Raw genomic sequence first — 70,940 nt, 5'->3', positions numbered from 1 at the left:
CTTAGCGGAGCACTTGCTCCACTAACCTCGTCTAAGGGGAGGGCTCCTTCAGCGGGTTACCCGCTTTGAGGACACTGGGCTCGCCTGGTGGTTCTCACGCTCGCCAAAAGTTGGGCTAGGCTCCCTTAGCCCACTTTTTTTGCAATCGTAAGAATCGCCTCATTGTCTTAGAAGTAGAGGGTTAATCACTGGAGGTTGTGTGTTAGGTTCCCAAACACCAAAAAAGACTAATAATGGGGGGGGGGGGGCATAAATAAGAGAAATAAAGTACTCTACCTTGCTCTCCAGGTCTCCAGCAATGCCCACCCAAACCCCCCATTTCCACACACAAAATAGCTCTGCCCTGTAAAATAGTGGCCCGAAATGCCATCGGAAGTAATTTCCAGAGGCGTAACTATAGGGGGGGCAGGGGGGGCACGTGCCCCGGGCGCCATCTTTTCTGGTCACGTGGGGGGCGCCGCAATGACCAATTTTTATTTATTTTTTTAATTTTTTTTGTTAATACAAATGTTTCCTGCTCAGTGCAGCAGCGCTGCAGCAGTCAAGGGAGCGCGTCGGTGCCCCCTTCCCCACGAGCGGTCCCTTCCCCGCCACCTGCGCCCCCCCCCCCATTGCTTTGCTGGCGCCTGGCGGCCAGTCAGTAGCCTGGCTTGGCGGCGGCAGCAGGCGCTTGTGAGGAAAAACCTAAGTATAATGTAGTATGTTGGGGGAGCAGGGGGGGGCGCGGTGGGGGGGGCGCCATTTCAGTGCTTGCCCCGGGCGCCATTTTCCCTAGTTACGCCTCTGGTAATTTCTGGGTCATTTCTTGCCCCTCAAAATGACGAATTGGTGGATTTTAGTCTATTTTTGTACTACAGTTAAAGAAACCTTTTCTCTAAGACCCGTTCACAGATATGTGGATCCGGGGTTGTTGAAACCGCGGATCATGAGGACCATCTTGGAACTCTTTTTTTTAGTCCTATGTGAAACTGTGCTGAGTTCTTAGGTCTTATCATTGTGAGGTATTCTGCAGCTGCAGTTCACAAAATGAGAGTGTAAAAGATTTTGAAGTTATTTGGGGGTACTGAAACTAGTGGTTGACTTTCTTTTGCTATCCATGCCCCACGTACTTCCTCAGTACTTCCTCAGCAGGGACACAAGCTACTTTGTGTTGGTGTTTTGGGTGAAAATCAGGGATTGGGTGGTTGAGCACCTTCCTTTAGGTTTAGATCACCAGCTTTATTCCTCACCTACAGTCAACCCCACAGAGGTCTGCAGACCTTATCTTGCATCATGGATGAAGATAGGACCTGCTGTTGCCACAGGTCTTTAGGTGTTAACATGAGCCAAGGTTGGTTTGCAAGTTTGATTGCAACAATTATTGGGGTTAGAAGGTGCCTATTCTGGAAGGACGGGGGAAATTCCCCTTCAGATTCAAATGCCTGCCTCAGATTCAAATGATTGATGTGAGCATTAGGAGCTCCCAGGGCCCATATTTCTGAAGGAAATATGAACTGCAGCAACACCTCTAGATGAAAAGCATCTTTTGGTTGTGACAACTCTGCTTTGACTGAACTCCCATATTTTGTTTGCATCTTGATGACAGTTTGAAGCAGCAGACAATCTGAATGGAATCTGTTAAATCTTTCAGACGCACAGATAATCCAGGTACTTGCTTAATTTTTATTCAATGCACAGCTTTTATTTTTATAGACAAAATCCACATACTTTTCTCCAGCAAACATCGATTGAGAAAATCTCTCTCTCTCTCTCTCTCTCTCTCGGATAGGTATGTTGCTTTTAATTGTAATCGAATGTACAAACTAACAACATTTTTTAACGGACATTTTCTTCAACCTATAAAAGAATGGATTTATCGTATAAGTTGAAATTAGGTCATATGGTACATCACAAGTGTTGTTTTCCTGGTTTTCTTGCTTTTAAAATTTTATTGGTTTTTGCAATATCTTAAATATTGACTTCCCACTCACCAGTCTGTGTGATTCATTCAGTAGACAAGTCAACCATTGCTATAATAATTGAAAACATATATCCTAAACATTACAAACTCAATTTTACTCTACCCGACCTGCTATTATTACTACATTTCAAACCCTGCTGAAAAATCAATATTAGAGAAATAGTTCTTTAAGTATAGTAAGAATGGTTTCCAATCTTCTTTAAAACATTCCAGGTTTTCATCCCTTATCAGTACTGTAAGTTTTGCCATCTCAGCATATTCCAAAATTTTTATCAGCCAATCTTCTTTGGAGGGCATTTCATTGTTCTTCCATTTCTGTGCATATACTATTCTAGCCGCCGTGGTTGCATACATAAAAATTGTTAAATTTCTTCTGGAAAACTCTCCTTGCGTTATTCCCAGCAGGAAGGATTTTGGTTTCTTAGGAAATGTCATTTAAAAAATTTCCTTCAACTCATTATATATCATATCCCAGAAAGCCTTTGCCTTCCCACAAGACCACCACATATGAAAAAAGGTTCTTTCACAGTGTCCACATTTCCAGCATTTGTTTGGAACATTTTTATACATTAATGCTAATTTTGGGGGTGTTAAATACCACCTGTACATCATCTTATAATAATTTTCTTTTGAAGTATAACATGCGGTAAACTTTAAATCCATTTTCCATAATTTCCCCCAAGCTGCCATATCTATATTATGACCCGCATCTTGAGCCCATTTTATCATAGTCGTTTTAACCACTTCATCTCTTGTCTCCTCCAGAAGCAGCAGCTTGTACATCTTAGAAACTAATTTTTCATCATTTTCACACAGGTCCTTCTCAAATCTTGACATTTGATCCTCAAATCCAACTTTAAGATCCTTCTTATAGATTTCATTTAACTGATGATACTGAAACCAGATTTTGTACTTCAGTTAGGGTTTTTTTTACTTACAGCCCTTTTCTTGGAAACATAACAAATCCCTATAGGTACCCCATTCAGGTTGCATATTGATCTCTTTACGTGCTAAAGCTTCAATTGGAGATAGCCATCATGGAGTTTTACATTCCAACCATTTTTTATATTTTACCCACACTCTCATTAGACTCCTTCTCACATAGTGATTAAGAAAATCTTTATGCACTTTACTTTTATCATACCACAGATATGAATGCCATCCAAACCTTCTATCAAATCCTTTGATTGAGAAAATCTCATTCATATAGCAGTCATTTGGAACACAGTCTTGAACACAGACATGGATAACATGGAATAAATAGTTAGCAGCTCAAGTTTCTCTTCTTTGGAGTAAAGACTTGGCAAACCTCTCCAAAAACATGCTAGTTATACTTTTGTTTATGCTCATGTTCCACTACATCTGTGCTTTGCTTCCTGTTTTTAAAAAGAAAAAAATCTCATTTTCTCAAAGAAAATGTTTAATTTTTCCTTCTTTATTTCTCATACTGATAGCCTGCTCTTCCTCTAAGGACTTCAGTGCAGAATACAGGGTTATTCAACTTTATCCTCACAACAATGCTGCAAGAGAAATTAGACTGCAAGGAAGAGAAATTGACCAGGGTGCTTTCCAGATGACACACTACAACAGTGTCACTACTGTCTGTTAAGTGTGCTTCCGTACTGCCTGTGTTTCAACACTGCAAACCCTGTGCTGTCAGAAAGGTGCCATTCACATTTCCCATGACATCTTTAGGATTTTATCCTTCTGTTTTAGTCCTACAATGTTGCATGCGCATCACAAATAAATAGCTGTATTTTCCCGTTGTAGGAGGGTTGCACAAGCTATTTTCATTTTTAAAATGATCCTGAAGCCGAAGCATTTTACTGCTGAACAGAGTGTCATCTGGAAAGCTCCCAGGGCATTTTCCAGATTACCCACTGAACAGCGGTAGTTGACTTCAGCTTAGCAAAATCATTTTGAACTCGTAAATAGAGGTTGTTGTGCAAACTCAACACCAGGGGGAGCAGTCTTTTCTAGCTTGCATGAAACTTTTGCATCGGGAAAATACAGCTATCTATTTACAAGGTTGTAGCGCTGTATTGCAAAGAGAAAACCTGAAAGAAAGCATTGGAAATGTGGACAGCACCTTGCTGACAGCGCAGGGACTGCGATGCAGAAACCCAGACAGTGCGGAAGGACAATTAATGGCCATGTGGTGACACTGTTGTAGTGTCCAGTCTGGAAAGCATCCGGGAGGCTTTTTAGACAGCAGGCCTTACCACGAGGCTTTACTGCAAGTTTGGGGCATAACGGATATGCCGGTGCAAGAAGAGGAGTTTTTAACCCTGGACATAAACCGGGCTAGGTTGCAATATGGAGGAAAACCCCTGAATGGTGTGTGAAGTGCTCTCTGAAAATTTTCAGGCACTTTGGGTTAATCGGGCCGATATGTGGCCGCACACTAACCCTCCCAAAGTGAAGATGCTCCCTGAAAAAGCTCTTGCTGAAGGTGACTCAGCAAGCAACTTGATAGAGCAGCAACTTAAACCAGGTCAATTTGATCCAGGCTAATCACTCTTGCCACTATACCTGACACCAACCCAATGGCATACATTCCATTAATATATATTTTAGGGGCATAATTGGATTGTCTGTCTGTGGATTGTAGCTTCATTTTCTGAATCTAGCTAACTCCATTTGTGCTGTTTGTAAATATATGGCAGTGCCAGGAGTATTTCCTGCATTCCCAAGAGTAGAATGCAGTCGTTCAGGAATGTCGGCCCAGTAATGCGATGAAATGAAGATGCAGAGACAGTCACAAGCTTTGCAGGCTCGCACGCATAGCTGGCTCAAAATTCACCAAATACTTTAAAATTGCTTCCCTTGTAAACACAAAACATTCTTATGTAGATTTAACTAAGTCTTTATTCAGAAACAACTCAATTTTCTCCTTCTCCTTTCCCTCCTTTTTGTTCCTGAGGGCCCCCCCCTCAACACTCCCGCAGGATCCCCACTTGGACAAACGTCTAGTTAACAAAACATAACCATGACTAGATAGAATCCAAAAGATAGTGAGCGTTCTTATTCCACTAGATTCTAAACATCAAGTATTGGGCCATTAGGATTAGCTGGGAAGAAAACAAGAGGTACAGATTATTTTTCTTTTGCTTGTGACAGCTAGGAGTTTAGGAGCTCAATGCTGGAAACAAAAAGCAACTCCAATTATTAATAATGGAAAAAATAATGGCTAGGGTATTATTAACTTCTTGAAATTTACCTCTTATGTAGAAGGGTGGATAAGAAGGAATAACAATAATCTCAATGTGTTGAATAGATTTCTCTTGAACTGTAATATAAGCAGAAATATGATGAATTATAGATAGAAAGAAAGACTGACATATTAAGTGGGGTAGTCATATATTTCTGGTAGTAGAATATTGAGACCTATATTGTTTCAATTTTGTAATGTTTTCTATTCTTTTCTATTTCACAATAATGTAACACATGAAATTAATCAAGCTGACATACACAGCAAGGAATCAGCAGTGCTGTTGGGAATTCCCTCTGGTAGGAGAAACCCTTATTCACGATAGCAGAGTGCACAGAGGCACAACACAGCGGAATTTGCTTAGGCATGCATGTATGCTGAGAGTAAAATAACATGGAGCTAGTTCATAGTTTCAGATCAATATATGGAGTATTTATTAGTGAACTCCATTCTAGATAGTAAAGTGAAGAGATAGGATCTCTATCTCTCTAGCTGGATGCAGATGGATTCTGCATCTCTGCACACATGGTGCAGGGAGAGAGGAGTTTGCATGTTGCAAGGGAGAAGGAAGGGCGAGAAGAAGTGACAAGGCAGGCAGGTAGGAAGTGTCCCTGAGAGTAGCAATCTCCATTCCAAAGGGATAGTGTCAGAGCAGTAGAATAGAACAATATCTGACCTCTGAAAAGTATACAGTGTACTGTGCTTGATTGGCCAGCAAACTCACCTGACCTGACCCCATGGAGAATCTATGGGGCATTGCCAAGAGAAGGATGAGAGACATGAGACCAAAGAATGCAGAAGAGCTGAAGGCCACTAATGAAGCATCCTGGTCTTCCATAACACCTCATCAGTGCCACAGGCTGATAGCATCCATGCCACGCCGCATTGAGGCAGTAATTGCTGCAAAAGGGGCCCAAACCAAGTACTGAATACATATGCATGCTTATACTTTTCAGAGGTCCGATATTGTTCTGTTCTACAATCCTTGTCTTGTTGGTTCCATGTAATATTCTAATTTTCTGGGATTGTGGATTTGGGGTTTTCATGAGCTGTACGCCATGATCATCACAATTATAACAAATTAAGGCTTGACTTATCTCGCTTTGCATGTAATGCACCTGTCTCATATATCAGTTTCACCTTTTAATTTGCATTACTGAAATTAATGGACTTTTGCACGATATTCTAATTTTCCGAGTTTCACCTGTATACATGTATGTACAGTGAAATTCCATAGATCTGAGGAGTCCCATGAATTATGAAATGGAACACACACCCCTCCTGCTATCATATGCTGGGCAGTGTATGGGTGACATTGTGTGCTCTTGACCCTTGTCCTTCATGGCTAATAAAGCTGCCAGGGAGGGGGCAGGTAGATGGTAGGAGGTGATTATCAATGCCTCATTAAGGGAGGGCAAGATGCCATCATGCCTCAAGGAGACGATGGTGAGACCATTATTAAAAAAGCCCTCCCTTGATTCCTCCAACCTGAACAACTATAGACTGGTCTCTAATCTGCCCTTTTTGGGCAAGGTGATAGAGCGTGTGGTGGTGTCCCAGCTGCAGAGGTTCTTAGATGATACGGATTATCTGGACCCTTTTCAATCTGGCTTTCGCACCGGATATGGGACTGAGACTGCCTTGGTTGCTCTAGTGGATGACCTACGCCGGGAACTAGACAGGGGGAGTGCGTCCCTGTTGGTTCTGCTGGACCTCTCGGCGGCGTTCGATACCATCTACCATGGTATCCTTCTGGGCTGCCTCTCGAGTATGGGAATCAGAGGTACTGTGTTGCAGTGGTTCCGGGCCTTTCTTGGGGGGAGGGTCCAGAAGGTGGTGATGGGGGACTACTGCTCGGCCCCGTGGCCGTTGGCCTGTGGGGTCCCGCAGGGTTCAGTTTTATCCCCCATGCTGTTTAACATCTACATGAAACTGCTGGGAGAGGTCATCCGGGGACTTGGACGGAGTTGTCAGCAATATGCGGATGACACTCAGCTCTATCTCTCCTTGTCACCTGATCCTAGGGAGGCGGTGGATGTCCTGAATCAGGGTCTGGAGGCCATGATGGGTTGGATGTGGGCTAATAAACTGAAATTGAATCCAGACAAGACGGAGGTAATGTTGGTCAGTAGGAGAGCCAATCGGGATGAGGAGATTTTACCGGTTCTGGATGGATTTGTCCTCCCCTTGAATGGAACAAGTACGCAGCTTGGGGATATTACTGGATCTGGCTCTGCTTTTGGAAGCTCAAGTGGAGGCGGTGGCCAGGGGTGCCTTTGCACGGCTTCGGCTAGTGCACTAGCTGCGTCCCTTTCTCGAGAAGGCAGATCTGGCCACAGTTACGCATGCCTTAGTCACGTCAAGGCTGGATTACTGTAACGTGCTCTACGTGGGGCTGCCTTGAAGAACATCCGGAAACTGCAGCTAGTGCAAAATGCGGCAGCTAGGGTTTTATCCGGAGCTGCCCGGTGGGAGCACATCACACCCATTTTGAAAGAGCTGCCCTGGCAACCAGTTTGTTTCCGGGTCCAATTCAAGGTGCTGGTTTTGACCTTTAAAGCCCTAAATGGTTTGGGCCCGGGATACCTGAGGGACCGCCTGCTCCCAAGGGTTGCTGCCCGCTTGACGAGATCATCTGAGGGGGTTCTGCTCTGGGTGCCGACAATGAGGGAGACACTCTTGCCCTGCACGCTGGACAGGGCCTTCTCCGTTGCTGCCCCCAGACTCTGGAATGCTCTCCCGGTGGCTATTCGCTCCTCAGTTTCCATCACAGCTTTTAGGAAAAAAAGTCAAATCTTGCCTTTTTGCCCAGGCATTTATTTGATTCTCTGCTGCTGCTCCTTATAATCCTTATTGCTTTTATGCTTTTTGTTTAAATTTTTTAATTGGATTTAATATCCCCCCCCACTTAATATTTTAATTGTGTCTTTTTTACCATCTTGTGTTAAAATAATTTTTGCTGTAAACTGCCTTGGGATTGCTTTAATGAAAGGCAGTATATAAATTTAACAATAACATAAAATAAATAAATATGCACATGTATTTATGCTGCATAATGCAGCACCTGTTGGAGCAGGCCTTCTTACAAATCGGGTATAATCTTTGGAGTGATAAGGTTTTCAGTACTCAGTTTTTGAGGCCTGGAGTCTGAAGAGTGAATTTGGGACACAGACATTGTCTTCCTGAGAAGGCTTAGTTGGGTACAAGAGTCCTTCCATGTTGGATCATGGACACTTACTTTAGCTGTAATAAGGTAGACAGAAAAAGCCCTCCCCTCTTGGAGATTACACTAGACAGCACTGCAGCAGAGAAGCCAGAAAGTGACCTCTCAGTTACCAGCAGCCTCCGTAAAGAATCCAGACTTGTCAACGTGTGTGGCGGGAGTAAAAAAAAACTCAGGTGACCAGCTGAGGAAGCTATACATGAATCATTTTTAAAATTTATTTTAAGCCCAAAATAGATTCATTATTTATTCATTATTATTTATTTATTTGATTTCTATACCGCCCTTCCAAAAATGGCTCAGGGCGGTTTACACAGAGAAATAACAACCTGTCCTCAAAGGGCTCACAATCTAAAAAGAAACATAAGAGAGACAGCAGCAACAGTCACTGGAAGTACTGTGCTGGAGGGTGGATAGGGCCAGTTACTCTCCCCCTGCTAAATAAAGAGAATCACCATGTTAAAAGGTGCCTCTTTGCCAAGTAAGCAGGGGTAACAAGTGGGGCAAGTGGTTTCTGTAGAGATCTGTGTGGGCTTTTTAGCCAGGCTGAAAGAATCCCCTTCCACGGGGTTTTTCCTACAAGGAAAATGACGTTGCTCAGAGGCTCCCCAGAATGCTCATCCCATTGGAGGGAACACCCTTTGGTGCTGGAGGAGGAGGAGGAGGAAGAGACTGTGGGTAGAAAGTAAGGAAGAACAACAACATGGCACTTACTATGAATGCAGCTGGGAGACCAATTCACACACTCACTCTGGGCTGATACACAAGTCAGCAATAAACACTCAGGTCATTTGGACTGTTTGCAGGGATGCACCAATGCCATCACATGGCAAGTTTGGTCACCAGGGCCAAACTAGACGTGATTTTAAGCATCTTGTTTGCGTGGTGGTTTGTTTACTGAATAGCAGTTGCGCAAGCCTGCAACTTGGATTTGGGATCATGATCAAAGATAAAATCCCCCTCCCTACATGCCACAGCCCCATTCTGGACACCGGCCCCTGTGACTGCTATTTACCAAATGTTATGCAGAGCCAAGCAGCATGTTAGCTGCATGTGGGCATATGAATCAATTGCTTGATATTCAGAGGGTAGAAAGATGGTGGAAGGATTTCAGAATCAACACTGTGGGTTCAATTGGGGCTGATCCTGCAAAGCAGAAAGCACTGCCTGTTAGGGCACAAGCAGCTAAGTGATGAGGTAAGTGATGGACTAAGTGATGGACCCTAAGTGACGAGGGTCCGGTGGGCTGGGTTTCCTGTATCGTCCTGATCTATGGAGCCCACACAATAGCCTGGCATCCATTGTGCTGCAAGACGCTCTGCTTGTCTCTTGCAAAGCCAGACCGAAAAATCAATATTGTGCCAGATCAGGAAGTATTCAGGGGTCAAAGAGCACATTGCCTGGAAAACGAGTTACAGATCAAAGAAGCTGCAGAGGCCATTCGAAAGCCTCCCTAGCCTTGGCTGCCCCTCTCCTGACCTCAACACCTTACACTTCCCTAAACACACTGGGAAACTGACAAAAGGGTGCAACCAACCTTAATGACAGGAGACAGAAAGCAGCAAACGCAGACACACACAAAACTAGCCAGTGAGCAGAGAGATGATTCAGAAAAGCAGCAAGCCACAGCAACACAGAGAGACGGAGCGGGGAAGGGCATCGTAAGGAACAGAGATTTGGGGGAGAATTTAGCCAAGAGGTTCACCGAGCTTGTTAGAAGCATGCAGGAGACACCGTGAGAGAATGGTGCTGGGTAGGGAACAGAGCATATTCATCTTCTCGAGATATGGCCCACATAGTGTGGCAAGAGGGTCAAGGAAAGGGGATGGGGAAGTGCTGTGGGCAAAGGAGAACACAGACCCAAAGATGTTTTACTTTCGATTCCAGCCCACATTTTCCTACCAGGTTGTGTAGGAATGGCAGAGCCCCTTTCCCTTCCGTCATCTTTTCCCCACATGCCCTTATTCCCTTACCCTAGGGCACCAAGGCCCCCTAGGGTGTGGATTATCTGTGCGTTACCCAGCATGCACTGAGACACCCCTCCAGCGATGATATCACACACAGCACAAAATGGAGGCCTGTGGAACAAGGAAGTGGCAGTTTCTTAAAAATTCTTCCCCTTGCCCCTGGTTTCCTAGATATGAAGAACCCACGAATCACCTCCCTGCCTCCTGAATGTCATGGAAAAAACGGAAACATACTGGGCTGTAACGCTGAGCATCCACTTTGCCACCTTTCCCCTTCTCCATGGAGCCTGCACCGCTGCCGGAAGGGAGCAGACGAGTTACTGAAAAAGAACCAAGGGTTTTAAAAAAGCAGGTTTTTAAATCAACCTATTTTGGGAGCTTTAGATTCATCCTTTTCCCAACTGTGACACTGAATCATAATCACCTGCTAACTAAATTTGCCCAAGACAGTCCCAATCTTCTGGTACTAGTCCCTGGAAAATTGCTGACCCTATTTATCTTTTATGGGGTAATTCAAGAAGTGTTGCTATTTTAAGGTTTCAGTCGCCTCCCTAAATGTCGGAGGTTGAAGGGAGAATTGGGAATACACCATGCCAATAAGCCAGGACACCCATGGGTCTTTCCCATGCTGGTATCCTCCTTCCATCAGGGCAGCAAGGTTCCCATATGATTCAAATCTTCTTGTGCAATATAAAGATTCCTGTCATCATTGTAGTGTCATGAGGCCTGCCATGACTTTGCACATCAACAACACTGCCAGAGTAATGTATGAGTTGACCTGAACAATCTGTTGAAGTTTGTTTAAATTGAAATATCAAAATTATTCAATTAACAAATCATAGCATTGATAACCATTCATAAGCATGTACAGAATCTTGGACTTTCCCATTCCAATGCTGGACAAACAATGTCCATTTAGACACAAAGTTATCCATTGTATCTGGATGGCTTTAAGAGGGGTTTGGATAACTTCATGGAGGAGAGGTCTATCAATGGCTACTAGTCAGAGGGCTATGGGCCACCTCCAGCCTCAAAGGCAGGATGCCTCTGAGTACCAGTTGCATGGGAGTAACAGCAAGAGAGAGGGCATGCCCTCAACTCCTGCCTCTGGCTTCCAGCGGCATCTGGTGGGCCACTGTGTGAAACAGGATCCTGGACTAGATGGGCCTTGGGCCTGATCCAGCAGGGCTGTTCTTATGTTCTTATCCTTGCCCCTGGAATGTACAGTCTGACCAAGAACACACAAGAATTCCTGCTGTCTTTACCTGGTGAGCTGGTACTGCTGGGTGTACAGACATTATCGGCCAACCATGCACTCTGAGCCAGCGTGTCCTGCTTCTGGGGACCTTCAAGGGAACACATCAACTCTTGCACAAAAGAAACGGGAAAGAGGCCCCCATCACTAGATGTTAAGAGGGAGCTTTTAGGGTTGCTGTATCTACTCAGTTGAGACAGGGGAATTACTAGAGTGAAAGGGGCTCAGAAGACCCCACACTGACCGCCTCAATCTCCTCCTCCTCAGACGTTCCATTTTCACTCACTCTTCTGCAACAGCTCCTCACATTGGATGAGGAGTGGGACAGGGGCTGCATCACACAATATTCGGATGTCTGGCTGGAGGGGATTCTGCGGAAAGAACAGAAGCCCCAGTCACCCCCCTTGTAATAACACAGGATCAAAAAATGTTACATTCCCTTACAACAACGTAGGGATATGCAGAATGGATCATGGTCGGAACATTCTGACTGGGAACCAGCCATTTCAAGTGTTCCGAGCTCAGAGCAGAGTGCCTTCAAATGAGCTCAGAACAGAAGAACTCGAGCTCAAAACATTCAAGCAAAATGGCACTCTTCTGGCCTCTGCACACACATGGCAGCCATTTTTGTGGTCAGCACCACCATTTTGGAGTTGAAAATGGTGCTCGGAGCGTTCTGAATCAAAACAGGGTCATTCTGTCGGAACAACTGACACGACTGGTTGTTCTGACAGAACTTTCCAGGAATTTTGCATTCCATTCCGAGCTTGGGACAGAATGCAAAATCCGTTTCACGCACATCTCTACAACAAAGCTTTCCTGTTGTATATAGAACTTAAAGTCTATTCTGTGAGAACAGAACTGCTCAAGCCTCTAGCTACTATGCTCAATGGCTGACATGGTGCGCAGCTTACCACCTCCATAAGGAGGATCCACTGTGGGGCTCTGCAGCCTTGAGAGGAAGTGCCAACTGGGGAAACCTGTGGAAACATAGCTTCCGCAGTTGCTGCCTCAGGGCAACCTTGGAGCTTCCTTTGAAGTCTGCGACTGCAAGAGCCCACAACGCATCCTTACAGAGGTTGGTGGGCTGCACATCATGTCAGCCAATGTCTTCTGTATTGGTAGGTAGCAACACGGTAGGGATGACCAATTTTTCTATGCTCTACTGAAACCTTTTCCAGCCTCTCCCTTCACAGCAATATTTTGTTGGAACTCACTTGCACTTCCTGTTAAGGAATTCTGGGGAACTGGGACTGGAGGAACCATCTGACTTGAGGTCAAAGAAGGGTCCTGGACTCTCCAGTACCTCCTGTATTCTTTCAGCAACGTCTTTGCTAAGGAGAAATGAGAAACAGTTTACTACACAGAGCCAGGAGTCCTTCCAAAAGAGCTAACAATTTCTATAAGGCTCATCAGCAGACGCTCCTCCAGCCCAGGCTGTGTAGGGACCATTTAGATTCTCCAGAAGCTCAAGGCCAGAGAAATGACTCCCCTTTTCACTAGTTTGACTAGTGATCTCAAGGATTCTTGACCCTTTTCTGTAGCAAACAGCACAATTTTCTATCATTATTCCTTGCACTACAAACATCGCAGCACTTTCCAGTTCTCTGCTTGTGAGACACCACAATTTTGATACGGGCTAATCTGTCAGAAGAGCCACATAGTCAGACTTCCGGTTGGATAGCTAACGAGGCTACACGCTTCCCGACAGGGAAGACCGAGGAGGAGCAATTTAAGGGGGTTTTGAGGCTTCATAACCACCACCCCCATGCCACCCTGGATTAAAGGGTTTGGATCAAGATCTCCCACAGATTCCCCCTGAGCCGGCTCCTTAATTTAGAGCTGTGTTGAAGAGCGCAGTTCTGTTTTAAGTAGAGCGGTGGGGGCTGGGAGACATCAAGCTCACTCCTCCTACATCGGAAATCCTTTCGACTGAAGCTGGTTGGCATCTAATCTCTATGGTTTGGATTTAATTAATTACTAAAAGTTCAAGAAGCTCACCTCTCAGCGTGATTAAGGATAACTTGCTGGAATCGCACCTGCTTTTGTTGGAAGGACTTCACAGAACTCAAGCCGTTGCTGTAGGTTTTCTGACTATAAATCAAGGAGGGAAATTCAATCTTCTTACTAAATGCTGGGATTCAAGAACTGAACTGATGTCTAAAAGCTTTAAAGCTTTAAAAAAACCTATATTAGTGGGAATTACTATTGCTTTTTCCCCCCACTGCTGTTTGAGAAAGTCTATGAAAGAAGCGTTTTGCTGTTTGCTATTGAATATGTCTATCATCAAGTCAGCCAATTAAAGGAAGAAGGCGTTCCACTCTACCGTGAGAAAATTAAACTGGCAGTGATAAGATATATGAGTTGTGGTGTGGAGCTTACAAGGCCCGAAAATTGGGAAACAAGAATATAAACTAAGAGCCTTTGCAGGTGATGTTGTGTTCTTTTTAGAAAATCCATTGGACAAGATTGGAAGACTCTTGGAAAAAATACAACAATTTGGCCAATTGGCTGGGTTTTATATAAATAAGACTAAAACGAAGGTCTTGACTAAAAATATGGATCAGAAATCTAAGGATAGATTCTCTGAAATAAGTGAGTTGAAATTGGAGAAGAAAATTAAATATCTGGGGGTTTGGCTGACAAATAATAATTCTTTGTTGTTCTCAAATAATTATATTAAAATATGGAATACAGTGAAAACTGATTTACAAAGATGGTCTAATATGAATTTGTCTTTAATGGGAAGAATTGCAGTGGTGAAAATGAATGTCTTGCCTAAAATGTTATTTCTTTTTCAGACTATTCCTATAATCAATACTTTAACTTGTTTTAAGCAATGGCAGAAGGACATAACTAAATTTGTTTGGCAAGGGAAAAGACCAAGAAGTAATTTTAAGAATTTAACAGATGCAAAGGAAAGAGGTGGTCTTACCCTACCAGACATAAGGTTGTATTTTGATGCTGTTTGTTTGACCTGGTTGAAAAAATGGATAACATTAAGAAATCCTAGAATACTTGATTTGGAAGGATTTGATAGAAGGTTTGGATGGCATTCATATTTGTGGTATGAAAAAAGTAAAATACATAAAGACTTTCTGAATCACTATGTAAGAAGGAGTCTAATGAGGGTATGGGTAAAATATAAAAAATGGCTGGAACCTAAAACTCCGCTATGGGTATCTCCGATTGAAGCTTTAGCACGTAAAGAGGTAAATATCCAATCGCAATGGGGTACTTATAGGGATCTGTTATATTTTCAAGGAAAGGGCTGTAAGTTAAAAAGTATAACTGAAGTACAAAATCTGGTTAGTGATTGGTTTCAGTACCATCAGCTAAACGAAGTTTATAAGAAGGATCTTAAAGTTGGATTTGAGGATCAGATGTCGAGATTTGAGAAGGAGCTGTGTGAAAATGATGAAAAATTAGTTTCTAAAATGTATAAGCTCTTGCTTTTGGAGGAGACAAGAGATGAAGTGGTTAAAATGACTATGGTAAAATGGGCCCAAGATGTGGGGTGCAATATAGAAATGGGAGCCTGGGAAAAATTATGGAAAACTGATTTAAAGTTCACTGCATGTTATGTTTTAAAAGAAAATTATTATAAAATGATGTATAGGTGGTATTTGACACCTAAAAAAATGGCATTAATGTATAAAAATGTTTCAAACAAATGTTGGAAATGTGGACACTCTGAAGGAACCTTTTTTCATATGTGGTGGACTTGTAGAAAGGCTAAAGCATTTTGGGACATGATATATAATGAGTTAAAGAAAATATTTAAAATGACATTTCCTAAGAAGCCAGAATCCTTCCTGCTGGGAATAACACGAGGAGTGTTTTCTACAACTAACTTAACATTCTTTATGTACGCTACCACGGCGGCCAGAATAATATATGCACAGAAATGGAAGAGCAATGAACTGCCTTCAAAAGAAGATTGGCTGATAAAAATTTTAGAATATGCGGAGATGGCAAAACTTACAGTATTGGTAAGAGACCAAATTTTAGAATGTTTTAAAGAAGATTGGAAACCATTTTTATTGTATTTAAAGAACTATTTTGTAAAATATTGATTTTACAACAGGGTTTGAAATTTAGTAATAATATCAGGTTGAGCAGATCAAAATTGTGTTTGTAAAGTTTAAATCTATGTTTTGAATTATTATTATAGCAAGGGTTAACTCTATAGTTGGTGATTCACGAGGAGGTGTGAGAGGGAAGTCCATATTTGTTTAATGTGTTGTGATTGATTATTGTTAAAATTAATAAAAATTTAATTTTTTAAAAAAAGAAGAAGAAGAGCCACATAGTCACATTTCCTCTCTGCAATTATGTGTTTAGTGGTACCATAGAGAGAGGAAACCTGACTGGTAGGGAAGAGGGTTGTTGTTGTTTTGTTTAAAGGTCATTTAAAACTCTCTTGGCTTTGTCCGTTTGTTCTTTCCAATTAAGCTGAAGAAGGGCAAATGCACTCTACTCGTTAGGAGTACGCCAGAAATTGTTACATGTAGCCAGAAATTTGGCTTTGTACTGCTCCCCATTCTCATGGACAGTCAGACAAGACACAAGTTTGACATAATACAAGGTGGATCCGATTTAGATATTCCAGCCCTCATGACTCTAAGGAGAAGGGATGGACACACACACACACACACACACACACACACACACACGTACTTTCTTTGCAGCTAAAACTGAGCATTACTCTTGGAGAGCAAGGCAGGCCAGCTGCAACTTTGGTTTGTAAACTCCACTGTCACAGTGGAGGGTCAAATTAGAAGTGATGCAAGAGAAATCTCTGTTACTTTAATGCTGCCAAGGGGGGAAGGCTGGTCTTGTGTTGGCAAGCAAGACTTGTCCCCTTAGCCAAGCAGGGTCTGCCCTGGTTGCATCTGAATGGGAGACTTGATGTGTGAGCACTGTAAGATATTCCCCTCCGGGGATGGAGCCACTCTGGGAAGAGGAGAAGGTTTCAAGCTCCCTCCCTGGCTTCTCCAAGACAGGGCTGAGAGAGATTCCTGCCTGCAACCTTGGAGGAGCCACTGCCAGTCTGTGAAGACACTACTGAGTGCGCTAGATAGACCAATGGTCTGACTCAGTATATGGCAGCTTCCTATGTTCCTAATTTAAATTTGATCAGAGCAGTAGCAATGAGGGAGGGGGTGATTAACGCCTTCCCTACAGGCCCTTTGCTTGATCAAAAACATTCTATCCAGTTGCTTTTTTTCTGGCTGGGCAAGATACAGTGGCCGACATCCCCACTAATGAAGTACGCACACTTCAAGAGACTGTGGGGCCATGACGGGAGCCCTTACACAAGTCCCAGCCAGCAATGCGTTTCCAATCTTGCAGAGCCCTTCTGGAGTGTGGGGAGTGCTCTGGATTCTAAGGGCTCTGGATCAACAGGGTGCGTGCAGGAGGAAAGGGGGGAACTCTTCAAGGGCTCCCAACCTGCCCTTCAGTCCCTTGAAGCACACACACACTTCGTTAGTCAGGATGTCCGCTGGTGATCTGAGATGCTGGGAGAAAGTAAGCAGGGGCAGAATTGAGAATGGGGAAACCGCCCACAGGGAAAGGGCTAAACACCCCTTCTTCCCCCTGCTGCTGCTCTCATCAAACTTGGGAGTTTACACTTAGTTCAAAATAAAAAACTGAAACAGATGCTGCATGTGTCTTCAATCTCTTATCTAGTTTGCTCCACAGACTCTAGCTATTCTTATGTGTTGTTCACACTATGTGTTGTTCACATAATGAAAATAAATATGTGGTGGTGGTGGGACTTGGAAGGCCATATAATGCCTGAATTTTGCTATTTTGTTACTGCCCATGTAACAGGAATCTTAATTTACTTCTGTCGCTCTTGGAGCAAATGAAAAAACCTCCATTTTTGCCCATAGGTGGGGCAAAGGGATGACAACACACTTTTGGGAAGGGACTGTGAGTAAAATAAGGGTCATTCTGCCCCTGCTTACTATTACTGAGTATACTCTTAAACCCTAATCCATGAGATGACAGACGTATGACAGAGAAAGGGGGCAAGTTTCAGGAGCACAGTGTGGTGTTGAACTGCTGTACAAGTTCTTTCTAAAAACTCCTGAGACCCTTCCAAAGCTGTTTGCAGTGCAGCAAATGGGGCTATTATTAAGTCAGAATATCACTTTTCCCTGGCACACACACAAAAGACTCTTACAATCGCAGCTGCAAACTTTGGAAAAGCCTCTTTACTTAGCATAGCGTGCTTCAATCTCACCAGAAACTTTTGTTATTGTATAATTTGAAAGTAACAATCCCATTCTGGTCAGCTGCAAAAAGGAAAGGTCAAACTTTGCCACAAATTATAATACAGATTATCTATGTCCTTCCCGTCATAAAACTCAAAATCCCTTCACCATTTGAGAAAATTTGATTCTTTGGACTTATCTTCCACTTTTGCATCATTTTCCATCTCCTAGGATGAAAACATGTAATAGGCGGTTGTTTTTCATCCAAAAAGAAGGTGGTACAATCGTTATGATTGCCCATGACATGCACTGTCATTTTGCCACTGTTTGACCAGAGAAGACAGTGGGATAAAAGAGAAGAGCATGGAAGATTATGGGGAATGATCTTCTATTGGTACCACCTTCACCTCTCTTACGAACTATTCAGTGTTCCCTCTAACAGGGATTCCCAGAGGTTGTTGACTACAACTCCCATAATCCCCAAGCAGAAACTGTCACAGCTGGGGATTCTGGGAGTTGTACTCAACAACCGCTGGGAATCCCTGTTAGAAGGAACACTGGAACCATTGCCTTCTCTTCAGCCCCAGCCATTTGTTCCCCTCTCTCTCCCCCAAATCCAGACTCTCAGTTCCACCTGGTGCCATCTTATCCTATTTTATCTAGAACTGGTTTTCTAGGGGTTTTTTTTTCATGTCATCAATTTGGAAACAAGATCACACAATACTAACAACTCTCTCCGGTTATTGCTCTATTCCCCCCCCCCCCCATTTTAATATACAGAAAAGCTAGCCAAGTCAGAGAACTCCTAAACATGTAAATAGCAAAAACCTGCACAAAAGTGCCACATGCAAGTTTTAAATAATTGACTACAGAAATTAAAACTGGACACATCACCTCCCCCAAATGCCCAGTGATTAAGATGCATACAAAGGGGGAGAGACCCGTTTCCCAGGGGTGACGTGTCGCCAGCGAGTGGCAATCGGGAGCTGGTGCCTCTTCTGGTTGGCCTGAAGCTCTTGGGGGAAAGAGGGGGCCGACAGAGCCCACAGCTCACAGCAGTGAGTGAAGGTTATGACTAAAAAGGATGAAGCCCCTCAGTTTAAAAAATGTCACCTCACTTCGGGCTCTGCAATGGCAAGCGCCGATGACCACTCATTCTAGTAACAGCTCTCACAGAAATAGGTTCGCACAACCCAGAGAGCTGCCATCATCACCCCCCGCCCAGGAGCCCCCGTTCTAGCCTTCCCTTTCCCTCGCACAGCCATACCTCTTCTCCTCTTGGATGTTCTCAATGCCAATGGCACTACTGCGTCTCCCATTGAAGCGGCTGCCCCGGTTGCGCGACGGGTTTCTCCCAGGCAGGGCAAAGGACTAGAGGGAGGAAAGGAAGGGAAGGAAACAAAGACAAGAGCTGGAAGAGGAAGACTAGGGGGAGGCCTGGAGTCCAGGCCCTGTCCTTGTACTGCTGTTCAGTGCCAACAGATCCAGCCCTGTCCAGTCTCACAAGGTACCAGGTGAGCAGGATGAGGGAGCGGCCAAGGGTTGACAGAACAGGAAAGGAGAAAGGGAAGAATCTCGAGAAAGAGGAGCACACTAAGGACAGAATGGAACAAACATCAGTAGTCAGAACTCCATAAGTATGGGGGTGGGAGAGTGACAGTAGCACAAACAAGGGGAGATATAGATCCAGGGAAGAGAACACACAGAAAGGTAGATGCACAGATCCCCAGAGGGCCAAGTGGGACACTCTGAGAGATGTGTAGTTGTGGCTGAAAATGGCACCCTGGTGTCAAGCTCCACCTTCCTGCCTAAAATTCACGAGAACTTCCTGAGACACGTTTCCTTCTCTGTCATAGAAGCCAATGAAGTGAAGCAGGGATGCGGAATGTGGGATGTCATGATGTAATGGCAGGAACAGTTCTACTCGGCAAGACTAAGGTGGGGGTGGAACTAGGTGTGTGAGGGCCAGTGTGTGTGGAGTACCTGAACATTTACTATAATCGTCTAGTTTGGTCCAGAGGATAAGAAAAAAGAAAAGGCGCAGCACATCCCATTGCCTTAAATCAATGTTAATCAAGGATGGCTGCAGACTGCTAGATGTTGGTGTAATCTGTATGAGGGTACACTTAAGCGTATGGTTTGGTTCTATCCAGTTATTGTGCCATTTTGGCTTGAAATTAATACGGTAGTTAATATGACATTGCAATTATCAATGCCTTTAAGGATGTTCACATATTGTTGGGGTACATCCCCAGCATATAGAATCTAGAACTATATCAAGAACTGTGGATTCTTTGCACTTGGGGTGTTGCCAAAAGGATTATAATACAACACTGGAAGGACAAATTCACTCCTGAATTGCTACTTTGGATTACTGGTATGTGTTCTCTGTCAGCATTTGAACGGGTCTTTTTTCATCGGCAAGGTAAAGGAGAATTTTCAGCGACCTGGCTGAACTTTAATTAACTGTTTATGCTTTGAAATATAAGATATATATTCTTGAAGAAGGCGATCCCCCCTCCCCCTCCCCCACTTTTCTCCTGCATTGGTTGTATCTTACTATGTTTAAGCTATGTTTATGGGTTTTTTCTCCCCGACCCCTTCCCCCCCCGCCATTATATTCACATGCATTATTATCATCATCCTTGACCATGTTTATGTACTGTAATCTCATTGCAAGAAAAGAAAGGAAAAGAAAATCAACTTGCCATTTCTCCTTTGGCTACTGCCCTTCTTGCACACGTGATATCGGCAACATAGAGGTCAGATGTGATTGAATGTTCTGGAGCCCTGAGGGCAGTGGTATCATGGCTTAAGACTAACTGTAAGCCACAGCCTCCGACCTAAGGAAAAGGTATTCTACAGCATGCACTCTACTACTAAAGGGAAGGACATGGTTCAGTGACTGAACACCGGTTTTGACTACAGTTCTCGGAGTCTTCAGGGACCATGCCTTGCTCAAATTAAGCCCTGTCTGAGAACAAATCCACACAGACAGGCTTTTCACATTCTGGTTGCTACTAAAGCCTCAAGCTGACTGGACTATCTCCAGAACAGCTTTTTCTTCACATGTAATTCAAGGCCAAAGTAGACGTGTTGCAGGAGTTCTGCAACTGGAACTCCAGATGACTTTTTCTCTTTCAAAAAGCAACTGCCAAGAGAGTGATTTGGAGCAGAGCTGTGGCAAGGTGGGACAAACTGTTAGGCGACCCCTTGTGCAGTTCTGTTCCAAATCACGCCACCCACCCAATTGTGGCTTTTTGAAAAAGATGTTAGGATTCCTGTCCTTCCAAAGCCTTGCCTGTGCAAGAGAGGAAATGCTCACTTGTCTCATTAGAAGCCATCCCAAACAAGCTCAGCCCAAATCTGATCAAGCAACAGTTACATGAATGCCAAGTGAAAGAACAGCTGCCAATGTAGCATCTCCAGCTAGTCTAGCTTCTAGACAGACACCACTTCATCACACTCAGCAGTCAGTGAGTCATTGAACAGACTGGCCCTGCTATGCAAACAATACCCATTGCAGATACAATATCCTCAGCAAATTGCCTGCTGTAAGTGGGGAAAACCCTGAGAAATTTTGCTACTCTTATAGAAATGTTTACTTCCCTCAGAACTCCTCAGACAGTTTCTCCCAGAAAATTTCACTTTCAAGAAATACGGTGGCCAAGGTCAACTCCAGGTCTGGGGGTGGCCTCAACACGTCAGCACTGAAGGGAGTGGGGTGGGGGGAGATTGGGGGTGGCAGCAAACATCCCTATTCTTCTCAAGTTTGCTCATTGCATGGGAGACTTCTTTACCAATTCTGGACTCTTAACAGGACAATTTAATGCTGCTGAAAGGCAGCTATACCCACAACCTGATGAAGCACTGACATTACATTTTTAATGCAGGTGTTTCGTCTACCTGGATTCCGGGTGTCATTTCTTACTCAGCAGCACTAAATATTCTGAGCTATATGTTTTATGCAGGGGCCCATGTAAGAACAGATAGCCCTAAAATTCTAGAAACATTATCAAAACTCTTACTTCTCTCAAAATTCTTCAGATATTAGGTTTGGTAGGGGGGTTTTGCCCAAGCGCAAGCCTCCAAATGAGTTTCAAAATTTCACTTTACTATGTAAGATATATATGGGGGCTTAATCAATCGTCAATATATATTCAGAACCACCAAGCCTACAGCAAGCATCATTAGTTAGCATGGGTAGCCCTTCATAAGCTTTAAGCATAGGATATCTTGGCTGTAGGAAAAGGGGAATTAAGCAAAGCCATTGATATCGATGTGCTACTAGTAGTTACAGGGCGTAAATGGGAGAAAGAATGACAGACCTATCAGCAAAAACAATTGGTTGTCAGCACAAAAATATAGAGGGTGCTTGATTCATGTTGGGAGAGGATATATTGTAATGTTGAATAAAGGTAAAATGTGCCGTCAAGTCAATTTCGACTCCTGGCGCCCACAGAGCCCTGTGGTTTTCTTTGGTAGAATACAGAAGAGGTTTACCATTGCCACCTCCCACGCAGTATGAGATGATGCCTTTCAGCATTTTTCCTATATCGCTGCTGCCTGATATAGTGGAGATTCGAACCAGCAACCTTCGGCTTGTTAGTCAAGCATTTCCCCACTGCACCACTTAAGGTAGACGAATATCTATTTGTAATAGCCTATCACAGACTAAAATGGATTCTGTTTCCTACAGAAAGGAGGATTTTCTGAAAGTGGGTGGAGTATACAAGTACTGTCCACTGTAACCTACCACAGGCAACGGTCAATTGACTCTGGGTGTACTGTCTGTCTGAATTATGTTTGCGATTTTTATGGTTTGTCTAATCTACATTTGCAATTGCTATTTTGAAGTTGATAAGATAGAAATAAACTTTTAAACTTGATTTCTTGAGTTTGTATTCCATTCCTGAAGCAGTGGACAATTCCAACCCAACAGCCAAGGTCTGGTCAGGCAAGGCTGAGATGGAAAATTAACTTCAATAAATATATTAAACTAAATTCCTACATCTGCATTTAGGGAAAGAATTACTTTGGATAGATTGAATGTGAAGAATCAATGCCCCAAAAGGTTCCCAAGCAGCCGAGAGAGTCCTTGCTCGCCATGCTCAAGGAGGGAGGGGTCTCTAAAGTTTACAATATTCAACCCCATAGAAGTGAAGCATTCCCCATTCCTCAAGTTGTGTGTCAAAGTCAGAATCAGCACATAAATGATTCGGGTCCAGACAGAGGGGAAATAAGATGGGGAAATGAACACAGAGATGAACCCTGCTGCACTTAACGCAAACATGGAGCAACCAAGAGCTGATAATGTCAACAGAGTAGCAGGTCCAGGGGAATGAGGGGAGGGGACACTGAAGACCTGGTACTCTCCACACTGTGACCCCCACCTCCCCAATACCTTACCGCAGCAATGGCCTTGGGGCCCTCGGCGACACTCTGGTTGAGAGCAAGACCAGCAGTAGCCGGGCGGCTGGGCGGAGTGGATGGCGGCTGCTGCTGCTGCTTCCTCACGGCTATTCCCATGGTATCCAGGCTCTGGCTACGGCCCCGGATCACCCGCTGGAGAGAGGGCAACAGGGAGACAGACACAGACAGGTTCACAGACACACAGAAGGACATCATGAAGAGCACCACAAGACAGCGGAGGGTAGTGGGGAGGGAGGCCGAGGGAACTAAGGTTACATCGCCAAGACTCTAAGGTTACATCGCCAAGACTAAGGTTACATCGCCGAGGGAACTAAGGTTACATCGCCAAGACTCAGGCAGAGAAGGTACTGCTTTCTGAACCTCCTTGGACAGAAGCTACTTGGACTGATCTAATCCAGATCATCCTTAGCAGTGTTGCCAAAGTCTTTGTTCTCAGTCTCCTGCAAATAAGAGATACTCACCAACATAATTCCAATTCTCCAAAAACCCAACATCTTCCACTGCTATCTAGAGCCACCAGCACCAGTTGAGAGAGTAGGCTCTCATTACTGTAATGAAGATATTCCATCAAAAATAGAATCAAGGTTTTCCATCTAGAGTCAAAAAGGTGATGACTTCCCAGGGCATCCTTCACACAGCAAGCTTGACTGCAAACTCCAAGTTGTTCCAAAAAACTGATACAAAAAGTGGATTTTTTAACCTGGGATATAAATTGGGCTATGCTCTAATACACAGTGAAAACCCCGAATTGTGTGTGAAGTGCTCCCTGATAGCTTGTAGGGACTTCGGGATAAATCTGCCCGATATGTGAACGCACACCCTCCATTCCGGAGGAGATGTGCGTTCAGCTACAGGGCTTTAAAAGCCCTGTGTGAAAAATGCCCAGGCCCCTCAGAATCGTTCTACATGACCTGGTCTGCACATAAAGCAGAATGAGGTAGTGGGCTGCAGATGGAACAATCACATTGTTGAATGCGCAGTGTAGCAGAGAGTGCTTTTTACTTGCAGAAAGTTTGTTTAAGGTGAAGGAGGATTCAAAAATCGCATCTTGCAGCCTCAAGTTATACAGGCCCAAGTCTTTCAGCCTTCTAAGTAGAGAGAACCCCTACCTTCTGAGAAATTTAAGTAGAACCTCAATTTTCCAGTTGATTTTATATTCACAATAACGGGTGCCATATGATGGAAGAAGGGTTGTGTGTATAAGGCTGTGAGAAAGCGAGACTAATTCTAGGCAAAAAACAGCAGCAAAGACTGAGCAGCAAAGGCAACTGGGCCCTCTCCTCTCTACCCTCCTTCTTGAGCTTCTTCCCCGCTCTCCTCGTCCCATACCCCTGCCTGTGTTTTGCGTACCTCCAGGGGTGTTGAGAAACAGGCAACTCTGTCATCTCAGGATTCTATATTCTGCTGGTTGTGGAAACCAGGCCCACACCATGCAAAATAAGGTGACAGAACTGATGTGGCAGAATTATGCCACTTTAAACTGCAGGTGGAGGATTGCATGTCTGAATGCGGCCCACCCCACAGCAAACAAAACAAAACCCGAACCATGCATGCGCACTTATAGGATATAGGGCAGTAAAAGTAAAGTTCAGCACAACCCTTGCCCTGTGACTCTAGTATACTAGATAGAGGGAGGTGGTTCTGTTTTGTTAAGTGAAAAGTCATTCAAATCTTCACCTGCCACAGAAGTCATGCAGTCCAGAATCTTACCAGCTGTAGAGCCCTTTCCTGCTTGTACCCCAGTTCTAAGCACATTTGTGGTTCAGTCTCCTTGCTTTGAATGGAATCTGCTTTCAAGTGAAAATGCCCTTAGGACTGAAACTTTAGCCATGGACTATCATGTACAGCACAAGCAGAAAGCAGAGTCAGTGATTATACATATGGGCCATCAATAAGCACCAGACCTGAGTGAGACAGATCTTCTACAAAGGAGAGAAGAATTCAGGATGTGTCTATATTGCAAAAAGCCCCAAGACGGAGAGCACTAAACAGCGGCAGGTTACAGGATGTGCTGTCGACTGCAGCACCTATATCACAAGAGCAGATGTCACGAAGAGCTTGTGGCCAGCCTCCTTGGTTTTTGTCAGCCCTGAGTTTCGCTAAACAGGGTGGCCAGCTCGGGAACTAATCTGGTGCCATTGGGAAGAGGTGCCTCTTTCCTCATATAGACATTTCACATGTTACAGGATCAATAATCTCATGCACTGGACAGGTTCCATTCTCACTCCAGGGGGGAAACAATTACATTTCTAAGGGTTCCCTGGGGAAATGAATATCAAACCCATTTAAGTCAGTGGCGTTGATATGGTCTGCCACTAGATTCAGTGCCCCCGCATTCCCCACACTCCACAGTGGTGCATCCCAACAATTGATACCCTGAATGAGGGTATTGATTATGCTTTTTTTCTCTCCAGATCAGAGGCAGGGAAAGAGTCCATCATAGAAAGAGACCCTTTGCCCTGAGCTGCTTCCCATCCTCATTTTCTTAGTGAAAAGCCAGTAATGCAGATTGCCTCATTGATTCTTGCCTGATCCCTTTCCCTAGCTACAGCTAAGCAGAAATATCAGCATCTCCTGCAGAAGTACCACAGGGTCTGATGGAGCTTGTTGAGGGGTTTAAAATGTACTCTCTAGATTAGGGTTGCAGCCTTCCAGCTGTTGGAGTACAACTCTCATCATCCCTGACTACTGGCCACTGTGGCTAGGGATGATGGGAATTGTAGTCCAACAGCAGCTGGAGGGCAGGAAGTTGTCTGGCCCTGGTCTAGATATGTGTTATGGACACGCCTGCAGTAGGAGGGCCTACTCAGAGCGCCACAATTCTGTGCAAGTACAGACAAGCTGCTAAGATCTGGTACTGGCAGGAATTCAGCATCCTGATCATCTCTGTGAACAGAAAAGCAGGTTTCAGAGCCTTAGAGCTGGCCAGATCAGTCAAGCAGGCAATGCCTACTCATGAGATACCCAAAGCCAGGCTAGGTAGAGGGAACGGGGGCAGAGTTGTCAGTAGAATGCTCGTGGGCTAGGAAAGGGGGCTCCAATGCCTTGCATGGCTCAGTGCTTCTAGCAAAATCAGAACAAAATTGTGCAGAATACGGGAATACATACTTCACTTTTGTAATGTACACATATTGCATAAGATGGGTTTCCTTGGACATTTTTTGGCTTTTCTATTGCAAAGTATCTGCATTCCTTCCTACATCACTGTTTTCGGGATGATTATAACATTGTGGGAAACATAGCCATTGGGTGACTGGGCTACAAGTCTTGCTGTAAGTTTGGTCATCTTGATTACTGTGTATGTGTCTATCCTCATAAGAACATAAGAACAGCCCTGCTGGATCAAGCCCAAGGCCCCTATCTAGTCCAGCATCCTGTTTCACAGAGTGGCCCACCAAACGCCTCTGAGAAGTCCACAGGCAAGAGATGAAGGCATGCCCTTTCTCCTTCTGTTGCTCCCCTGCAACTGGTATTTAGAGGCATTTCGCCTCTGAGGCTAGAGGTGGCTTATAGCCCTCAGACCAGTAGCCGTCGATAGCCCTCACCTCCCTGGATTTATCTAAGCCCCTTTAAAGCCATCTAAGCTAGTGGCCATCACCACGTCCCATGGCAGAGGATTCCATAGATTAATTATGTGCTGTGTAAAAAAAGTACCTCCTTTTGTTGGTCCTAAATTTATCAGCATTCAGTTTCATGGGATGACCCCTCATTCTAGTGCAGTGAGAGAGGGATAATTATTATTGTGTCTAACCAAGGAGTCAGGGATCTAAACAGCAGAAGGATGTTTAATGTTCCATCTGTAAGTCTCTCTCCAGTCCATGGAATGCAATAGCCATCAGAATTGGAAAGGCGATACCTTCTAACTGTTGCCAGGGCACAGAGAAAACAATTTGGAACCAGTTTACAGTTTGAATCCCGGGCACTTTCCAGATTAGACCCTGCAACGGGGTCACGGCGTATCTCTGAAGTGTGCTTCCACACTTCCTGCGTCGTGACACGGCAGTCCCTATGCGGACAGGAGGGTGCCTGCCGTTCACATTTCCAGTGGCTTGTTTTGAATTTAATCACTGCGATATAGTGCTATGACGTCGCATATCCGGTTTAAGAAAGTTGCTGTTTTTTCAGGTTGTTAATTTCTGCAAGACTGCTCTCCCTGCTGTTTACATTCCGAATACAACTTGCTGAACAGAGGCATTTTGCTGCTGTTGAGCAGCTAGTTTGGAAAGCGCCCAGGAGAAACAGGATGATAAATTGGCTGAAGCATTTTGGGACACACAGGCTCTCTCTGAGGTTCTGGCTGAGGGTTACTGGATCTGCTGTTGCTATAAGAACATTCGTTTGCTTTCATAATACTCTGCTTGCATTTTTGTAAATGAAGCAATTACTGCCAAGACAAGAGAAGTCTCCTGTGTTCTTTTTCATCCAAAGGAAATTAAACCCTTTAGTGCTGCCCCTGAAACTCTGCACCTTTTGGGGGAGTGCCAAATGATTGCCAACCATCATGAAAAAGCAGGAGTTGCATGCTTCAGGGCATTACATCATTTCCTGTCCAATATTCTCATTTCTTTCAAGCTCCTGCCTTTTACACTCCAGAAATCATCAAGAATAACAGATATGTGATCCCATCCCCGAGGCAAGGCACTCAGACGGTAGTGGCATCTGACCTCATCATGACTAGCAGGTAGGCTGCTTCCTGCCAAAACAATGGAGCCGATTTCTTCTTCCCCCATGCTGCTATTTAGAAGACTTGGCTGCTATCTCCTCTTAAAGTAAAGTTGTGCCATTGAGTCAGTGTCGACTCTTGGCAACCACAGAGCCCTGCGGTTTTCTTTGGTAGAATACAGGAGGGGTTTACCATTGCCTTCTCCCAGCAGTATGAGATGATCCCTTTCAGCATCTTCCTATATCGCTGCTGCCCAGTATAGGAGTTTCCCATTATCTGGGAAATATACCAGCAGGGATTCAACCCAACAACCTCTTGCTCCCTAGGCAAGTTACTTCCCCACTGGACCATTAGGTTACTCCCTACTTGATTCTTTTCCTGGCTCAGTTAGCTCCCTCAGCTCCATCACCCTTGCATTGCAGTCTGGCTCACAGCGCTCTCAAGTCCAGGTGGAGCAGCAGGGCCAGCAGGAGAGGTAGCGAGAGAAGGAGGAGCAGACTAGAACACGCTCGTAAGAACAGCACCCCTCCTCCCACTGATGCTCCCCCTCCCTCCCTTTAATCTAGATCCGTGGTTCCCAGCCTGGGTTCTTCCAGATGTTGCTGAACTACAACTCCCATCATTCCCAGCTACTCCCATGCTGGGAGTTTAGTTCAACAACATCTGGAGGGACCCAGGTTGGGAACCACTGATCTAGTTCCTAATTTTTTGGTGTTGGTCTTGCAAAACCATTGTGTCCCTCCCTGTGCCAGGGGCAGCTGGGGCCTCCAAAATGTGGGGGTGCTACAAGCCACTCCCACACCTCCATCCACTTCTCTCTACCCACTAAAAGCTCCTCTTGCCTGTTCCACCAACAGTACTGACAGCTGGATCAAGCCTCCATGGGCAGAGGCAGTATGCTGCTGAATACCAAATGCTGGGGACAAACCAAAAGGGAGGGCTGTTTCCCCACCTGCCTGTCTGTGTGCAATTGGTTAGTCACTGCCGGTAACAGCCGGAGGATCAGTCTTTAAAAAAACACAAAAAACTTAAGGGCAGAGAGAATGAATATTAGGTGTCCCCACCCCACCCCGCACCCCTTTAAGGTGATAGTTCTGTGGTATTTGGTATTCAGCAGTTGGTCTTCTGAAGAATACTGTCTCTGCCCATGGAGGCTTGATTTAGCTGCCATTGCTTATGGCTGGAACAGGAGCTTTCTGCAGGAGAAGTTGCAACTGCCATGAGGGGCTTGTAAGTATGAAAAAATCATCTCTCTTCTTCAAGGATGCTTTTGACTTCCTCTTACCAAGCTTCTCTTTTCGGATGAAAGAGAAGCTTGGAATATAGAGGAATATCTACAACTACCGGGAGGGACTAGAAACCTCTCTTTCTTGCTGAAGTAAAGATTACTCGCAGAGTCTGCCCAGAAGCATCTGGAGAGAAGGAACTCGGTCCCCACAGACCTTTGTCCTCAGATCTTCGGCCAGTGGAAGGAAGCCCCACAAGCATTTCTCCAGTCCTGGGCAGGGGCAGCTCCATCGAAGCCTGGGAAAGCAAGATGGAAACTGCCCAGGGGATGTCAAGGAAAGTCAGGTGGTGCCGTCGAGTCCGTGTCGACTCCAGGAGACCACAGAGCCCTGTGGTTGTCTTGGGGAGAATACAGGAGGGGTTGGCCATTGCCATCTCCCGCGCAGTGTGAGATGATGCCTTTCAGCACCTCCCTATATCTCTGCTGCCCAATACAGGTGTTTCCCATACTAGTCTTGGAAACATACCAGTGGGGATTCGAAACAGCAACCTCGTGCTCCCTAGGCACGTTACTTCCCTGCTGCGTCATTAGGTGGCTGCAAGGTGATGTGACAAGTTACAAACTTGGATGTGCCCAAAGGCTGTGGATGTGCCCAGCTCCAGGACACAACACTTTAGTTGACAACTGCGGCTGCTGCAAAGGTTCTTCTTGTGGACTCCCCCAGCATTGTACAAAACAGGGTATGAAATCCTCCGGCCTTGATCCCATTCACGCTTGCAACAAGTTCCATGCAAATCCTCCCGCTCACAATGAGGCACTTTGCCTGGGGTTATCATGGCATTTCTGTGACATGATAGGCAAGGGCTGGGGTCCTGCTTCCCATACCATGCACCCCAAAAACCTGTGCTGCCTGCTCCTGGACTGTAGTGGGAGTCAGCAACCAATGAAACCGGACTAATTTGCTTACATCATGGCATGTGTGATACTTATATACCACTTTTCAACAAAAGTTTCCAAAGCGGTTTACACAGAGAAATAATAATAATATAAAATGGCTTATTTGTGGTTTACTAGGCAGTGCTCTAAAAATGCCTTGATAACTCTAAAGAGATCAGAGCAGCTGCATTTCTCTTCACCAGGGAACTCCTTCAGGTCATTCTCACAACCTGTGAGCAGGGCAGGGAGGGTGCGGTCGGGGGGAGGCAGGATCGATCTGACCTTTTCCCCAGATGATCTTTACTGTTTCCCGGACTGCACAACTCACAGGCCCACACATGCCGTGCTGCTCGTGGCAGTATAGCCATCTGGAGGCCTGGGGAACACAGCCTGGCCTCCAGAAACCCCTCAATGCATTGCGCAAGGAGCCAGGCGCATTGGGGGCATTTCCACCCCAGGCAGCCCCAGCAGACACATGACCAGGGTACCAGTCTACCCCGAGAATAGCCCCAGGACAGAAATTCGGCTACCCGGCAGGGCAGCGCCAAGATCGGCTCTGACCGCCGGTGCTCCACACAAGCAGCTCTATCCAGGCTGCTCGTGGGAACAGCCTCCTTAGCTTTTTCGAAGAGATCGCAGACCAGAGTGGCAAAACACCTCGGCAACCTCAGCCTCCCACTCTTGTTCCTTCCAGGATTTGTGCTGGGTGCTTATGCAGCACTAAGAAACTAACCGGCCTGCCATTATCCAGGTTCTTGTCCCCAAACAAGAATGGGTCACATTATCACCAATCAGAGTCAGCGTTACCAGTGTGATCACAGAAGTCAATTCGGTACTTATTTAAGGATACCAGAGGACAACAAGCAGCACCCTGTGCATTGGTGGAGAATGGCACACACATGATACACTGGCCATCCTTAACAAAATACACAGAACCAGTGAGCACGAAAGGCTTTACTTCCACATCTTTTAAGCAATGACAAAGCAATCTGATCCCTGCCTCTTGAGGGACAAAGTGCAACTTAGATTAAGACCCTGTTATGCAGGCACGTGACTGCCGCTCCCTGCTGCTAATACAGCAGAAGAGCCCCACCGTGGCCAGTAGGTGCCCTGGTGAGCTGCAGCAATGTCTGGGAAGTGGAATCCTTCCCGTGCTTTCCCATGGACTCCTCACTTTCCAGTGCTCCCTGCGTGCCTTCCCAGATGCCACTGGAGTTTGCCAGAGCATCCAGCGGCATCTTTAAGGGTCTCCACCACTGCGGGGAACAGCACAACATTGTGAGCAGGTGGGCAATGGGGATAGTCACTTCGGAAGGGTTCTTTGACTTTGGCCCGGAGGATTATCTGACTTTGGCTACTTGGAGCCAAATATTTACACAGGCCTAGTGGCCAGGAGCAAGGAGCTAAGGCAACGGAAAAAGTTCAGAGATGCAGCAGGTGCTACTTTTGAACTGTTTATGGCTCCCAGGTGTGCATTTTACCTTGTAGAGAGTCTCCCCAAGGGCATGGTGATGAAGCTGCACTACCACATAGGCATGCAGGAAATTGGAGGCAATCATGTCAGGGACAAAGGGAGTATTTTCATCCTGGAAGACAATGGCCACAATATCGTTCCCAATGTGGCGCTTCTGCTGAAGCTGGAAGGAAGCACACAAGAGAGGGAGTTATTCTTCCAAACAGCAAATAGCCCAACATGGCCTACTTAACCCCACCGGCCTCCCATCTCAGTTGAAAACCTGAATCCATTCTAAAGCCCAATCCCAGCATGCTCCATCAACACTAAAATATCTATATGTCACTACCAGTCTAGATGCTCATACATCACTCTCTCTTCCACCCCGTCCACAGTTTGCAGCTCCCTAAGCGCCACGAAGCATCAGGTACCTGCTGGGCATCTCCCTCTGTGAAGGGTAGCTTTGTAGAGACATGGAACATGATCTCCTTGCCCCGGAAATTGGTGTAGACAGACTCTGTTCCTTTCTGGCCTCTAGTAACATCCAAGCCACCTCGGAATCTGAGCAGATCAGTCCCACATATTTCAGGAAAGGTGGGGGGTGGGGCGAGGCAGAGCGGGGGAAGAGGAGAAAAAGAAGGGAAGAGTGAAAAGAAGCACTTTATTCAGAGATGGAAATACAAGTCAAGTGAGGGCACATTTTGTAAAATGCACGTCTACCAATTCTTCATAATGCTTCTGCAAGACTAAAGTTCTTGTTGGAAGTGAAGGACCTTGCGCTGTCTCATGTCTCAATGACATAGGAGGACAGACTAGTGGGTCAGAGGGCTAGAGAGGTCAAGACATTGGTCATCCTTTCTCTACTGCTCTGACATTATCCCTTTGGTATGGAGATTGCTACTCTCAGGGATTGACTTCCTGCCTGCCTGGCTGGCCACTTCCTCTTCCTTCTCTTTCCTTTCTTTTTCCTTGCAACATGCAATGCAAGCTCCTCTCTCCCTGCACTATGTATGCAGAGATGTAGAATCCATCTGCATCCAGCTATCTAGATAGAGTAGAGATACTATCTCTCCACTTTACTATCTAGAATGGAATTCACTAATAAATGCTCCATATATTGATCTGAAACTATGAACTGGCTCCAGGTTATTTTACTCTTAGCATACACGCATGCCTGGGCAGACTCCGCTGTGTTGTGCCTCTGTGCACTCTGCTATATTAGGAGAGTATCTCTTACCAGAGAGAATTCCCAACAGTTCTTTCATTCTGAGGTATAACTGGGAATGCATTTGAGCACCCAAGTAAGTTGTGGGAGAGCATAATTCAGAATAACATGCCCTCATAATGGCAAATAAAAGGGATGGCTCTCTAAATCCAGAGTTGGGAAATAAAATGTGATCCAAGTTGCCATTTAAGATATAGATGAAAACTTGATAGTCCACTGTGCTGCAGAGGGCAGTGGACTATGGTTTTCATCTATATGTTAGATTCCAGAGCATTTAGCCAAGAAGGCGATAGCAATACAAAATGGAGCCCCTAAAGAAATATGGTTCTAAACAGCATAAGGAGAAGCAAGGATGGCATGTCTAGACTCCCATCCAGACACGTCTTGGGAAGACAGAATTGCACATCCAGTCTGTAGTGCTCTGGCAAGGCAGGGATACTGACCAAAAAAACCCAAAAATGGGTTTTTCTCACAGCAGAGATTTCTCTGCCATTGTCCAGGAGGGGAGGTTCCATTTGGGTCAGCAGCATGTCTACATCTTCTCCCTTTTCATTTGGAAATCAATCTGGCTAAGGCACAAGAGGGCAGGTGTGTGTGCAGCCACCTAGACCTGGTTTGCACAACATAAGGCCCGGGGGCCGGATTCGGCCTGTAGGGACTATTTTACTGGCCCCCAGGTATCCTGCAGCAACATAGGAGCTGAAAACTGCCTTATAGCGCCATCCTATGCATGGTTTCTCAGAAATATGTTCCATGGTGTACCCAGTGAGGCTTACTCCCTCCCATGTAAGCATGCCTAGCATTGCAGCCTGAAAGCAATGACAATTTAGGGAGAGGAGAGGACTTGGCATTTATTTTGGGCCGGTGTGCACTCCAGGGGCCCCACTGACTGAGCAGGGACAGGACCTATTTTCTGGCCACTATTTCTTGGTTAAAACTATGGGTCTGTTGACAGGGGGAATAGGTCCACAAGTAACTAACGATATTTTTAATTTTAAGGTAATAATGTGCTAAAAATTGACCTCGGCCCTTGCATGCCAAGTTGTGTATGGTTCTGGCCCACTAGGGCATTTGAGTTGTGCAGCCCTGACCTAGACTCTTATGACTTGCAGCATCTTCCAACTTCTTCCTTCCCCCCTAGTTCATCCACATACACGCTCCTGCACGCAGAGTGTTGCATATTTGTTTTTGGAAATATTTACAAGCTAACTACTCAGTACTCTGAGTAGGGCTGGCCCTATCATACACAGCACCTTTGAGGAGAGAGGAGTGCTTTTGGCATGCACACGCACACATATACACACACCCACCCCTCAGGTTGGTCTTTCAGTGTTGCCAAGTTGTGCAGCTTGTGCAAACTCAGCTCTTTGCACTTGCTTAAAGTTGACACCCTGGGCAACCAGTTGCCTTGCCCACCCCTAAGGCCGGTCCTGGTTCCAGTTCAGAAAGGTCTGGACCGGGCCATCTAGTGCCTGCCTGGACACACATGGTAGCACTAAGCCCATCACATCTAGCAGCTGCTGAGAGCTGGAGGTTCTCCAAGCTGATGATTAATAAATCAATTGAGAATGAAGGGCCATTTAGGTTTGTGTCACTTGCTACATAGGAACATAGGAAGCTGCTATATACCGAGTCAGACCATTGACCTATCTAGCTTCAGTATTGTCTTCACAGACTGGCAGCAGCTTCTCCAAGGTTGCAGGCAGGAATCTCTCTTTCAGCCCTATCTTGAAGAAGCCAGGGAGGGAACTTAGAAGTTGGAACCTTGTGCTCTTCCCAGAGCACCTCCATCCCCTGAGGGGAATATCTTACAGTGCTCACACTTCTAGTCTGCCATTCATATGCAACCAGGGCAGACCCTGCTTAGCTAACGGGATAAGTCATGCTTGCTACCACAAGACCAGCTCTCCTCTCCTCTCTCCTTGTTCTTTCACACTTCTCTGCTTCACACATTGGTGCTTCACGATTTAAGATTTAAGCAATCTAACTGAAAAAACAAGCAGAGTTCCGAGAATGATGATCTGTTGTAGATCATGGTTTTGTTTGCTCCACTTGCGACTACAGGTACGCTTGTGACAATAAAAGATCTTCCTGTGCTGCCCGTCTTCTTTTATTTTGCCTGATCAACAGAGATGGATTTTGGGACAAGTTATTTCACTTTAACGAGTATTGTTATAACACTTTGACCGTTTTAAAGAACTTCTCCCAGTGACCCTACAACAACCACCCTCCGTCAGATTCCTGTTATTAAAGCAGAACTTTAAAAGAACCGCGCTTTCTCCGGTTTCTGTGTCAAACTGCGGGTGGCATTTGCAAGCAGAGGAAGTGTGTGATATTCAGCCCTGAGCAGGAGGGTTGCCCTGAGCAGGAGAGTTCAGCCTCTTAGGAGGCCAACCAGTAAGTCCATATCTCAACTTAGCTATGACTGAGAATTTCTGAGTTCACAGCCCATGCTTTTAGGGCCATGTTTGTGTGTGTGTCAATGTAATGCGCCGTATGGCCCCGCAATTGTTGTTGTTGTTTTAAAAGTTAAAACAGTATCTGACAGGGTGCCCAGAATCAGGACAGTGATGTCCAGCAAGGGGATACGTAACCATTTCCCTTCACGCTACAGTCCCAGTGAAGATCATCCACCTGAAGCCAATGGGAACTTCTTTCCCAGGGCGAAGAGCAGCCTTAGGGAGGGCCTGATCTGGATGGGAACTGTGGCAGCGGCAAAGAGTTCAGCCCTGTCCCACACACCATGGCCCCAGGCCAGACTGCCCTTCCCAGCTGTACAGCTGGCACACAAGGGTTAATCGCATGCTTGTTCTCACATTCATTTATTTACCATACTTATATACCACCAAAAACTCACGTCGCTACACGTAGTTCGGCCCTTAGTTCACTGCCTGCTATGCCCCCTTCCCTCAGCCTCCTTGCCTGTGGGCTGCCTGTCCTTTAGCTTCCTTATCTCCTCAGACCTGTCCCCTGTTTTTAGCCATCCCCCAGGTGAGGCTTTAATTTTTCTGGGCTGGGCTGAAAATTGCTCAGACAGACAGTGCTGGAGGCATCAATGCAAAAGTAGTGACCCGCGGAAGTCCTGCAGCTGGATTCTGTCCCCAAGGAGATCTAAGAACTCTAAGATGCCTAGAGACCAACAGATTGGAAGAGGTCAGTCTACATACCCCTACTAAAGAAAAGAGACTTAACAGATTGCGAAGACCATCGCGCAATATCCTTAATAGCACATGCTAACAAAATAATGCTCAGGATCATCCAATGCAGAATAGAGCCCTACGTAGAAAGGGAAATGCTGGATGTTCAAGCTGGTTTCAGAAAAGGCTGAGGAACAAGAGACATCATTGCTGAAGCACCCTGGATAACTGAGAAAGCCGAAGAATACCAGAAAGAACTCAATATGTGCTTTATTGACTACAGAAAAGCCTTTGATTGCATCGACTGAGAGAAGCTGGATTGGAAGAAGATGAGTGTGGTTGTTTGTTTGTTTGATTGATTTATATACCGCCCTTCCAAAATGGCTCAGGGCAGTTCACAACATGATAAAAACAATTAAAACAAATTAACAATTCAAATCAAACTATTAAAACACAATAAAACCAATAAAACAGCTAAAAGCCCTGAAAATCAGGGCAACAGTTTAAAACAGTTTAAAACAGTTAATCCTTTAAAACTCTGGAAGGCCAAGCCAAACAGGTAGGTTTTAAGGGCTCTCTTGAAGGACAGCAAAGATCTCAAATTACAAATTTCTGCTGGGAGTGCATTCCATAGCCCAGGAGCGGCTACAGAGAAGGCCCGCCTCTGCGTCGCCACCAGACAACTGGAGACGGCAACTGGAGACGGACCTCCTCAGATGACCTTAATGTGCGGTGGGGATCATGTAGAAGAAGGCGCTCTCTTAGATAACTTGGACCTAAGCCATTCAGGGCTTTAAAGGTAATAACCAGCACTTTGTATTTTGCCCGGAAACATATCGGCAGCCAGTGTAGCTGTTTCAAAACAGGCATCATATGGTCTCTCCGGGTTGCCCCAGAGACCAATCTGTTTTAAAGTTGGAGGAAGAAACATCAATAACCTGCACTACACTGATGACACCACCCTGATAGCTGAGAATGATCTGCAAGCTCTAGTAATGGAAGTCAAGGAGCACAGTGAAAAAAATGGGACTGCAACTAAATGTAAAGAAGACTAAACTAATGACAACAGGTACAGCAACCAACCTCAGAATTGACAATGAAGACATTGAAGTGGTAGATAGCTTCTGCCTTTTAGGATCGACCGTCAACAGTAAAGGATCCAGCAGTCAAGAAATATGCCGCAGACTAGCACTTGGTAGGGTTGCAATGAAGCCCTTGGAAAGGATATTTAGATGCCATGACGTGTCTACACCTACAAAGATTAGAATTGTTCGGACCGTGGTTTTTCCCGTGACACTCTATGGATGTGAAAGCTGGACTTTGAAGAAGCAAGACAGAAAAAGCATTGACGCTTTTGAACTTTGGTGCTGGAGAAGACTTTTGAGGATACCATGGACAGCCAGGAAAACAAACAAATGGATCATAGAATCAATCAATCCAGAATTTCCACTCGAGGCACAAATGACCAGGCTCAAACTATCATACTTTGGACACATTGTGCAAAGACCCAGCTCCCTAGAGAAGTACATAATGCTGGGGAAAGTTGAAGGAAAGAGAAGAGGACGACTAGCAGCAAGGCGGATGGACTCGATGACAACAGCAATGAATGTGTTGGAAATTCTCTGTGGTGAGAGAATCCCTTTCTCATTATAGCAGAGTGCACAGAGGCACAGCACAGCGGAATTTAGTTAGGCATGCGTGTATGCTGAGAGTAAAGTAACTTGGAGCCAATTCATAGTTTCAAATCAATATATAAGGCATTTATTAAGGAACTCTATTCTAGATAGGAAAGTGAGGAGTTAGGATCTCTGATCTATCTATCTAGCTGGATGCAGATGGATTCTGCATCTTCTCTGCACACATGGTGCAGGGAGAGAGGCTTGCCATGTTGCAAGGTAGAAGGGCTGTTAGGGGAGAGAGAGAGAGAGAGAGAGAGGAAGCTAGTCCCTGAGATTAGCAATCTACATATCCAAAGGAATAGTGTCAGAGCAGTAGAGAAGGGATGACCAATGTCTTGACCCTCTAGTCCTCTGACTCACTAGTCTATCCTCCACTGTCTGAGACAAGAGACAGTGCAAAGTCCTTAACTTCCAACAGAATGCACCACTGAGAGACCTTAAAGGCCAAGTTGAAGACAGATCATCCTGGAGAGAACTATCTATGTCATCACTAAGAGTCGACACTGACTTGATGGCACTTAATCAATCAATCACCATATATTAATCAGAGGAATCGAAGCTAAGTTTCCAAAACTTACAGATGCAATAAGGAGAAGTGAAATTGCAAAACTTGCTGTGTTCCCTACAATCTTTGCACCCTGGGCTTCAATGTTAGCAATGCAGCATCTCCATCTCTATATAAACATATCAGCTGAAAAGAAGCAATGAATGTTAGCCACTGGCTAACATCAGGGGCTCAAGGAACACTTGGGCGGCCAGAGGATGTAGTCCTGCCAGTGGCTCCTCAGCCCCTGTGAGGCAGGGAAAGGAGCTAATTGTCAGGAAATCAAGGAAACTAGCCAACCCGCACAGAGCATCTGTGTGCTCTTTGGGGCTGGCTGTTCCTCCCTCCCTCCTGCCCCACTCTCCCTCTCCCTCCCCCCTATGTCCCACACTCTTGCCTCCTCCCCTTCCTCCTACTCCTCCCCTCCCTCCTGCCCCACTCTCTTGCCCCTCCCTCTCACACCACTCTCTTGCCCCCTGCCTCCCCCTCCCACCCCTCTCACTCACCCTCCTGCCCTCCCTCCCTCCCTCCCACTCTCTCTTGTCCTCCGTCCCCCTCCCACCCATCTCCCCTGCCCTCCCACCCCTCTCTCCTCCTCCTGCCCCAGTCTCTCCTGCCCTCCCTCCCTTCCCACCCCCTCTCCCCCTCCTGCCCCAGTCTCTCCTGCCAAAGTCTCTCCTGCCCTCCCTCCCCTCCCCCTGCTCTTCTCTCCTGCCCCACTCTCCTCCCTGCTCCAACCTCTCCTGCCCTCCCTTCTGCCCTCCTCCCTCCTCATCCTACCCTCCCTCCTGCCCTTCCCCTCTCCCCCCTGCCCCACCCTCTCCTGCCCTCCATCCCTCTCCCCCCTGCTCCCCTCTCCTGCCCTCCCCCTCTCCCCCTGCCCCTCTCCCCCTGCCCCACCCTCTCCTGCCCTCCCCCTTCTTTCTGGATTGCCTGTAGGAGTTGGCGATAGAGGGCACTGCTTTGCAGTGGTTTTGCTCCTGCCATTCCAGATGGTGGAGCTTGGTGGTGGTTGCTCTTTGAAATGGGAAGTATTGTATGGAGCCCCTCAGGGCTTCATTCTGTCACCTATGCTTTCTAACATCTACATGAAACTGCTGGGTGAGGTCTTCAGGAGATTTGGTGCAGGGTGTTATCAGTATGCTGATGACACCCAAATCTATTTCTCCTTATCAGTCGTCATCATCATCATCATCATCATCATCATCATCATCAGGGAATGGCATTAACTCCCTAAATGGGTACCTATGGGCAGTAATGGGGTGGGTGAGAGATAACAAATTGAAGCTGAATCCAAGCAAGATGGAGGTGCTCATTGTGGGGGATTGGAATCTGAGAGATGAGTTAGATCTTCCTGTGCTGGATGGGGTTACCCTCCCCTAGAAAGGACAGGTATGCAGCTTGGGAGTGCTCTTGGATCCAGGCCTCATCCTGGTATCTCAGGCGGAGGCTATGGCCAGGAGTGCTGTCCATCAACTTGGGCTGATTCGACAGCTGCGTCCATTCCTTGAAGAGAATGATCTCAAAACAGTGATGTACCTAGTGTAAGGCCCAATCCGGTCAATTTTATATTGAATTAGCGCATAGATAGGTTAGCCATATTGTATTAGATAGATGCTTAACTTGAGTCTGTTTGCTCGACACAGTTTAGGCCTTGATCTTGGCATGAACCCGTGAGTGAACGCCAAGTTCCCCTGTTCCAGCAAATTTTCCATGCTGTCAAGAGCAGCCCCCATCTAGAGCTTCTGTCTAAAACTGGAGAAAATCGGCCTGTCGGCTCGGGCACACTTCCTCATTTTTCAGTACCTCAGATCAAAAGTACGCCAAGGCTCGGTGTTCCATTTGAAGGGGGGTCACTTGGCCCACGCCTTGTTCCTTTTCCACATCTCGCCTAGACAATGATATTAAATGTCAAATGGAACAGGTTAGCCGAGGGTCATGAATGGTCAAGACCCCTTCTTCATCCAATCACTATTAGATGCGTAGGTGGGAAAGGAGAGGATACTTAAAACCCTAATTTGAGGATAGAAAAAAGGGGCTCTCTCCCTCAGGGAGGGTGGCTCAGGCATGGCACACAGGAGGAGGAAAGGAGGAAGTTGATCCGATCAATCAATTTGACGGCACCAAGCATCTAGCAAAAAGAGGAACAAGTCGAGGTTCCCTTGGGGTATAGTATATTGTGACCGCAAGGGTCTGGCGGATCTGTCAGTGTCTCTAGGCTGTTAGTTTTGTGACTGCTTTGTGTGAGAGAAGTAATTTTACTGCATGCTGTATGCTGTGATTCATCTGAATATTGGTAAGAAAATAAATCTGTTTTGATTAAATATAATCTCTTCACTTCTCCTCGTGTCTTCTTGGGTCTTGGGATTCTTGGCAGCCAGTACCATCAGAAAGGACCCACGTCTATGAATGTGGGGATTTTTGGAGCCCTCATTTATTCCTGGTTGCAGGAGTTTTGGGGGAGTCAAAAATCTCTTACACTCGTACGAAAAATTCAGTTAGTTCAAAATGCGGCAGCCAGACTGGTCTCTGGGGTAACCTGGAGAGACCAGATTATGCCTGTTTTTAAAGAGTTGCACTGGTTGCTGATATGTTTCCGGGCAAAATACAAAGTGCCAGTTATTACCTTTAAAGCCCTGAAGGGCTTGGGTCTGGGTTACATTAGAGAGTGCTTTCTTCTGTACGATCCCTATCTCACGATGAGGTCATCTGGAAAGTTCCATCTCCTGTTGCCACCGGTACGTCTGGTGGCGACTCAGAACCGGGCCTTCTCTGCAGCTGCTCCTGGCCTATGGAATGCACTCCCAGCAGATAGCCACAATTTAGGCTCGCTGTTGGCCTTTAAGAGGGCCCTGCAAACTTGTTTGGCCTGGTCTTCCAAGGTTTTTAAATGGTTTGGGCGTGTTTTAATTGATTTTAAATGCTTTTGAATTGTTTTTATATTGTTTTAAGTACTGTGTTTTAGATGGTGTTTTATGTCTTTTTAAATTGGTTGTGCACCACCCAGAGCCTTTGGATGGGGTGGTCTATAAATGTAGTGTATAATACAAAATTTAAAAAGCATTGATCTAGTTTTCTCCATGTGCAGATTCTTTGCTGTTTAAGAAGATATGATTGATCAGAAAAGCTCTTTCCACATTCCAGACATTTATATGGCTTTTCTGTGTGTACACATTGATTGATAATTAAAATAATTAAAATGTTCACATTCCATGCATTTATACTGCCTCTTGTGTGCATTCTCCAATGGGCATTAAAGTCTGGTGTGCGATTCAAGCTTTTCTCACACACTGGGTAGACACTCCTTTTCATTCCTATTTGTTTTGCTTGCTGAACTGGAATTTCATGAAAGTTGTCCCCCTGGCAAGCCATGGATTTCCCCCTTCACATCTCTGGTTTCCTTCTGGCTTTTGGAGTTTCTCTTGATTGCTGAATTGCCTTCCACCTTTTGAAGCTGGTTTCTGTCTGACGATATTGCGTGCAATCTGTTATCATTCTTGCTGTCCCACCCACTGGTTGCCAGAGAAGCTACATTCCCCCAATTCTCCTCTCTGTGTAGGACTTCTTGGCCTGCTTTTAGCAAAGCTGGGTCCTCCTCAGTGAAATGCAAAACCATCTACTTCAAGGGTATTGGATCCTGAGCTGGCTGCACAGCAGCTGTTTTTGTGCACCTCCAAAGAAGAGATGTCATTCCATTACCCAGTGAGGTCTGGTCTGCTGAGAATGAAGAGACCCCAGATTTTGATTCCAATTTTAAAAGGCCTGCTGCACAGGAGCAATGGTATCCTTTTAAACATTATTCTAATGACTTCCATCTGCTGGACTTTGAAAAAATGGAACAGGAGTCATTCCATGAAACTGATTGGCATACGATTTAGGACAGACAAAAGGACTTACAGGTGCACCCCATTATCCACAGATAGCGGCGTATTGTGGCAATGGGAATCCGGGGCTTAGGTTCCTGGAGGCTGGGGAAAGGGCAAAAATGGCAGGAAATGAGGGGAAATAGCAAAAGTAAGTGCCCTATCAAAGTCTCCAGCCTTCCAGGAAAACCGCCACCCCCACCCTCCGCTAGTCCCAAATTGGCCATTTGTCTTCTTTTTTAAAAAGAGCCACAAAATGGCTCCTACTCCCAAAATGGCAGCCGGAAATGACTTTGGGGATCATTTCCAGCCACCCTGGACATGCAAAATAAACCCGTTCTTCACCTTTTTTCCCTGCGTAAGCCGAGGTCGGCTGTCAATGACTTGACAGCAGAGACACGAAAGCATGGGTGTTGGATCTGCAGATAGAGAGGTTTCCCTGTATTCATGCACACAGCAGCACTTAATCAGTCTTTGGAATTTGCTGCCACAAGGTGTATTGATGGTCTCTAGTTTAGATGGCTTTAAAACAGGATTAGACAAATTCATGGAGGACACATCTATCCGTGGATATTGGTCTTGAAGGCATACCTCCCTTCTTCCACTGTTTCTCCCCACAACTGCCATTCAGCACCCTACTGAGCCTAGAGATAGCATATAGCCTCTCCCTCCTGCTTGTAGACTTCTGGTTGGTCATGGTGGGCAACAGGATGCTGGGCTAGATAGCAGGGCCAAATAAATCAGCACTGATTTGATTTGGGGATCACCTTGGTGCTTCAGATGTGTTCTCAATTCAGTTTGATGCTTCAGGGGAGCAATCCAATTTGCTTTGGCCCTGTTTGATGGAATCACTTCAACTCGAGCCTAAGCTTTGGCCTGCCTCCCTTCGCCCTCACTACTCCCCAAAGCCCTGCACATTCCACAGGACTTCTTTCATCCTATGCTTGCTACGTGGCGTCTTCTTTCAGTCTTGAATGAATACCAAAACAGACCACCTCTTCAGAGCTTGGAGCAACATGTATGGGCTTCTCAGATGATCCAGGTACTAATCAGGACCCAAGCAGAAGAATTGGTGCAGCGTCGTGGTTCCAACCACAAGCTAAAAACCCTTGGCTGCAGTGTTCCCTCTAAGAGAGATTTCCAGATGTTGACAGCTCCCAGAATCCTCAGCTGCAATGGCTTTTGCTTGGGGATTCTGGGAGTTGTAGTCAACAACATCTGGGAATCCCTCTTCTAGGGAACACTGCTTGGTTCCAATCTCCACTCAGTCATGAAGCAGACCTTTGGCAGCCCATTGTCCACTAGCCATGGCTCCCCCAACTGGCAATATACTAAACTATCTTACAGGGCTATTGTAGGTATACAACATTAGATGGATAAGATGGGCAAATGTTTTTACTTTTATTCCCCCACCCCCACCTCCGGCTTTCCTCCAAGGATCCCAGAGCAGAGTACATGTTATGTCTGTCCTCACAATGAGCCTGGAAGGTACACCCACTGAATTTCACAGCTGCATAGGAATTTAAACTTTGTCTCCCTATTCCTAGTCCAAAACCCTAAGACCTACACCACACTGGCTCTCAACACTGAAAAATATGCACAATATCACATCTGAAGGTGCCTCCGTACTTTTATGGGCATGGAGAGAGTGCAGAATTGGAGACACTGAAGTCTGAAGCTACCTCGCACATGTGCTCTACCACCCAACTAACTTTCAAGAGCTTCTTCACTAATTGTGGTATTAAATTTAGGCTTACAGGTACGAATGTCATTATGTGCACTTGCTCTGGAGTAAGTTATTAGTCAGTAGTAATTGCCATAGAGACAAAATCATCTCCACTAATGGTGGAATGAAATGAGTGAGTGGATGTGTTTTTCCTTTCCACCTATTGAAGGCACTCTCCAGACTAGAGCCATAAATGCTCCCTGATGGCAGACACACACCATCTATGGAAACCATGTGCTATTTTATACCAATAGACCTCGCCCATTCTGGTCTTCCGTTTTTGAAAGAGACAATTGTTACAGAAAGCGGCAAGTAATTCTCAGGGAAGCTTTAGAGGGGATTTTGCTGCACTCTGCTTTATCCAGAGAATCCAGTATAATTGTAGGAGCAGCAGCAGGCAAAGGCTAGTTAGGTTAAATAGATCAGATTATGAGAGAGATTGTCACGGTCTGGTCTCAACCAGCCCCATGATTTGACCAGCTTTACTGCTGCTGACCCCAAGTGGAATTCCTTATGTTTCCTGGCTGTCTCCACTTGGCAGCCCATCAGCCTTCCGTCTCTCACTCAATCTAGGCAGGGTGGTGTGGCATTTAAGCCTGGGGTGGAGAACACAGACAGAGACGACACCAGAATTTAATCAAGAGGTGAAATCTTTACTTGAGAGGGAAAAATACCAATTTGAACGTAGCTTTTGCAATGTTTAACAACCATAAGAGCAAAAAAGAAGAAGAAGAAGAAAATGAGATAAGCCCATCCAGCAATTATCGGACACTCCACGCTGGCCCTAAGAGGCACCTCACCAGCAGCTCTTCGTCAGCCCACTTGGCTTCCCTGCAAGCCTGGCTCTCTCTCTCTCTGCTCAGCGCTGCCTTGTCTGGTTCTGCTGCTATCTGTTCCTCCAGCTGCTCCAAGAGCAATCCAGCTCCTCTGTGTGATCTTCAACTCTTCTTTGCGATTCAGCTCCTCCAACTGCTCTCCTGCTCCATAAACTGCTCCAACCTCCCCTTTGAATCCCTGGAACTCTGCCCACCTCCTGAGGGCGCTTTCCAGATTAAACCCTACAACAGTGTCACTCCAGATCTGCTCAGAGTGCTTCCATACTTCCTGTGTTGTGACACCACAATCCCTGCATAATTTCAGAGTGTAATCTGGAAAGCGCCCTGCATTAGCCAATCAGGGCAAACACAAACCAGAACTTAGGGGGGGTGGGGCAGGGATGAACACCAGCCAGAAAGACAACCCTGGGGTAGAGAAAAGGTCAAGGTTTCATCTACTCCAGCAACGCAAGTGGGGAATGGACAGCCATTTTAAATATAAATCAAAATAAAGACCAAGCAAACCTACAACATGGAGTTTTTGGCCCCATTCTCCACAGAAGTCAAGGAGAATATTGTGGGGACTGTGTCAAATGCTTTGCAGAAATCAAGGCACACTTTGTCCACAGCATCCCTGTCCTCTACCAAACTAGTAACTCTGTTAAAAGAGGAGGAGAGATTACTCCAGTGTGACAAATTCATGCTGGCACCTACTAAACACCAGATTCTCTTTTTGCTGTGCTCACAGACAGACTGCTGACAATACTTGAAACATTCAGCAAAATCACTGAGTAACCTTTTCCTGGATTGTATCACTTCAAGCTGCAGATGTGTGATTTGTGCATCCCTCCCCACAGAAGATCCCTGCACATCGAAAAATAGCTCTGAAGGGAAAGGGTTAGACTGAACCAAGAGTGCACATCACCCTTAACCAATTGAGCAGTTTCCCCTGCATTTTATCACACCACCTGCCAACTCCTGGCAACCACAGAGCCATGTGGTTGTCTTTGGTAGAATTGGGAAGGGGTTGACCATTGCCATCTCCCGGCAGTATGAGATGATGCCTTTCAGCATCTTCCCATATCACTGCTGCCCGATATCGGTGTTTCCCATAGACTGGGAAATAGCGGGGATTTGAACCAGCAGCCTCTTGCTCCCTAGGCAAGTTACTTCCCCACTGTGCCTCTAATAGCCCATACCTATCCACAAAATAAAATTAATGAGGTGCTCCTTAAGCTTTTTCTCTGTTTGCACCCCTGAGTTGAACACTTGTTCCCAACATGCTATTTTTTAAAAAAAAACTATTATGAGGGAGAGCATTTAAAAACCCTACCTTCCACTTGCAGCCTGAAGTGATACAGTCTATGCAGAGCTTTGCCACTTGATTGTGTGAGTATGAACCAGACTCCCATTTGTGGAGTTGGAGGAGCAGAAGACCTGTCTAGAGCAGAAGGAGCAACTCATGCTTCTCCTGAATTTCGGATTCTGCCTCTTTGTAAAGCTTGCCTTTGTGGATCTATAGCTCACACTCAATGCTACTTGAGACTGTCTTGCAAGCGTTCTGCCATGAAGTCCCTTTGCACCCACACCCAGAAATAAACGACAGCACACAGGAAATGGGTTGAAACTAGGGCCATCACTTTATTGACTCATTTTAGCAGAGAACTAGAGTGTAGCTGGGGGAAATCGCACCTGCCACCAATGGGGTGGGGCACTACATCCCCTCCTCGGACCTGCCATGGTGACCAAGGGGCTACACTATTTAGCGGCACCACTCCTAACATCCGCCAGATCAGAAATCCCTTCCAGTGCAACAGTGCAGAGTAGGCAAAAAACCAGCCACCTCCAGGCCAATCCGGGTGGATGGGGAAAATTCCTACTCGGCCCCAAATGGCGACCGGCTAATCCCACACTGTCACCTGAGGGGGGTGAGTGGATGCCAAGGTGTCCCTGCAGAAGGCCAAGAGAGGGCGGGGATCGCTTTCACTAGCGCACCCTCTGCCCCCCCGCTTGGCCCTAGACTGGTTCACTGTGGGGTCCAGCCTTGTTTCTTGCACCCTGCCAGGACTGGACGTGACATTTGCACCCCGCACTGGATGTGGAGCCAGGGGAAGGGGGGGTTGGGGACCCAGACTCGGAATCAAGAGATGGGACAGAGGGAACGGGTGCAAACCTGGGCTGCAACTTCAGTAACTAGTTTGAAGGGAGCTCTGTAAACTAAGGTGTGGATTCCACTCCTGGGGTGAAGTCGTTTCCCGGGAAACTATGCCCCCTCTTTGCAAAAGCCTCATGACCTTGAGTGTACACCAGGCTTTTGCAAACCTAGTCAAAAAGGGAATGGGCATCTGTTGTGGGGTTGCTCTCCTCAGCCTCTTCCTGCCTTCTCTAGGGCCCACCATTCCGCTCAGCCACCGGAGAGATTTGTCATTGTGTCAATGCATATTTACCCGGCCGAGGCAACCCTCAGCACTCGCGTTGATAACAGTGCATCAGAAGCAGGATGGGATCCTTTGTTAGATGTTGAAAGGGAAGCTCTTCTTTGCTGGTATAGCGGAGAGAGAAGAAAAAGGAAACAAATGTGAGCTACTTAAGTGGTGTTTTCTTCACGACCCTCTGTTTCAACTGCCTGGTTTTCATGTTGATTTGTTTATCCGCCCCCCCCCCCCACCCAACAAGCCATTGCTCAAAACGTGATGGTTCTCTTCATAAGAAGATCTGGATTTACATCAGGGGACTGTATTTGTTATTGCAGGTGTGGCCAGCCTGAGGTTCTCTAGCTGTTGTTGAACTCCCATCAACTCATGCCACAATACAAGGTGGCTGGGGGTGATTGGAGGACAGCTTCTATCATCCCCAGCCAAGCTTTATGGCAGGGGGTGATGGGAGCTGTAGTCCTGAACAAGAGAAGCTGGGGATGATGGGAGTTGTAATCCAACAAGAGCTGGGGAGCGTCGGGCAATCTCTAGCCTCTCGGCTTCCTCTGTGCCATTTCTCTTGCTTTTGGATGTCTGCTCTGCAGAGAATCAGTTTGCTGCCCTGCCCCCTCTTAACACCACAACTCCACCCGGCCAGAGCCTAAATGCTGTGAATAGATAGCCCCACCCGCTGCCCCACCAAACCACACATTTATTTTATTTAGCATATTTAGCATGAGGGCTCAAGTGGCAGCTACAGCAAACAAGCAGCAGAAACATGAAACATGTGGAAAGAGACTACTACGGAAACATCTGTCAAGCTGGTCCAAGAGAAATCAAAGGGCAGCAGAGGGATCCAATAGGCTGTACAAAATTTTAAAGATACCATTTAAGAGAGAGGCAATTTAAAAGTACAAAAATTTCACATACAAAACTTCTGGGGGACATTGCCCAAATAAAGTTGAAGGGCCCCGAATACAGTTCCAGGGGAAACAAGAAAAGGGAACGAAGGACAGACACAAGAATTGAAATAAAATAAGACAAAATGAGAAAGGAAATAATACTGGGTACAACCTTGGTTCATGAGTTAGCGAAGTCCTGTCCCACTCCTGAGAAAACAACTGGAAAAGCCTTGTGGGGTCCGGCAAGAGGGGGGAACGCCAAGCCTTGTGGGGTCCGGCAAGAGGGGGGAACGCCAAGCCTTGTGGGGTCCGGCAAGAGGGGGGAACGCCAAGCCTTGTGGGGTCCGGCAAGAGGGGGGAACGCCAAGCCTTGTGGGGTCCGGCAAGAGGGGGGAACGCCAAGCCTTGTGGGGTCCGGCAAGAGGGGGGAACGCCAAGCCTTGTGGGGTCCGGCAAGAGGGGGGAACGCCAAGCCTTGTGGGGTCCGGCAAGAGGGGGGAACGCCAAGCCTTGTGGGGTCCGGCAAGAGGGGGGAACGCCAAGCCTTGTGGGGTCCGGCAAGAGGGGGGAACGCCAAGCCTTGTGGGGTCCGGCAAGAGGGGGGAACGCCAAGCCTTGTGGGGTCCGGCAAGAGGGGGGAACGCCAAGCCTTGTGGGGTCCGGCAAGAGGGGGGAACGCCAAGCCTTGTGGGGTCCGGCAAGAGGGGGGAACGCCAAGCCTTGTGGGGTCCGGCAAGAGGGGGGAACGCCAAGCCTTGTGGGGTCCGGCAAGAGGGGGGAACGCCAAGCCTTGTGGGGTCCGGCAAGAGGGGGGAACGCCAAGCCTTGTGGGGTCCGGCAAGAGGGGGGAACGCCAAGCCTTGTGGGGTCCGGCAAGAGGGGGGAACGCCAAGCCTTGTGGGGTCCGGCAAGAGGGGGGAACGCCAAGCCTTGTGGGGTCCGGCAAGAGGGGGGAACGCCAAGCCTTGTGGGGTCCGGCAAGAGGGGGGAACGCCAAGCCTTGTGGGGTCCGGCAAGAGGGGGGAACGCCAAGCCTTGTGGGGTCCGGCAAGAGGGGGGAACGCCAAGCCTTGTGGGGTCCGGCAAGAGGGGGGAACGCCAAGCCTTGTGGGGTCCGGCAAGAGGGGGGAACGCCAAGCCTTGTGGGGTCCGGCAAGAGGGGGGAACGCCAAGCCTTGTGGGGTCCGGCAAGAGGGGGGAACGCCAAGCCTTGTGGGGTCCGGCAAGAGGGGGGAACGCCAAGCCTTGTGGGGTCCGGCAAGAGGGGGGAACGCCAAGCCTTGTGGGGTCCGGCAAGAGGGGGGAACGCCAAGCCTTGTGGGGTCCGGCAAGAGGGGGGAACGCCAAGCCTTGTGGGGTCCGGCAAGAGGGGGGAACGCCAAGCCTTGTGGGGTCCGGCAAGAGGGGGGAACGCCAAGCCTTGTGGGGTCCGGCAAGAGGGGGGAACGCCAAGCCTTGTGGGGTCCGGCAAGAGGGGGGAACGCCAAGCCTTGTGGGGTCCGGCAAGAGGGGGGAACGCCAAGCCTTGTGGGGTCCGGCAAGAGGGGGGAACGCCAAGCCTTGTGGGGTCCGGCAAGAGGGGGGAACGCCAAGCCTTGTGGGGTCCGGCAAGAGGGGGGAACGCCAAGCCTTGTGGGGTCCGGCAAGAGGGGGGAACGCCAAGCCTTGTGGGGTCCGGCAAGAGGGGGGAACGCCAAGCCTTGTGGGGTCCGGCAAGAGGGGGGAACGCCAAGCCTTGTGGGGTCCGGCAAGAGGGGGGAACGCCAAGCCTTGTGGGGTCCGGCAAGAGGGGGGAACGCCAAGCCTTGTGGGGTCCGGCAAGAGGGGGGAACGCCAAGCCTTGTGGGGTCCGGCAAGAGGGGGGAACGCCAAGCCTTGTGGGGTCCGGCAAGAGGGGGGAACGCCAAGCCTTGTGGGGTCCGGCAAGAGGGGGGAACGCCAAGCCTTGTGGGGTCCGGCAAGAGGGGGGAACGCCAAGCCTTGTGGGGTCCGGCAAGAGGGGGGAACGCCAAGCCTTGTGGGGTCCGGCAAGAGGGGGGAACGCCAAGCCTTGTGGGGTCCGGCAAGAGGGGGGAACGCCAAGCCTTGTGGGGTCCGGCAAGAGGGGGGAACGCCAAGCCTTGTGGGGTCCGGCAAGAGGGGGGAACGCCAAGCCTTGTGGGGTCCGGCAAGAGGGGGGAACGCCAAGCCTTGTGGGGTCCGGCAAGAGGGGGGAACGCCAAGCCTTGTGGGGTCCGGCAAGAGGGGGGAACGCCAAGCCTTGTGGGGTCCGGCAAGAGGGGGGAACGCCAAGCCTTGTGGGGTCCGGCAAGAGGGGGGAACGCCAAGCCTTGTGGGGTCCGGCAAGAGGGGGGAACGCCAAGCCTTGTGGGGTCCGGCAAGAGGGGGGAACGCCAAGCCTTGTGGGGTCCGGCAAGAGGGGGGAACGCCAAGCCTTGTGGGGTCCGGCAAGAGGGGGGAACGCCAAGCCTTGTGGGGTCCGGCAAGAGGGGGGAACGCCAAGCCTTGTGGGGTCCGGCAAGAGGGGGGAACGCCAAGCCTTGTGGGGTCCGGCAAGAGGGGGGAACGCCAAGCCTTGTGGGGTCCGGCAAGAGGGGGGAACGCCAAGCCTTGTGGGGTCCGGCAAGAGGGGGGAACGCCAAGCCTTGTGGGGTCCGGCAAGAGGGGGGAACGCCAAGCCTTGTGGGGTCCGGCAAGAGGGGGGAACGCCAAGCCTTGTGGGGTCCGGCAAGAGGGGGGAACGCCAAGCCTTGTGGGGTCCGGCAAGAGGGGGGAACGCCAAGCCTTGTGGGGTCCGGCAAGAGGGGGGAACGCCAAGCCTTGTGGGGTCCGGCAAGAGGGGGGAACGCCAAGCCTTGTGGGGTCCGGCAAGAGGGGGGAACGCCAAGCCTTGTGGGGTCCGGCAAGAGGGGGGAACGCCAAGCCTTGTGGGGTCCGGCAAGAGGGGGGAACGCCAAGCCTTGTGGGGTCCGGCAAGAGGGGGGAACGCCAAGCCTTGTGGGGTCCGGCAAGAGGGGGGAACGCCAAGCCTTGTGGGGTCCGGCAAGAGGGGGGAACGCCAAGCCTTGTGGGGTCCGGCAAGAGGGGGGAACGCCAAGCCTTGTGGGGTCCGGCAAGAGGGGGGAACGCCAAGCCTTGTGGGGTCCGGCAAGAGGGGGGAACGCCAAGCCTTGTGGGGTCCGGCAAGAGGGGGGAACGCCAAGCCTTGTGGGGTCCGGCAAGAGGGGGGAACGCCAAGCCTTGTGGGGTCCGGCAAGAGGGGGGAACGCCAAGCCTTGTGGGGTCCGGCAAGAGGGGGGAACGCCAAGCCTTGTGGGGTCCGGCAAGAGGGGGGAACGCCAAGCCTTGTGGGGTCCGGCAAGAGGGGGGAACGCCAAGCCTTGTGGGGTCCGGCAAGAGGGGGGAACGCCAAGCCTTGTGGGGTCCGGCAAGAGGGGGGGAACGCCAAGCCTTGTGGGGTCCGGCAAGAGGGGGGAACGCCAAGCCTTGTGGGGTCCGGCAAGAGGGGGGAACGCCAAGCCTTGTGGGGTCCGGCAAGAGGGGGGAACGCCAAGCCTTGTGGGGTCCGGCAAGAGGGGGGAACGCCAAGCCTTGTGGGGTCCGGCAAGAGGGGGGAACGCCAAGCCTTGTGGGGTCCGGCAAGAGGGGGGAACGCCAAGCCTTGTGGGGTCCGGCAAGAGGGGGGAACGCCAAGCCTTGTGGGGTCCGGCAAGAGGGGGGAACGCCAAGCCTTGTGGGGTCCGGCAAGAGGGGGGAACGCCAAGCCTTGTGGGGTCCGGCAAGAGGGGGGAACGCCAAGCCTTGTGGGGTCCGGCAAGAGGGGGGAACGCCAAGCCTTGTGGGGTCCGGCAAGAGGGGGGGAACGCCAAGCCTTGTGGGGTCCGGCAAGAGGGGGGAACGCCAAGCCTTGTGGGGTCCGGCAAGAGGGGGGAACGCCAAGCCTTGTGGGGTCCGGCAAGAGGGGGGAACGCCAAGCCTTGTGGGGTCCGGCAAGAGGGGGGAACGCCAAGCCTTGTGGGGTCCGGCAAGAGGGGGGAACGCCAAGCCTTGTGGGGTCCGGCAAGAGGGGGGAACGCCAAGCCTTGTGGGGTCCGGCAAGAGGGGGGAACGCCAAGCCTTGTGGGGTCCGGCAAGAGGGGGGAACGCCAAGCCTTGTGGGGTCCGGCAAGAGGGGGGAACGCCAAGCCTTGTGGGGTCCGGCAAGAGGGGGGAACGCCAAGCCTTGTGGGGTCCGGCAAGAGGGGGGAACGCCAAGCCTTGTGGGGTCCGGCAAGAGGGGGGAACGCCAAGCCTTGTGGGGTCCGGCAAGAGGGGGGAACGCCAAGCCTTGTGGGGTCCGGCAAGAGGGGGGGAACGCCAAGCCTTGTGGGGTCCGGTCAAGGGGGAACGCCAAGCCTTGTGGGGTCCGGCAAGAGGGGGGAACGCCAAGCCTTGTGGGGTCCGGCAAGAGGGGGGAACGCCAAGCCTTGTGGGGTCCGGCAAGAGGGGGGAACGCCAAGCCTTGTGGGGTCCGGCAAGAGGGGGGAACGCCAAGCCTTGTGGGGTCCGGCAAGAGGGGGGAACGCCAAGCCTTGTGGGGTCCGGCAAGAGGGGGGAACGCCAAGCCTTGTGGGGTCCGGCAAGAGGGGGGAACGCCAAGCCTTGTGGGGTCCGGCAAGAGGGGGGAACGCCAAGCCTTGTGGGGTCCGGCAAGAGGGGGGAACGCCAAGCCTTGTGGGGTCCGGCAAGAGGGGGGAACGCCAAGCCTTGTGGGGTCCGGCAAGAGGGGGGAACGCCAAGCCTTGTGGGGTCCGGCAAGAGGGGGGAACGCCAAGCCTTGTGGGGTCCGGCAAGAGGGGGGAACGCCAAGCCTTGTGGGGTCCGGCAAGAGGGGGGAACGCCAAGCCTTGTGGGGTCCGGCAAGAGGGGGGAACGCCAAGCCTTGTGGGGTCCGGCAAGAGGGGGGAACGCCAAGCCTTGTGGGGTCCGGCAAGAGGGGGGAACGCCAAGCCTTGTGGGGTCCGGCAAGAGGGGGGAACGCCAAGCCTTGTGGGGTCCGGCAAGAGGGGGGAACGCCAAGCCTTGTGGGGTCCGGCAAGAGGGGGGAACGCCAAGCCTTGTGGGGTCCGGCAAGAGGGGGGAACGCCAAGCCTTGTGGGGTCCGGCAAGAGGGGGGAACGCCAAGCCTTGTGGGGTCCGGCAAGAGGGGGGAACGCCAAGCCTTGTGGGGTCCGGCAAGAGGGGGGAACGCCAAGCCTTGTGGGGTCCGGCAAGAGGGGGGAACGCCAAGCCTTGTGGGGTCCGGCAAGAGGGGGGAACGCCAAGCCTTGTGGGGTCCGGCAAGAGGGGGGAACGCCAAGCCTTGTGGGGTCCGGCAAGAGGGGGGAACGCCAAGCCTTGTGGGGTCCGGCAAGAGGGGGGAACGCCAAGCCTTGTGGGGTCCGGCAAGAGGGGGGAACGCCAAGCCTTGTGGGGTCCGGCAAGAGGGGGGAACGCCAAGCCTTGTGGGGTCCGGCAAGAGGGGGGAACGCCAAGCCTTGTGGGGTCCGGCAAGAGGGGGGAACGCCAAGCCTTGTGGGGTCCGGCAAGAGGGGGGAACGCCAAGCCTTGTGGGGTCCGGCAAGAGGGGGGAACGCCAAGCCTTGTGGGGTCCGGCAAGAGGGGGGAACGCCAAGCCTTGTGGGGTCCGGCAAGAGGGGGGAACGCCAAGCCTTGTGGGGTCCGGCAAGAGGGGGGAACGCCAAGCCTTGTGGGGTCCGGCAAGAGGGGGGAACGCCAAGCCTTGTGGGGTCCGGCAAGAGGGGGGAACGCCAAGCCTTGTGGGGTCCGGCAAGAGGGGGGAACGCCAAGCCTTGTGGGGTCCGGCAAGAGGGGGGAACGCCAAGCCTTGTGGGGTCCGGCAAGAGGGGGGAACGCCAAGCCTTGTGGGGTCCGGCAAGAGGGGGGAACGCCAAGCCTTGTGGGGTCCGGCAAGAGGGGGGAACGCCAAGCCTTGTGGGGTCCGGCAAGAGGGGGGAACGCCAAGCCTTGTGGGGTCCGGCAAGAGGGGGGAACGCCAAGCCTTGTGGGGTCCGGCAAGAGGGGGGAACGCCAAGCCTTGTGGGGTCCGGCAAGAGGGGGGGAACGCCAAGCCTTGTGGGGTCCGGCAAGAGGGGGGGAACGCCAAGCCTTGTGGGGTCCGGCAAGAGGGGGGGAACGCCAAGCCTTGTGGGGTCCGGCAAGAGGGGGGGAACGCCAAGCCTTGTGGGGTCCGGCAAGAGGGGGGGAACGCCAAGCCTTGTGGGGTCCGGCAAGAGGGGGGAACGCCAAGCCTTGTGGGGTCCGGCAAGAGGGGGGGAACGCCAAGCCTTGTGGGGTCCGGCAAGAGGGGGGGAACGCCAAGCCTTGTGGGGTCCGGCAAGAGGGGGGGAACGCCAAGCCTTGTGGGGTCCGGCAAGAGGGGGGGAACGCCAAGCCTTGTGGGGTCCGGCAAGAGGGGGGGAACGCCAAGCCTTGTGGGGTCCGGCAAGAGGGGGGAACGCCAAGCCTTGTGGGGTCCGGCAAGAGGGGGGAACGCCAAGCCTTGTGGGGTCCGGCAAGAGGGGGGAACGCCAAGCCTTGTGGGGTCCGGCAAGAGGGGGGAACGCCAAGCCTTGTGGGGTCCGGCAAGAGGGGGGAACGCCAAGCCTTGTGGGGTCCGGCAAGAGGGGGGAACGCCAAGCCTTGTGGGGTCCGGCAAGAGGGGGGAACGCCAAGCCTTGTGGGGTCCGGCAAGAGGGGGGAACGCCAAGCCTTGTGGGGTCCGGCAAGAGGGGGGAACGCCAAGCCTTGTGGGGTCCGGCAAGAGGGGGGAACGCCAAGCCTTGTGGGGTCCGGCAAGAGGGGGGAACGCCAAGCCTTGTGGGGTCCGGCAAGAGGGGGGAACGCCAAGCCTTGTGGGGTCCGGCAAGAGGGGGGAACGCCAAGCCTTGTGGGGTCCGGCAAGAGGGGGGAACGCCAAGCCTTGTGGGGTCCGGCAAGAGGGGGGAACGCCAAGCCTTGTGGGGTCCGGCAAGAGGGGGGAACGCCAAGCCTTGTGGGGTCCGGCAAGAGGGGGGAACGCCAAGCCTTGTGGGGTCCGGCAAGAGGGGGGAACGCCAAGCCTTGTGGGGTCCGGCAAGAGGGGGGAACGCCAAGCCTTGTGGGGTCCGGCAAGAGGGGGGAACGCCAAGCCTTGTGGGGTCCGGCAAGAGGGGGGAACGCCAAGCCTTGTGGGGTCCGGCAAGAGGGGGGAACGCCAAGCCTTGTGGGGTCCGGCAAGAGGGGGGAACGCCAAGCCTTGTGGGGTCCGGCAAGAGGGGGGAACGCCAAGCCTTGTGGGGTCCGGCAGGAGGGGGGAACGCCAAGCCTTGTGGGGTCCGGCAGGAGGGGGGAACGCCAAGCCTTGTGGGGTCCGGCAGGAGGGGGGAACGCCAAGCCTTGTGGGGTCCGGCAGGAGGGGGGAACGCCAAGCCTTGTGGGGTCCGGCAGGAGGGGGGAACGCCAAGCCTTGTGGGGTCCGGCAGGAGGGGGGAACGCCAAGCCTTGTGGGGTCCGGCAGGAGGGGGGAACGCCAAGCCTTGTGGGGTCCGGCAGGAGGGGGGAACGCCAAGCCTTGTGGGGTCCGGCAGGAGGGGGGAACGCCAAGCCTTGTGGGGTCCGGCAGGAGGGGGGAACGCCAAGCCTTGTGGGGTCCGGCAGGAGGGGGGAACGCCAAGCCTTGTGGGGTCCGGCAGGAGGGGGGAACGCCAAGCCTTGTGGGGTCCGGCAGGAGGGGGGAACGCCAAGCCTTGTGGGGTCCGGCAGGAGGGGGGAACGCCAAGCCTTGTGGGGTCCGGCAGGAGGGGGGAACGCCAAGCCTTGTGGGGTCCGGCAGGAGGGGGGAACGCCAAGCCTTGTGGGGTCCGGCAGGAGGGGGGAACGCCAAGCCTTGTGGGGTCCGGCAGGAGGGGGGAACGCCAAGCCTTGTGGGGTCCGGCAGGAGGGGGGAACGCCAAGCCTTGTGGGGTCCGGCAGGAGGGGGGAACGCCAAGCCTTGTGGGGTCCGGCAGGAGGGGGGAACGCCAAGCCTTGTGGGGTCCGGCAGGAGGGGGGAACGCCAAGCCTTGTGGGGTCCGGCAGGAGGGGGGAACGCCAAGCCTTGTGGGGTCCGGCAGGAGGGGGGAACGCCAAGCCTTGTGGGGTCCGGCAGGAGGGGGGAACGCCAAACGGGCGAATGGCCCTCCAGGAATGGGTGGCAGTTTAATATATGTTAAACATTTACTTACCTAAAACAGCAGGATTCTGAATTTACGTCATGACCCTGAGTTTTAACATCAAATCATTTGGGGTAATAGCATCTTAAATTCAGATCAATGTGTTACTTTAATGGCCTTCCCTTATTCGCCCTTAGTTTCAACCTTCCTATTTTCATGTTGATTTCTTTATCCAGCCCCCTTATACAAGCTGTTGCCCAAACCCTGATGCTTTCTTTCACGATGCTTTTCACCATGGATTTGCATCAGGGGACTATATTTGTTATCACTGTGTTGGATTACAACTCCCACCATACTACAACTTCTACCATCCCCAGCCACCTGTTTTGATGGGGGTGATCATCTGTAGTCTCAACACAGCAGCTGGGGATGATGCTAATTCTAGTCCAACAGCAGCTGCTGAGCTACAGGTGGGTCATCCCTAGCTTCTTGGCTAATTGCTGTGAATAGCTATCCCTCCCCACCCCTCTAGTGCTTCAAGTGGCAGCTATTGCAAGGATTCAGAAGCAAGATGAAAGTGTCATGTCTGTGCAAGCAGATCTCTATGGAAATCTCTCTTGAGCACGTCTTGGGAGAAACCAAGAGGTAGTAGAGGGATCCGATGGGCTGTACACAACCCTGCGTTGTTTTAACCAAGAGTCTTTTCAATATGAAATATATAAATATTTTTAAAATAAAGCATAAGCATCAACTTTAAAATATTTGTAACTTCTAATATAACTTCTGTGTAATCTAACTTTTCAGGGCTCTTACAAGGACCCTTCCATTCCAAACATGCATGATTCCCTTTTGATAAACAAGACATGCAATACTCCTGCAAGGCTTTGTAGCTGAGGATGATGGGAATTCTAGTCCCAAAACATCTGGGGACCCAATTTTAAGAACCCTTGGCTTCTGGAATTTATATCTGCCCTTACTGCCGGGACCTCCAAATATGCAATTCTTCTATCCTCACAATAGTCCTGTAAAGTAGGTCAGGCTGAAGAGAATGACTGGAAATAGAAGTTGGACTACAACTCCCATCATACCTGACTGTTAAGAACCTAACAGCCCTGCTGGATCAGACCCAAGGCCTATCTAATCCAGCATGCTGTTTCCCCATAGGGGCTCACTGGATGCCTCTGGGAAGCCAACAGACAAGAGATTCTCAAACTTGGTCCCAGATGTTGTTGGGCTGCAACTCCCATCAAGGGAAGGGATTCAATCAGAAAAATAAATCCATGCATCACTGGTCCCTCTTTACCAATTATTGACATTAAAAAAGTGTTCACAAGTATATGTGCGAGTGTACCTCTATACTATCTATATCTGTACTTGGGATGGTTGTGTGTGCCTCTGCAGACATCTCTCCCGTGGGAAATTATTCTCAAGGCTTAGCTTAAATCTGCTTCCTCATAACTGCAGTCAACTTGGGGGGCAAATAGAATCAGTCTGGGTGTCGGGGGGGCGGGACTTGCAGATCCCTTGCAGACTCAATGTGACGATCACAGCAGAATCTTTGCATTTTAGAGTGGGAAGGCTCCTTGGAGATCATCGTTATCTGGCTTCTGTCTGAAAACCATCAGCAAAGAGGAGCCCAGGACTCCATGAGGTGACCTTGGCAACCCTTCTCCCATTTGGGAAAGCATTCCTACTGCCTAGCCTAAACCTGCATTCTCGTATTGGCAGCGTTCAGTGCTGCGCTCAGTAGCAACAGAGAGGAAGTACGCTCCTTTTTCAACACCTTTGATATCTGTGGACTGCTGTCTTTTCCTATGTAGCTCTCTGACAGTCTGGCCTCTGGAGGTGGTAGGAGTCAGACTTACCTCTCCATCTTCTGGGAAGACAAATTCAAGAGGTTCTTCAACACTGTGAAATAGAGAAAGATTTTTTATGCTTTGCTAATCTCTTAGGAGCTACTCAATGGCACAGCAGGGAAATGACATGACTGCCAGAGGTTGCTGGTTCAAATCCCTGGTGGTATGTTTCCCAGACTATGGGGAACACCTATATGGGGCAGCAGCAGGAAGGTGCTGAAAGGCATCATCTCGTACTGCATGGGAGATGGTAATGGTAAACCACTCCTGGTCACTAGGAGTCGATACCGACTCGACGGCACAGTCTACCTTTACCTTTGATCTCTTAGGATTTGCTACAATCTCCATATACACAGAGGAGTGCTAGACAAGGCAGGGGAGTTTTATGAAAGCAAGTAGTTTTAAGAAAATAAAGTTTAGCAATTAGCTACTTAACTTGACTCAATTAGCAGCTACCCCAGCTAACTGAGCAAAGAGACACCTTTTAAAGTGCTGATGCTCTCATATTTATATACCGATGGCATTTGTAAGGTAAAGTGTGCCGTCAAGTCAGTTTTGACTCCTGGCGCCCACAGAGCCCTGGGGTTTTCTTTGGGTTTACCACTGCAGGGGGCAAGCAACAGGCCCCATCCAACCCCAGCACAGCATCCCTCCAGTGGCTGTTGCTGGCTTCTGTCTTAGGGTTCTTTTTCAATTGTGAGCCCTTTGGGACAGGGATCCATCTTTATTTTTATTTCTCTGTGTAAATCGCTTGGGGAACTTCTGTTGAAAAGCAGTATATGAATATCCATTGTCATTTTGTGAGGCTTGATGTTTAGCAAATTTGAGACGGCTTTTGTATGTTTTCTTTATCTGAAAAATAGATTGGTGGGAGTGTTCTGAGCCCGATCTATACTGTCTGTAAATACTCTTCAATTGTTTACTTAGTGTCCTACAGCATGAGTCAAACCAATGATTAGTTGCTCTCTTACAATGAGCATATGAAGACTGTAACTTGCTCAGACATGAGAACTTTTGTATAAGAGCATCTTCTCATACTCTGGATATCAATCAGGCTGCACTCTAACGAGCAGTGGAAAAACCTGAATTGCGTGTGAACTGCTCCCCAATAACTTGTAGGGACTTCAGGATAAATCTGGCCAACATGTGAATGCAGCACCTCCATTCCAGAGGAGGTGTGTGTTAAAGGGCTTTAAAAGCCTCATGTGAAAAACCTCCTGGAATCAAACTTGACTGAATTTGTTCAAGAATTCTGAGAAAACAAACATAGGCTCACCCTGCATGGTTGAAAGTCTCCTTTGCTAATCTGCAGCGAGGAGGCCATTTTAATAATTAGTGTTTCTGGTGTGTTCTAGGCATTAAAAGTAGCACAAATATATAGTACTCAATGTCTATCACTATATACTGTGAAGTGTGCGTGTGTGTATTCAGTGAAATGTATTTCCAGGCAGCATACTTATTTTGAAATATCAGACTTAATCCTTGGGGGCCTGGGATGTGTGGAGGCCCTGGACTTTGAGGGGCTGGGGGCCCATTTTAAAATCTCATCTCTGGGCCCATTCCAACCTTGCTATGCCCCTGGTGGTCACTACACAAAACTTTCTGCACAACACCTGCACAGAAGAAACTTCCATGTAGAAAATGTGTCTCTTGTAAATTGACCCTGAATTTTCCATCCATGACTGGGATATCTGAGAGTTAGAGTCAATAATAAAAGAACAGCACACTGCTTGTGACAGGAAGGGGCAAATGACAATGATTTCTTAGTCTGGCAGGGGCTGGTTTTGGCCCTGCCAGAACTTGGCTGTCTGCTCCTGTTGCAAATGCAAATTCCTCTGTCTCGTGTGGCAAACTAATGTATCCTCCTCCCTCCTGGTGCCAAAGTAAGCACTAGTGTGGTGAATACACATATACCCCATCATGAGCCAACAGTCATCACAAGACAAAGGCTGGCAGGAATCATTCACTGGTTTATAGACACCCCACCACCACCACCAACACCTTCTTCTTCCCCTATTTTGCTAGTGGCTATTTGGGCAGGTGATCCTCTAGGACAAAATCACGGTTTTGTTTTTTGTTTTTTTAAAGCATGAGATGAGACCGAAAATGAAACTTGGAATCCTCACATAACTCCTGACTGCTGTTCTAAGTCTTTTACAGAGATGGCTCATGTTTTCAGGTTTTGATCAACAACCATGTCTAGATGGTACAGTGTTCTACTCTAGATGGTACAGTGTTCCTTTTAACAGGCATTTCCAGATATTGTTGACTACAAGTCCCATCATCCCTGTTTGGACAGGAGTGCAATTTCAGTGCTTGCCCTAGGCACTATTTCCCCTAGATATGCCCCTAGTTCTAGGCCCCTGATTGTCTTGGTTGCCCTCTTCTGCACCTTTTCCAGTTCGACAATGTCCTTCTTAAAAGACGGTGACCAGAACTGTGCGCAGTACTCCAAATCTGGCCACACCATAGATTTGTATAAGGGCATTATAATACTAACATTTTTATTTTCCGTCCCCTTCCTTATGGTCCCTAGCACAGAATTGGCCTTTTTTCACAGCTGTCGCACACTGAGGACACTTTCAATGAGCTGTCCACCATGACCTCAAGCTCTCTCTCCTGGTCAGCCACTGACAGCTCAGACCCCATCAGTGTATATGTCAAGTTGGGGTTTTTAAAATACCAATATGCATCACTTTACACTTGCTTACATTGAACCACATTTGACATTTTGTCGCCCACTCACCCAGTTTGGAGAGATCCTTTTGGAGCTCTTCACAATCTGTTTTGCATTTCACTACACTAAATCGTTGAGTGTCATCTGAAAATTTGGCCACTTAGCTGCTTACCCCAATTTCTAAATCATTTATGAACAAGTTGAATAACACTGGTCCCAGTACAGATCTCTGGGGGACCCCACATCACACTTCCCTCTATTGTGAAAACTGCCCATTTATTCCTGCCTTCTGTTACCAGACCACATATGAACCTGTTCTCATTCAGCAAGGCCTAGTCTTCTATTTGTTTAACAATTTTGTCCTTAAGTATGCTTTCCATCAATTTACCTGGCACAGAAGTTAAGCTAAGCAGCCTGTAGTTTCAGAGCCTGATTGTAGGGAGAAATTATGTATTTTTGCTAGGACCAAAGACTCTCTTTATACCTTGAATCTCAAGACAGGATAAATACTCAATGGGTGGGGTGTATTTGAACATAGAAGGACTGTATTTCAGGATCTCTATGGAACTCCTAATGCCCTCTCCTCCCTCCAATAAAGCAAGCCACAAAGGGAGGGGCTGATTTGGATGACATTTGTAGTGTGCAGGAGGGGTATAATGCTTCCCCTCAAATCCATAGCCCTAATGCTAATTGCTACCAGAATTTGTTAGCTGTTGAAGGGGAAATGCCCATAAGCTTTCCTTTCCGTGATGAATACTGAGATCTAAGCTGGTAATTGGCACAAGAGCAGAAGACTGGATCCCCATCCCTCTGCACCCTGGCCCCTATCCAAATCCACAAATCCTGCAGCTACAGAGAGGTGGGCTGGTCATGTGGTAGCAAGCATGACTTGTCCCCTTAGCTAAGCAGGGTCTACCCTGGTTGCATATGAATGGGAGACTTGATGTGTGAGCACTGCAAGATATTCCCTTCAGGGGATGAAGCTGCTCTGGGAAGAGCAGAAGGTTTCAAGTTCCCTCCCTGGCTTCTCCAAGATAGGGCTGAGAGAGAGTCCTGCCTGCAAGCTTGGAGAAGCCACTGCCAGTCTGTGTAGACCATAGTGAGAGAGATGGATCTATGGTCTGACTCAGTATATGGCAGCTTCTTCTGTTCCTACATTAAAAAAAGAAAAGAAAATGATGCTGGGAGTTCTAGTCACTATTGCACTGTTTTGCTAAAATGGAAATAAAAGTGGGGAAATAATGAAGACACTGGCTAAATAAGAGACAATCGAGCACTAATCATCCACCATGATGACTAGACGAGCAACAAAATTGGCTGAACTACCAGAAGTCCACAGCAACAACTACAATGTCAAATATTTCTATATCACTTTTCAACAAGAGCAACAAGGGTTTTAAAGGAACCCTTGCTAACTTGGCAAGGAGGCACCTTTTACCGTGGTGATTCTCTTTATTTAGCAGGGGGAGAGTAACAGGCCCTATTCACCCCCCGCACAGTACTTCCAGTGACTGTTGCTGGTGTGTGTCTTATGTTTCTTTTTAGAATGTGAGCCCTTTGGGGACAGGGAGCCATCTTATTTGTTGGTTATTTCTCTTTGTAAACCACCCTGAGCCATTTTTGGAAGGGCAGTATAGAAATTGAATTATTATTGTTATTATTATTATTACATAGAAAAAAGGAAAAAGATGGTTGCCTTTCCCCAAAGGGCTCAAAATCTTAAAAAAAATCTTAACACAACAACAACATATGGCTTGTTCACAGAATAGTCTGAATCTAGGTTTAATGTGGGTTACCAGCATTAGTGTGATTGCATGAACCCATGTCAAGGTGGGAATCTCAGGTTAACACCTTGGTTCACACAATCACTTCAATGCTGGTAACCCACATTAAACCTAGCTTCAAATGACTGTGTAAACCAGGCCATAGTGGTTTACTACTATGGAGGGGTGTTATGCTGGAATTGGATAGGAAGAATTGCTCCACCCACTGCTCAATATGACCAAGTCACCTCTTGAAAAGGTGGTGCCTCTTTCCTCAGTTAGCAGGGGCAGCAACATACTAGGGATGTGCACAAACCAAGATGTGCAGAGGCCATGTGTGTGCTGCTTGTGCTGCTGCACCGCTGCGCCAGGGCGACTGGGGGGAGCGCCATCGCAGTAGGAAGCAGCATGGAGAGGTGGAGGAATAGGCAGACACCTGCTCTCTCCTCCCTTTTAAAGGGGCCAAAACGGTGCTGTGAATCTGTGCACAGATCTTGATTCATCCACATCCCTACAGGTAGGGATGGGCCTGGAACGGTCCGGACCTTGGCGTTCCGGTTCAGGTGGGGGGGTAGCTTTAAGAGCGGCGGGAGGGCTTACTTACCCCTCCCGACTCTTTCCCGCTCTGGCGCCGTAATGTTACGAGTAATTGGGGTGGCAGGATACCTCCCTGCCGCCCCTTCCCCGCTGTTGCTGTAAAACTCCCAGGAGTCCTTTGCGCGCGTGCACGTCACAGAGACGTGAAGCGCGCGCACAATGTGCGCGTGTGCATGCATAGGACTCCTGGGAGTTTTACAGCAACAGCGGGGAAGGGGCGGCAGGGAGGTATCCTGCCGCCCCAATTACTACTAAACTTACGGCGCCAGAGCGGGAAAGAGGCGGGAGTAGTAAGTAAGCCCTCCCGCCGCTCTTAAAGCTACCCCCACCCCAGTTCCAGACCGCAGTTTGGCGGTTCCGTGCACATCCCTACCTACAAGATACCTCCATTTTAAAAGATTAAACCTCAAAGGGAGGAGCAGGTGAGCAACCCCAACCCAAGAAGCTCCCTACACCTTGCCCTGGTGTGGACAGAACATAGTGGGATAAACCAGTGCAAGGACTGCTAGGTATAGGGCCCTAGTCTTGTCTCCCCGTGCCATTCCTTGCATAAGCTAACGCAAACTCGCATGAAAAAAACCTCCCAGCTAGAGATAGCCCTAATCAGAAAAGCCCTTGTTTCCGAGGAGAAAATCGGCCTCGCTTCTCCCTCAGAAAAGCTGTGCAGGCTGACAGGAGAACCCCCAAATAAGCTGTGGGAGATTCCTGCTTGGTTCCTAGTGTCCAGTCATGGCCTAGAGAAGTACCACATTTCTGACATGTAAATGAAGTTTCACTTCAGTCCCTTTACATTGTACCCTAACTACGGTGGAGGTCTGCAGATAAAGCATTGAGCTAAGGCATTCTTCTTATCCCCCCTCCCATCTCTCTGTTGCTATTGTTTTACAAATGCAACTGTCAGGATTTCTAGGCAAGAACATATCTTTGGATGGGTCTAAGAGCAGTGTCCAGAGCATCCTTAGGGATGTAGCAATGTGCAGGAAGTAGTGCAGAGCCCACCATCTCCATGGGGATATCCTAATTTTCAACACAATCAAAGATGCATGGATTCTCCACATTCCATTGTGATCTGGGTAAGTGCCAGTTTCTGCATCATAGGTACTGTATTCACTAGCCCTGTACAGGTCTTATATAAGCATGGATGCTGTACCCAGCTACAGCATTCTCCAGTAGCACACCTCATCCTCACACTGACGTGTTCTTTAGCCCACACAATCTGTGACTATAGTATTTGAATGTTGTACTCATGGATAGTGTGGGGATGGAGTGTGGACGTGAGGGACAGAGCATATTCTAGAGCAGGGATTCTCAACGTTGGGTCTCCAGATGTTATTGGACTTCAACTCCCATAATCCCCAGGCCCAGTGGCCTTTGGCTGGGGATTATGGGAGTTGAAGTCCAATAACATCTGGGGACCCAATGTTGAGAATCTCTGCTCTAGAGGATGCTGTACTTGGTTTCAGTACATCTAGCACTGAAACCAGTACTAGTATTGAAACCAGTACATCTTGGTTTCAGCATCTACGGTTGATGTAACACCTGAACAGGACTACTGCACAGGGTTTATCTGAGCCAGGCCGTGCAATCCCTGTCTGGGACCAAAATGAGCAGGTGTGGGGAAGAGATGCTCTGGAGGCCCATGGGAGTTGCAGGGAGGGAAGGAGAATTGTGTGGAGTGTCTCTTGTTTCAATCTGCAAATCAACCCTATAGGGTAGGTAAGTCCCTCTGGCAGATGGGAAGCCTGAGGCCCTGGGGTTTTCCTGATAGAGGCAGCATCCAGTGGGGGCTGTCAGACTGCTAGTGCAGCCTCTTGGCCCTGTGCTACTCCAGTCTCCACGTTATGAAGAGGGCCTTGGTAAAAAGGAACAGGATGTTTTCTAGCCTCTCTTAATCTTAATACAGAGAGAGAGAGATTGACCTCTTTTCTTGGAACAATGGGTAAGTGTCTGCTGCCTATTCTTCTCTTTATGAAGATCTTTGTCTGAAGTTTAGAATTTGTGTGCACACTTCTTTCAGTTTGGGATTGGTCAAGATTAAGATTATGGAGTATGGAGAAGGCAAAGAGGACAGTGCAATATAGACAGTGCCATATATTTCTATGGCAGGGTAAAGTGTGCCGTCAAGTCAATTTTGACTCCTGGCGCCCACAGAGCCCTGTGGTTTTCTTTGGGTTTACCATTGCAGGGGGCAAGCAACAGGCCCCATCCAACCCAGGCACAGCATCCCTCCAGTGGCTGTTGCTGGTGTCTGCCTTAGGTTTCTTTTTCGATTGTGAGCCCTTTGGGGACAGGGATCCATCTTTATTTTTATTTCTCTTTGTAAATCGCTTTGGGAACTGCTGTTGAAAAGCAATATATGAATATCCATCGTCGTATTTTTACATGATTATTATTATCCTCACAACCATCAGAGATGTAGTTTGGGCTGAGAGACAAGCATGTGGGCCCACAGTCACACACAGTGGCTTTCATGGCTGAGTGGGGGATTCAAACTCACGCCTCCCTGAGTCATACGCCAGTTGTCTTGTGGTAAACAGACACAACACAATCAGCACACCAAATGTGAGGTTTTACATTTCACAATTTTGTGTTTAATTCTGCTTTTCCAAGGTCAGTTTGCAGAAAAGAGGACATAAACGTGTGTCTTGATGGGCTGCTCCTGTTCCTCAATGCTAACATTCATGCTATGATGATTCTGAACAGGCTGAGATTAATTTTAAAAATCAAAGGAACAAAAAAGGGAAATTCTTACTGAATCAGGAGTCAGTTTTACAGTGAATCTGTAAATTAGGTATGGGAGAGGAGGAGGTGTCACAGCAATAATGGGCTATAACTGCTGGGTAATTAACTGTATCTGCATTTCTAAGCAGATTAAAAGTTCAGCTCTCATTTGCCAATGAGGCTGCTGGGAGAATTATTTGGAGAATGTTTTCTAAATATTTTAATGCTCAGTAGGAATTACTCACAATTTCCTATTCCCACCCCCAGCCCCCGTGAGAATATACTGAGAAAACAGAATATTTAGGACATATTCACCTCAAGCCTACCTTGGCACACAAATTGAGAGGCAGGCACAGGGAACCAAGGAGACACACAGGAATTCAAAAATGAAAACACAAAGCCAGGCAGTAAGTGATACTGAGTCCTTCTAGCCTGGTACATCAGTTAGGCAAGTCCTTCCTTTTCTGCTCCTGGGACACTGACTGGAGATGCTCCCCTCTGCCCCTGTCCTCCTGGGATTCTGGGGGGTGAGGGGGCACAGCCCCCCTGCCCTTACTGACCAGCCCCCCCTGCTCACGGGGCCCATTCACTGCTACTGAGCATTGCGATCTGGCCCTTGTCTTCCACACAGCTGCAGGGACCAGGCCTTCCTGCATTCCCCTCCACACACTCGACTTCTGCAGCACTTTCCCCAAATCCAGTCCCAGGACCGCCTGCTAGCTGCCACCTCCTTCCAGTTTGCTGCATTTCAGTCAACTTTGTGCAAGATTTTTAAAATGTATTTTACTTAAATGGCAGAGAGACATTAAGAGAGGCTAAAAATCTATCAGGAAAACCCCAGGGCCTCAGGCTTCCCATCTGCCGGAGGAGACTTGCCTACCCTATAGGGCTGATTTGCAGATTGAAACGAGACAAGCCACACGATTCTCCTTCCCTCCCTGCAACTCCCCACGGGCCTCAGGGGCATCTCTTCCCCACAGCTGCTCATTTGGGTCCCAGACTGGGATTGCACGGCCTGGCGCAGATGAGCCCCACACCACCTACCCCAGTGACAGCTGGTTTAACTTTGGGGCCTACCTCCCCTGGGCCTGAGGGGCCATCTTGGAGCACTTGCTGGGGGAAAGAGCCCCAGATGCTCTCAGCATAGAGCAGAGCCATGGGGAGAAGGCAAGCCTCCTTTCCCCAATCTTTGGAGAGATTCCTTGGAAGAGACCAGGAACGCAGCATCACAGCCCAGCAGTGCTTGCCCCACAACCCAAACACAGCAGAGTTTTCCATGTTTCCCCCACAGAATTCAGAGACACAAAGAGCACCTACTTTCTCTAAGACGGACCCAGCTTCTTCCCAAAGCCCTCTCTGTAACTAGGAGAGCTACTAGGACCGGCTGACCAGGAGTCTGGATGACTCATCTGGAAGTCCCTGCTTTGGATCTGGCCTCAGAAGACTTCAGGCAAACCCCGAATGGCTCAGTTATCCCATCTGTGATATGGAACCAACAAGACTCGCCTACCTTACAGGACTGTAGTATGGATCAGGAGACACAGCTATCAGGATCCTCCATTGCTTGCTTCGCCTTCATTCTTTTCCGATTCCCACTCCTTCTCCTGGGCACTTTTACTTTGGCACAGGCCCAGCTCAGGGAAGGCTGCTAGGCCAAGTGGAGACCAGGCCTAAAAAGAGGAGAGGAAGACAGTTTGGACAAGGACCAGAGAACTCCTGCAGAAAGGAATAATAGGGAAAGACCAAGGCCCCAGGAGATAAGCCAGCAGAGCCTGGATGCTGGACAGACAGAGACTCAAACTTTAGGAAACACAGCTAAACATGCTCTTGTAGCAAGGGCCATCTAGACTCAGCAGGGCTTAAATAGGGGCCTGCAGGTCTCCACCCTGTAGCTGGTCTCTCCAGCCCTTATTGGGTGCAGCTGGTTCAGGCTCTACTGTTCAAGAATCCAGACCTTTCTTGATTATGCCCTCATCACAGTCAGCTGTTTCCTTGCAGGATCCTGCATTCTCTTTGTGCAGCTTGACCTTCCTCCACGTAGACAGAAGAAAAGACATAGGAAACTGCCATATACTGAGTCAGACCATTGGTCTATCTAGCTCAGTAATGTCTTCACAGACTGGCAGTGGCTTCTGCAAGGTTGCAGGCAGGACTCTCTCTCAGCCCTATCTTGGAGATGCCAGGGAGGGAACTTGAAACCTTCTGCTCTTCCCAGAGCGGCTCCATCCCCTGAGGGGAATATCTTGCAGTGCTCACACATCAAGTCTCCCATTCAGATGCAACCAGGGTCAACCCTGCTTAGCTAAAGGGACAAGTCATGCTTGCCTCCACAAGACCAGCTCTCCTCTTGTGCCCCCAAATCTTTCACGGTCCAGCTTTGGTATCTCTTTTTCTTTTGACATAAAGAAAAATCAGATACATCCAGATGTGTAAGCACTTAACCCGCAGTTCCCGGGTCTGAATGACGTGCAGAGGTGTGTCTGAACAAGACCAGACCCCTCCCTCTCATGCAGGGAGGAGGGACCATGTGATCTCGTCACTCTTTCCAGTCACACTCACGATGCACAATTAGTACAAAGGTTGAGATGCCATTTTTAACTAAAAGGAGTTAACATTGCAAAAGGAATGAGAAGAGAGTTCCCTGTCCCAGAGGGGCTCACGGTCCAAGCAGCAGCTCCAGAGAGACGCCAGCAGTAGCCTCAGAAGGATGCTATGCTGAGTTGATTAGGGGACAGTTGCTCCCTGCCCCCCACCCCGAAATATAAGCGAGGCACCACTTTAAAAAATGTTTTGCTCAGTTAGCAGGGAGGGAAGCCAAGCTGTGTGTCACAAGAAGGCCCGAAGATGTTTCCGTGTCCCAAAAGGAACTGCGACTTCGTCCAAAGGTCCCTCTTGGCCCAGGGAGCAGGGCCGTTTCCCAAACTGTGTGGCACAAGAGGAGGACCCCCCCCCCAATGGTTCCCTGTTCCCAAGGGCCAAATGATTGGAAAAGAGACACAAGGGAGGCCCTGGAAAGGGCGCTGTGCTGTGCTGAAGAGGGACAACTGCTCTCCCCCTGCTCAAAAGAAGAGTCTCTACTTTAAAAAGTGCCTCGCTTGGCCCAGTGGACCAAGGTCTAGCTAACAGCCGGATAAAGGAAATTCTACAGAAACCCCCTACGTCTCCTCCAAAGGAAACAGAGGAAAGCCAGGGCTACCCTTGAAACTCCTCGCCACTTGATGAAACGGTTCACAGCACAGAAGAGAAGCCCCTTACCCTCCATCATGATCTCTATCCTGCACCTGGCCCGATGCTGAAGGCGCCCAGGAGAGAAAGGCCTGCTGGTGTCCTTGAAGCCCTTAACTGCATCATCTGGAGATCAACCTTTCTGCTAACCCCGGCAGAGGAAAGCAGAGGTGAGAAGGAAGCAGCTCCTCTCCCAGCTCCTCTCTCTCACTCAGTGATGGGAACGGCTCCAGGAATGGCAGAAATCAACCCCTTTTGCTCCCACCAGAAACTTCTGAGCAGCTGACAGTTGAGAGAAGGCAGTTGGTAATATCACAGAGAGTGATGTCACAAAGAGCAAACAGGGTTCAACAAAAAATCAGCGAGGCACAGTTATAGACCACTTCTCAAAAGAACTGACCACCCACAGGTTTAAAATAGAAATAAAAATATGTTATTGAATTCAAAAGAGAGGCTTGACTTGTATCTAAAGAAACACACATGACATTTCCACATGACACAGATCACGCAAGATGTTTCACGTGTCTGGCCACTAATACAGCATTACTGTCTAAAGTCCGATTCCGACATTATGCGGTACGAGTGTACAGATGTCTGTACACTTGTTTGTGTGAATGGCTGTGCCTGTGTTTATTTTAAAAGTAAACCTGGCCAGGATATAGGCCAGAGAACAATTTGTTATGGGGCAGCTAACAAATAAAGTTTGTTTGTTTGTTATTAGTAGTAGTAGTAGTGGTATTTCCTTCAAATCTGTTTCCTATTATGGTACAGATAGGAAGTGTGCTTCTGTACTGCACTCAGCATAACATGTGAATGACTGTCCTGTGTACAGAACTTTACCTGTGTACATTGTACACTCGTCGTATGAGTGTTGAACATAACATGTGAATGGGCCTTAAGTGTATGTGCTTAACTGACTAGATGCTTATTATTAGAGGAGACGGGGAAAGAAAGCAAGGGATGTCTGGGTTAAGTGGGGGGACATTAAAGTAAGAAGAGCTGGTGAGGACCACTCGGTGGGAAAGGAAGGTGCATAGGAAGGATCACGTCAATAGCTCAAGTCCTTTCCATGTCTCATATGGATGAAGGTGGGGGGACAAAGGAGATGGGGGTCTCCTTCCTTCAGGGGAAGGGAGCAAATATTCACCCAAAGAGCTTGTGGAACACCAAAGCGGAATTGGGCTGGATGTCAGTATCCACCCTAAATTACACCCTGAAGCATCCTTGGATAAGGACACCGACATTGCCACTGAGGGGCCCTCAGATGTGGAGAACCCCTACACAATCCCCAACAGGGCTTCAGATGAGACATCCTTGGGTCATGTCATGCAGGAATCCAAACCATCAGCCTTCCGGGATCTCCCCACATTCTGTGAATCCCCTGACAGACCCCACCCCCATCCCACCCCTGCTCAGGGGGCAAGGACACATCCCGGCAGAGGCGTAACTAGGGAAAACGGTGCATGGGGCAAGCACTGAAATTGCGCCCCCCCTGCCGCGCCCCCCATTGCGCCCCCAACATACTGTGCATACGTTTGCCCACCATAAGCAGATTCCTACATCAGATGCCAACATGCAGTATATACTCCTATGTTGTGGAGGAGGAGAGCTGGTCTTGTGGTAGCAAGCATGACTGGTCCCCTTAGCTAAGCAGGGTCCACCCTGGTTTGCATTTGAATGGGAGACTAGAAGTGTGAGCACTGTAAGATATTCCCCTCAGGGGATGGAGCCACTCTGGGAAGAGCATCTAGGTCCCAAGTTCCCTCCATGGCAGCATCTCCAAGATAGGGCTGCAAGAGACTCCTGCCTGCAACCTTGGAGAAGCCGCTGCCAGACTGGGTAGGCAATACTGAGCTAGATAGACCAATGGTCTGACTCAGTATATGGCAGCTTCCTATGTTCCTAAATACTACTGCAGCACACACACAAGACACCTGTCCCATCCTGACACTCAGCCAACTTCCATAATCAAGATCCTACACACACACACACATACACACACACACACACACCACAACTGCCTACTCCTAGATTTACAAGGAATACAAGCCACACCTAATGGCACAGCAGGG

At 48.6% G+C, this 70,940-nt stretch overlaps 1 protein-coding gene and 1 long non-coding RNA gene across 5 annotated transcripts; both read right to left on the bottom strand.

Annotated features, from left to right (window-relative positions):
• Nucleotides 1-10,556: 10,556 nt before the first annotated feature.
• On the bottom strand, nucleotides 10,557-33,271 carry LOC128343698 (ral GTPase-activating protein subunit alpha-1-like). The gene is made up of 9 exons (XM_053293133.1): nucleotides 33,252-33,271; nucleotides 31,985-32,114; nucleotides 31,582-31,737; nucleotides 19,108-19,211; nucleotides 13,618-13,710; nucleotides 12,834-12,950; nucleotides 11,861-11,987; nucleotides 11,627-11,707; nucleotides 10,557-10,681 (listed from the first exon to the last, which is right to left on the bottom strand). Exons 1-9 carry the CDS (start codon nucleotides 33,269-33,271, stop codon nucleotides 10,679-10,681), a joined length of 831 nt encoding a protein of 276 aa, XP_053149108.1. The 3' UTR covers nucleotides 10,557-10,678.
• Nucleotides 33,272-46,159: 12,888 nt separating this feature from the next.
• LOC128346930 (uncharacterized) lies at nucleotides 46,160-69,160 on the bottom strand. 4 transcript variants are annotated; one of them, XR_008317302.1, is made up of 4 exons: nucleotides 68,899-69,160; nucleotides 67,154-67,313; nucleotides 56,102-57,937; nucleotides 46,160-47,084 (listed from the first exon to the last, which is right to left on the bottom strand). It is a non-coding gene; the product is annotated as an uncharacterized LOC128346930 (long non-coding RNA). The 4 variants fall into 4 exon arrangements; XR_008317301.1 differs by lacking the exon at nucleotides 68,899-69,160 and adding an exon at nucleotides 67,598-67,871; XR_008317300.1 differs by lacking the exon at nucleotides 68,899-69,160 and having other exon boundaries at nucleotides 67,154-67,543.
• Nucleotides 69,161-70,940: the final 1,780 nt, after the last annotated feature.

Source organism: Hemicordylus capensis, chromosome 2 (genome assembly GCF_027244095.1).
Source record: "Hemicordylus capensis ecotype Gifberg chromosome 2, rHemCap1.1.pri, whole genome shotgun sequence".
Lineage (NCBI taxonomy): Eukaryota > Metazoa > Chordata > Lepidosauria > Squamata > Cordylidae > Hemicordylus > Hemicordylus capensis.
The sequence above is the reverse complement of the archived record's forward strand: the minus strand, read 5'-3'. Positions and strand labels throughout refer to the sequence as shown.

Excerpts from the sequence above, each read along its gene's own strand:
- LOC128343698 (XM_053293133.1), bottom strand. The coding sequence starts at position 33,271 with ATGGCAGAGAAATCTCTGCT. Across the intron at positions 32,115-33,251 it reads ATGGCAGAGAAATCTCTGCT|ATTCCGAGGTGGCTTGGATG; the intron begins GTGAGAAAAACC and ends TGATCTGCTCAG. Across the intron at positions 31,738-31,984 it reads CAGAGGGAGATGCCCAGCAG|CTTCAGCAGAAGCGCCACAT; the intron begins GTACCTGATGCT and ends GCTTCCTTCCAG.